Source organism: Vulpes lagopus, chromosome 3, assembly GCF_018345385.1.
Source record: "Vulpes lagopus strain Blue_001 chromosome 3, ASM1834538v1, whole genome shotgun sequence".
Lineage (NCBI taxonomy): Eukaryota > Metazoa > Chordata > Mammalia > Carnivora > Canidae > Vulpes > Vulpes lagopus.
The window spans coordinates 87421731-87493819 of NC_054826.1; the positions used below are offsets into that span (position 1 = coordinate 87421731).

Genomic DNA, 72089 nt, shown 5'->3' on the forward strand with positions numbered 1-72089 from the left:
AAATTCTAGAATAGTAAGCATTAGAGAGCCAACAACTTCAGGAAAACAAACCCAAACCACCTGGTATGTGTGATTTTGCCTTAGAATCCTAATTTCCAAAAATAAAAAATAATAAATAAATAAATAAATAAATAAATAAATAAACAAAACAAAAGAAAAGAATCCTAATTTCCTCAGGCTTTTTTAAGAAATTGCATTATCTCCTTTAATCAATGGTTTTAACTTAGAGAGGAAAATCAATACTAATTTAACCAATTAAAGTCAAATTAGTTTACCTCAGTAGCTGGTATACTTTAGTGGTTTATGTTTGGGTGACCAAGTTTTCCATAAGGTCATTTAAATACTCTACTTTAGAAGACTAAAATATTTAAAAAGCATTTTGAGAAACAAAATGTAAAACATTATATATATATAACTTGTTTTTAATTTTCCTTAAAGAGTAAAATATAATTTGGTTTTAGAGCTTAGAAAAATACTCCCAAGATGTTTCCAGGTTTCTGGTTTGTTTTTAACTGTGTCTCCCTGTCAGTTTTAATATAATCATTTTTAGCTGTCTTCGCCCTGTTGGATTTTCTTCCCATGTCAGCTGAACCTAGCTTGAGTCTTTTAAGAACAAAAGCCTCAGAGAGTTCAGTGAATTGCATTTAGGTCAGAAATTAGGATTTCACTGTGGAAATTATTTACATTTTTGTTTGAGTTAGACCTTATGGGAAACTTTTAGTCAAGAAGTTAGCAGGGTAGCAACTCAAATTTGAGCTCTGTAAACTCAATGTTTTAGTTCTGACAGTAGCCAACTTTTGTCCACAAGGATTTATATTTTAAAGTAAGGAATTCTAAATGACACAGAACAAAAAATGATATAAAGATAAATTCAATTTTTAAATTTCACTAGCATAACTGTTCTATTCTCCACTTTTCCTGGGTCAAAACACCAAGATACTACTGGCTGTTACTTATCAATTAGTTAAAGCTTGGGACTGAGGAAGCCAAGGTTAAAGTTTTTTGGGGGATTCAGTTATTTTTCTACTTTACTATAGTTTCCAATCCCAGCTCCCTACAGAGAAAATAGAATATTTAGTCATAAGGGACAGAGTGTTGGTGAATTTTCTCAAATATATTCTCTCTCCATCTATAAAAAAAAATGTAATCTTTCATGACTTAAAAGCTGGGAGTATCATTTTTGTTGAGAAACACCATACTACAATGGAAGAGATCATTATTTCAGAGTCTAAAAACATTTGTTTGAGTGCTAATGCCAACCTTAAACTAGCTGAGTTCCCTAAGATATATGCAATTTGAGCCTATCTTTAATCATGTGAAAAAAATGAGTGTTAATCATGGTTCTTCAGAGAAATAGAAATAGAAATATGTATTCATAAATAGAAAAATATAGATATATAGACATAGCCATAGATATACAAAGAGATTTATTGTAAGTAATTACTTCATGTGATTAGGGAGACTAAGAAGTCCCATGATCTACCACCTGCTAGCTGGAGACCCAGGAAAACTGGCAGTGTATTTCTAGTTCAAATCTGATGACCTGAGAATCAGAAGCACCTCTGTTGTAAGTAGCTGTCCATGGGTACAACAATACCAATGTTCCAGCTCAGGCACTTAAGCAGAAAGACAGATTTCTACTTTCTTCGATCTATTTTTTTCTATTTAGGCCCTCAGCAGACTGCAGGACGTCCACCCAGTCTGCTTTACTATGCCTACAGATTCAAATGCTAATCTCTTCCAGAAACACACTCACAGAAACACACAGAAATAATACCTAACCATATATCTGGGCAACCTATGGCTAAGTGAAGTTCACCTATAAAATTAACCATCATAAACAGGGTTAATAAATATTGTAAGAAAGACCATTTTGGGTTCTTCAGGAGCAAGTGAAATGAGATAACTATGTAATTTTATTTCTGTATGTTAAATTTTATAAAAAGGTTACTTACTTTTACTAAATAAAGTATGTAAGTACTCTATAAAATTGTTTCTTTACGGCAGACTGTAAGCCTAATGCATGATGTCAATGGAACCACCCAGGAAATGTGATGATTTCTGCTATTCTGGTAAAATGTTCTATGTAAGTGAATGAATTATGCTAGATTTAATTATAACAACTCATTATTTTCTGTGAACTAAATATAGATTCTGAAGTTTAATTGACATTTTGATAGATGTGTGGGAGAAAATGGTGATATGTTTAAGAAGCTTTGATTCGTTTATATCTCTATTTAACTGAGTGCTATTGCATTAACAGTACACATTATAATGAAAGATCATCATCTTCCATTCTTCTACAGTATGTTGTTGATTTTACTTCATTATTATAGCACATGTATTTATCTGGGTAATTTTTCCCCTGAAGAACTGAGAAAGTATTTACAAAAATATTTAAAGCATAGTTACGAGGGGAAAAACAAATCAATATTTTCTTTGATAAGTGAAAAAAATTATGTGGAGGTGGTCTGAATACTATAATGTAATGTTTTAAAATGGAACATAATGAAATATGAGATGAATTTAAAAATATAAAAAATATAAAGGCAGAAAATGATATATAAGAAGTAAAGAATATAATCAATAGTGCCAAAATTTGGATCAATGATGAGGAGAATGGCTTTGAGAAAATCTCATATAGAGAGAGGAAAGAAAGATATGGGAGCCATTATGGAGAAGACATTAATGAAGGATTATAGGCAATGAGAAGCTAACTTATAGATACAAGTTTTCTTAAAGAATAAGGAAGATCAAATTCACAATATAAAGAGCAATACTGGAAATAAAATCTTCCTGAACTATAAGGTCTAAGGAGTTCATTGTATAAAATTAATCATCAACAGGTAGGAACTAAATTATAACAATAATTAATAAAGTATTTGGTGTCAAGAAACAATAGAACCATTGAACTATAGAGAGAATCTATTAAATGCAGAGGTTAAAAATAATAAAAGCATTTTCAGATTTCTTTACAAGAGTAGATGCTAGTAGACCTATTTTAAATCAAATGGATATGACCAGGGTAAATGTAAAAATGTCTCTCAGTAGAAAGTGGGGTGTTTCTCAGAAAGATGGAAGTACTGAAGATAGGGACTCAATTATCTCCAAAATAAATCAAAAAGTTTAAGATAATTCCAGTTATAATATCAATCTAATTTTGATGGATCTTAAAAATATAGATTAAATTTATGGAAAAGAATAAACCTTAAAAAAAGCCAGGAAACTTCTGAAATTTTAGCTTAAATAATAGGGGATAAGGTCTATCACTTATTTAAAGTAAAAAAACTAATCAAAAGAGTATGTTCTTGGCTCATATTAGGAAAATAGATCAATAAATAAATTCAAGAAGCAGATTCAAGAATATATCGATTTTAGTCTACAATAAGTCATCATTTTAGATTAAAAGGAATAGATAATCTTGTCAATATATTTAATTTATACTGTTTAGTTTTGCTATTTTAGAAAATATATCTCCAAAACCAAAACAATATCCACATAGACTGAATATTTATATGTAAAATATGAAGACATAAAGATAGAAGTAAATATTCGAGCTCCGTGCACGGAGCCTGCTTCTCCCTCTGCCTGTGTCTCTGCCTCTCTCTCTCTCTGTGTCTCTCATGAATAAATAAATAAAATCTTTAAAAAATAAATAAGTAAAAGTAGAAATAAATATATGTAGATTTTTAAATGTTATGATAAAAAAGTCTTCTTAAGCATGATTGAAAGCTAGAAATGAATAAATAAGATAATGAAATAATGAAATTTATTCAGTGTAAAACCCCATAAATAAAACTGAAAGATAAATAAGTTCCTGGTAAAAAGCATCTGTTACATATGTCATAGATAAAAGCTAATAACCCCAATAAATCAAGAGATCATACAAATTTGTAAGGAAAGAACAAGTGCCCAGTAGAAAAATAAGCAATTGAATAGATCTATCACAGAAGAAGAAATACAAGTGCTTAATAAATATTAAAAGGTATTCCCATAAACATACATAGCAATGAATATAAAGATTGAGGTCATATTTTCACCTTTCATGTTAGTAATAACATAATAAACATAATCTTAATGCATAAAGCTGGAACAGGCATACATATATGAGCAAGTATAATTTATTAATAAAGTTATCTTAGGGTGCTGACATTTCATGTTGTTTCTTTCTCCTTTTGACTTACTTTGTTATCTCTTTGTTCCTCAGGTTTGGGTCCATTTAATAAAAATTAAAGGCCTTACTTCAAGTTTTCTGTGCAATGGGAATTATAAAATATTGCATATTAACCAGCAAGCTTTCCAAGAAGACTCAAAAGAATATTTGACATTTGTGATCTGGTATTTCCTGTCCTATCCTACTGTTAACTGAGAGTACTTGATGATACGCTTTATAGCTTTTAATGACAATTTGTTTTATCTAATTTTAGGTTGGCCCCTCTTAACCAAGAAATTGTTACATTTGTACTTAGCAATACTCTGCAAGCTTTGGAAATAACCTAAGGACCATAGATATCATCCCCTTCATCATAGGTCTGTGGTAGAACAGTGTGAAACATCTAATACATTTCAAATAAAAATTTCAAATTCAAGTTTAAATTTAATGACCCACATCATTCCCAACAAGCTGTTTTCAGTGATTTATAGCCTGGATGAATTTGAAAGGCTCCCAATGATGTGCTATGTGACAGAGTTGCCTTCCAAGGTTAAAATATGCAAGTGGTAAACCATATGTAGCACATCAGAGGCATGTTTACTCTACCTGCTACATCGTGGCCAAGTTTTATTTAGAAGGATGGACAAATGGTAAGAAAAGGAAATTAGCAGTTACTGCTAGATTCTTTTCACATAAACGATTCCCACCAAATTACAACATAAATTTATCATATATCTTTGATTCCCTTAAGACTGAACATTGTAGGGGGTGCCTGGGTGGCTCAGTCAGTTAAGCATCTGCATTCAGCTCAGGTCATCATCCCAGGGTCCTGGGACTGAGCCCTGCATTGGGCTTCTTGCTCAGCAGGGAACCTACTTTTTCCTCTGCCTTTCCCCCTGCTTGTGTTCTTTTGTTCCCTCTCTCACTCTCTGGGTCAAATGAATAAATAAAACGTTTTTTAAAAACTGAACACTGTAAAAATTTGTAGATTGTATATCATTTTTATATTCAAATATTGCTAAGTACTTTAAGCTATGACTTATGAAAAACATATATCAAGAAAAATGTGGATTAACTGATCCCTTCAGAGATCTTCTTTGAACCTTTGTTTCTTTAGCAAAATTTATCACAAAAAGAGATTTGCCCTACAATCCCATCTCTTCTCTGGAAATCCACAAGTTTCTCAGAACTCCAACAAGCTCTCAATGATTTGGATACCATCTATTGAGTCATAAGATGTTCAGATCCTTATCTCTCCACATGTTTTGGTGCTGGCACTTTTTTTGGCCATTTTATTATTACCTTGCATTTCTCAAAAGTGAAGCCAGTCAATACAAAGTGAGTCTCAGTGTGTTGTGACCAAGATTGTGAATCTGAGAAACCATCAAGGAGCTGACACTGATGCAAGCACACGAGGGTTTATTAGCAAGCTCGCGCTTGGGTCCAAGTATACCCGTCACAGCGAGGCAGGGACTTGGACCCCGAGGTGGGTTACAGCTGGATTTTTATGGGCTGGTCTAGGGGATTTCCAGTAAGGGTGGTGGAGTTTCTCAAACTCTTAGCTCCTCGTTCCAATATGGGGCGTGCTCTGAGGTTTTTCTTGGAACTGAATTGGGCTACAGGCCGCAGGGCATGCTTATCTAGGGGCCAGGGATGGGGGACATTTTCTGAATTTCTTCAGAAAAAATTCAGAAAAAATTCAGAAATTCAGAAAAAAATATATATATATATTAAGGTTTTATTAATTTATTTGAGAAAGAGAGCAAGCATAAGCAGGGTGAGTGAAAGATGGAGAAGCAGGCCCCCCACCAAGCAGGGAACCTGATGTGGGACTCGATCCCAGGACCCCAGGATCATGACCTGAGCTGAAGGCAGATGCTCAACCACTGAGCTACTTAGATGCACCACAGTGAACTATATTTTAGAATGATTCAATTCATCCTGTTAAACTTATTAAAATTTAAATATTTTATTGAAAGTAATTAAATAAGGATATAACTTACTGAAATTCTTGGTATCAGCGCTAAAAATTTATAAATCTAGGGGTGCCTGGGTGCCCCACATCAGGGAGGGAGACTACTTCTGTCCCTCCCACTCCCATTCATACTCACATTCTTTGTCTCTCAAATAAATAAATAAAATAAAATCTTTAAAAAACACTACAAACCTAAGTATGTAAGTGCAGATAATAAAAATGATGGATTAAAGTTAAATATATATCTCTCCCAAGCCCTAAGAGAGTTCCAGTTGAGGTAAAGCTTTCTACTCCCATTCTAAAAGATTATTTGGTTAAAAAAAAAAAAAAATCTGACTGCCTGAAGATGTCCAAACCTTAAAAAGGAGAATCTGTAAATTGCTTCATTACAGTGAAAGAGGGGATTTGTAAATGTAATTAAGTATATAAATCTTAAAAGATCCTCCTGGATTATCCAGGTGAGCCAAATCTAATCACATGACCTCTTCATATTACCTCTGAAAGAAGAGAAGTCAGAGAATTTCAAAATGTGAGAGGAGCATGAGCCACCATTGTAGGAGATATGGAAAGCTTAGGAAGGAATATGGGCATCCACCATAAGCAAAGCCTGGCTGACTGCCAAGTAAGTAAACAAAGGGACCTTTGTCTTACATCTGCCAGGACCTGAATTCAGCCAACATCCAGAATGAGCTTGTAAATGAATTCTTCCCCAGAGCCTTCAGGAAGGAATGCCTGACAGCACCTTGATTTCAGCCTTCAGAGACCCTAAGCAGAGGACACTAAGACTCTTGACTTATATAAGCAGTGAGGTAATAAATTTGTTGTCTTAAACCACTAAATATGTGATAATATGGCACTAACAGGAAAAAAAATTGCATACTATCAATGGGCATTCCATCCTGGAAATCAGATCAAATTTGTGTATTTGATCTAAAGTCACTTGTTTGTCCTATTTTATTTTTAATGTAAAATCAGAAACTATTTACAATTTCATCTTGTTTTCTAAGAGTTTCATTTTTAAGGAAGTCTATTTGAATTCACTGATAAAGTGTGCCTGAATTTCACAAGCATGCTTTCATTCCACAGTTTCCATCTCAAACAAATACCTCATATCTCTTACCTTTCATCAAAATATAAAGCTTGACATAAAGTAATATCTTAAGGGATTTTACTACCAATAAAAAAAATCATTTATGAATTTGGTAATTGTTCTTCCCTATTGAACAAAAAATAACTATGTATGCAAAGGTATGACTTCAATGGTTGTAGAACACTTGATGTGGTTCAGAGGCCTCTATGATGAAAAATAGCTACTACTTAATTAGGAACATTCTGCGGCACCTGGGTAGTTCAGTTAGTTAAGCATCTGACTCTTGATTTTGGCTCAAGTCATGATCTCAGAGTCTTGAGATTCAGCCCTACAAGTAGCTCAGTGCTCAGCGTGGAGTCTGCTTGGGATTCTCCCTTCTTCTGCTCCCCCCCAACTTGTGATAGATAATAAATAAATAAATAAATAAATAAATAAATAAATAAATAAATAAAATCTTTAAAAATAAACATTCTTTCAGGCTTGAATTCATTTTGGATATGCTTATATTTTTATTCCTAGTCTTAGAAACATAGTATAAATTAAATATATATACACAACTACAAAAATAATGTTAAGTAAACTATACAATGTGACATAATAATGTATCCACTGGAAATGATTTATTGAGCATTTACTACATGGTCAACACTATGTTAGGCACTGAAAAATATATAAAAGGGATATAAGACATTATTACTAGAACAGAATCATAGTCAGGGAAAACAAATTCCTGCTTAGGACAGAGATATGAGTGATTAACTTTATGTATTGAATGATTAACCAGATACTTAATCATTTATTCAGCAAACATTGGTCAATTGCTTACTATAAGTTAGGCATTGTATAAATAGTAGAGTGACCACAAGTCTGAAGACCAAGTCTGTGCTTTCAAAAATCTATCCAGGGAATCAGATATTAATGAAAGAACTGCATGAAGGAGAAATAAGTCAACAGGCTCATACACAGCATCACATAGGAGGTCTAGGGAGTACCAGGGTATCATAGGTCAGGAAGAGTTTTCTACAAAAGAAACCTCCTGAATAAGTCCTGAAAGATGAGTTGAACTATCTCTCTTAAGAAAGCAGGGTATTCAAACTAAAAAGTTATTGCATTGAAAGGACCAGAGGCAAAGAGAAAATGAAACATTTGTGGCAGCCTGTACACATTTTGTGAGAAAAAACACACATCTGAGTGTGGGGATGGGAGAGATGACAAAGGGCTGATCCCAAAGGGCCCCTGTGGAAATCTAAGCAGGAAGCAATTAAAGAGATTGCAGTAAGACATCACATGGACAGATTTACATTTTAGAAAGTTAACCCTGGTGGCAGAGGAAAAAAAATAGTCGGGGAATGGCAAGACTTTTCATAGAGAGCTCTGATTGACGTTGTATAGAAATCAGATAGCACCAGTGTTATAAAATTATTGTGAAATATAAGTACATGGCATGTTGTCTGAATCCTATTAAATGAGAAAAATAGACTGCTCTTCGAGATTTAAATCATGGAAGTAATACACAGTGGAAGAATTTGGTCAGTTCAAAACCCATTGGCTTAAATAATAACTTGAGTGTGACAAAATAATCACTCCTGAGCCGGCCAGTAGGATGTATCATTGAGTAGCCCACCCCTACTCAGCATGTTCAGCTTTGTTATAAGTATATTATTATAAATAATGTCATAATACCTCTAAAGGGAAAAAATAAATAACAAAAGAAGATAGCCAAAGAGCACAAGGGAGGAAAAGGTATAAGTAGTTTCTCATTGTAAATTTATTAATAGTCCACGCGACTATTTATTTCCCCTTTCTGTCTATCAAGTCAATTTCTCATGGTTTGCTGACTCTGATTACTGATAATATCTCTGAGTCTTCAAAATGGAAAACTAGAATCTTCAGAGTGGTGAAGAACTTGAGATACCACCAGTAAATCTTTTCCTTCATGCAATTTCACATCCTTCTTCAAATGGCTAAATTCAAGAAATGTTGAGAGAGTAGAATCAAAAGGATTTTATATTTAGCTGGAGGGAAATGTGCAGATTGCAAAGACAGGAATAAAAGGGGAGAGTTGTGAATGATTTCCAGCATCCTAGCTTGAGATACTGGTAGGTAATATTGCTATTCACTAAGATGGAATAGAATCAGGTCTTGACTTGGATACAGAGGAAAAGGAAGATTGTGGATCGTAAATTCAAAATATGCACATGTGAGGTACCCCCTCTGTTTTGCAGCTGGAGATTTATCATATGAAGTTAAGTATGAAACTCAAAAACCGAGGACTAAAACATGAATTTTGGAAAGATCACTGTATTGGATGAAACCAAAAGAATGCATAAAGTCACCCAGCAGAAGCAAAAGTATTGATGTTAAGTGAATTTGAGGGGAGACAAAGAATCAGGAGATATAAGTAGTAAGACTGCTGTAAAGAGGAGAATAGAGGGTAAGTGAGTTAGGTGGAAGTGATTAGAATTAACCAAAGAACTAGGTTTGGCTTGAGACACGTATTATTTATAGAGTAGACAGGGTTCAATTCAGGGTACATATTAGAATTTAAACATCATCAATATTTGTACTGGAAGAATACTGGGCAGAGGAGTGACATAATTAAAGTGATGTTGCAGATTTGAGAAAAAGAAAGATGTTCTTACTGTAATATGTCAATGGTCATAAGGACTTCGACATAAGTAACAGTGGAAAAATATTTCTAAAGAAAGGAATAGCAAAATTCTTCAACTAATTTCATCTCCTGTTTAATTTCCACTTTCTCATGTTTTGCTTCTTTTGCTTCACTGGGGGAAAGAAGGGAACTAACATGTTTGAGTAGATCTAATTTAAACCATAGCCCAGGAGAATGGCACTGCCGATTTCACAGAACAAAGACTCAGTCTCAGTGAATTTAAATTGCTTGGATCATCAAACCAATTAAATGACAAAACTTGCACCCAAGCCAAGTGAATCCAATTCCCAAGCCCAAGCTCTTACTTCTACACCTGCTGCCTCTTGCTCAGCTGCTCCATTTCCCACAGAATTTAGCTGGAATTGTCATAACCTCTCTCTTCTATCTCTTCCAATCTTTCTACCTTCTTAAAGTTTACCTGAAGTTCTATTTCCTTTGGGAATTTCTACTGATGACTTTATCTCAAAAGTATTTTTCCACTCTCAGAGTTCATATAGAGTATTTTTCAAAGTGTTTTCTGAGAACACTGGTTTCCCAAAATTGGGTTCTGTGTAATCAAATACATTAGAAATCTTGCAAGTTAAATCTATCTGGGAAGCAATCTAGTATTTTTAATTTTTTTTAATTTTTTTAAATTAATTTTTATTGGTGTTCAATTTACCAACATACAGAAAAACACCCAGTGCTCATCCCGTCAAGTGTCCACCTCATATATATATTTTTTTAATATGGAGTACTTTCCAGGCACTCCTATGGTTATAGAATACCAAACCAAGTCTACTTTCCATATGTAATTTTATCTTTGTTCAGTATGTCTCATTATGGAATAAATTGTAATCTTGAATGTCATGACCAAGCAGAGATTACTTTGCACGTTTAATTATTTTAGAAGTAATTAAAATATGTTAATTAATTTATTTATGGAAAGATAAATAAATATAGACTATCCTTTCTGTCTGAAACAGTAGGAAGAAAATTCTGGAGATTTAGAAGTTGGGAGTGGATCTGACAAGAAGAAAATTTCTTTTATGCAAGTTTGCATCCATCTTTTAAAGATCTTGTCACATTAAAACTGAGTAAACAGGTTTTCTTCTGATTCAAAAGAAGGGTACAAAAGACTTTCACTCATATAGTAACACCAAGAAAAATCCAGATAAAATGAAAAAAGCATTCTTATGAACAGGACTGTTGAGAGTAGACACACACAAAAAACAATCCTTGATAAACTGGTTTCCAGAGAGAATAGACTAAAAAATTATCAGCAAGTTAAGGCAACCTTAGCAGGCAAACATGATGTCAGGTAAAATAGATGCCTTACAAAAGACAAAGAGACAGATGAGCCACTGGCAATGGGAAGAAGAGTCAAGAACAGATTAGAGTCTGAAAGACTCTTATATGCAAATTATTTTTGTACAGCATTACAATTGTTCTCCCCTACAACCATGTCTGAATTTTGCTGAGAAAAAAACCTAGTAACTTGAGATTGTAAAGCAAAATGAACTCACTTAAGTCAATGTTTTTAAAGCTGTAGCCAGGTCCCTCAAAAATAAAATTTTTTTGGTAAAAATCTGAAAGATCACCACCTACCTTTACCTTGCACACATAAGAAAAAAAATCACATTCTTTGGAAAAAAATAAAAGCAAGGTAGTAGTCTACTTAACCTCCACTATTTTTTATACACAAAGTACTATATAGTATCAAATATGATGAATTATTCAAATAATAAAAATATACTTAAAAAAGAAATAATGCAGACATAAAAATCACAAAACAAAAGGCCAAATAACCTAGACAGAGCAATGTCTTCCATTATCATTTTCCATAACGTGACCTTGACACTCTGCCCATCCAAAGATAGAATCTCTGCCCTTTCCACTTGAATCTTGGCAGGCCAGTGACTCATGCTTAATGGAATGTGACAGCAGTGATGCTGCATGACTTCTAAAGGTGGGACAGAAAAGGCAGGAGCTTCTGCCACTTTGCCTGGACTACTCATCTTTGGAACTCGAAGCCACAAAAGAAACAATCTCACCATCCTGACACTTCGGTAGTGTCAGAAGTCTAAGCCTCCTGGAAAAGGCACATATTGGCAATTCATTGGCAAGCCAGTGTCTGAGTTATCCCAGGTCCAGTGTAGTAAGTGGTCCTTTACTGAATCCAGCCTTCAGCTAACAAGTCACAGCAATATTTGAGTCTTCACAGATGACGAGTCAGTCCCAGGGGAGCAGATACAAGCATTCCTGACTTGATTTCCTCAAATTACTAACACACAGAATCTATAATAATAATAATAATAATAATAATAATAATAATAATATAGTTTTAAGCCATTTAAAAATTGAAGATAACTTGTTACACAGCAGTAGCATTAGAAACAGCTGCTGTATACATTGCACAGGACCCAGATTTCACTGCCTCCTAGAATTGAAAACAGTAATTGTTAAATAAGCAAAATAGATTCCAGTGATTTCTGTATCATTTAAAATGTCTGGTTTTTATCCCCAAATCACAAGATATGGAAAAAGGAGGAAAATGTGAATCATATTTAGGTAAGAAAAGAAGTTAATCGAAATAGACATTGAATAGTTTCAGATGATGGATTTAGTTGCCAAAGTCTTCAAAGTGGCCATTATTAGCCTAAATAAATGGAAAATATGTTTGCTTTCAAACACTGCCCCCCAAAAAGGAAAATATTTTTAAAACATCAAAATGGATATTGAAGTACTTCAAAGTATAATATCTGAAATAAGAAATTCACTAGAGAAGCTCAAGAGCAGATTTGAGATGGCAGAAAAAAGAATCAATGAACTTGAATACAGATCAGTAGGAATGATCTAGCTCCTCTCCCTCTACACCCCCCCCCCCCAAAAAAAACCAGACAGGAAAAAAGACTGAATGAAGAGAAATAAAGCCTCAAAGATCTGTAGTACAATATCAAGTGGTCCAATTCTTATATATCACTGGTTAGGGTATATAATACTACTTTGTTTAACCATTTGGAAGTTTATTATAAAGTATACCTACTGATCTACTTGCAAGTCAATGCTTAAGTATTAATCCAAAAAAAATTCAAACATATGCCCACAAAAAGACTTGTACAAGAATGTGCTTTGTAGCTATATTCATAATTTTAAAAAATTGGAAAAATACAAATCTCTCCCTCAGTGGAATTGGTAAATTACACTATATTTATAATATAAACTACTTAGATGTAAAAAAATGAATTAATGATACAAGCAAATCTCATAATAATTGTTTTAAATAAAAGAACCCCATACAAATTTAATGTACTATATAATTCCGTCTGTGAAGTTCTAGATGGCAGAAGTCTTTATTGGTAAAAATTAGAATAACTGTTGGTTCTCAAGGTGAAGGGGCTTGTTTAGAATGAAGCATGGGCATTTCTGTGGTGACAACAATGTTCTAGATCTCGAAAAGAGTAAGGGCGAAACAAGTGTAATTATTTGCCAAACTCATAAAATTATACACTTATGATCTTTGCATTTTACTGTATAATTTTGCATGATTTTTTAATTCCAGAAATTAGTGAACATCTGTGCTTATTTCTTTTTGTTGATTTCTTCTCAGGAAAATTAAATTCAATGAACTATTTTTGGTTGCATAAATTCACTTTCTTTAATTATTAAAACACTGAGATTGGAAACAGTATAGGATATCTAGAGTAGTTTTGAATAATCTCATTATTGGTAAATCATTTTTTGTATTTGGCAAAATCTAAGTTGGAGACATTTTTTATATTTACATGCTGCACAAATATTCAACTTAAATAAGGAAGTAGAGGATCTCTGCTTGCTAATGCTGTGATAGTCTATTTTAAGCCACTAATGTATTTGAAGTTAATGAAGGTAAACTTTTTAAAATAAAATCTGTATTTCTGTTTTATATTAATTCAGATTATTGCATTAGTTCCATAGTTCAAGTTAGCAAGGTAATGCTTTTTTGATTGATATAACAAAGATTTACTATATTTTAATTGCTACCACATCTCATAATCTCAAAACTTTTTTAGACATGTTACATAGATCTAAATAAGTAGGCACTTGTCTTAAACTTAATGCTGTTTCATTTGTCTATTCTTACAGAACACAAAGTATGGGACTAAATAAAAAGTGGAGATAATACTAAATGTAAGGTGAACAAAGATGCTGGTGATTTGAAGTGGATGGATTGGGATCTGTGTACTATGGAAGTGTAGCCCTCAACAATATTTTCTTTCCACTCTTTTCCCATCTAACCTGGAGGTAACTTTTTGAAAAAGAAAGAAACTTGGGACCCCTCGAAAGCACAGTCAGTTAAGCATATGACTCTTGATTTTGGCTCAGGTCATGAACTCAGGGTCATGAGATGGAGCTGTATATGGGGCTCCAAGCTCTGTGAAGCATCTGCTAGAGCTTCTCTCTCTCCCTCTCTGTCCCTCCCTAAGCATACACACACATGCTCCCTCTGTGCCTCCCTAAGCATACATACACACACTCTCTCTCAAATAAATAAATAAATCTTTAAAAAAGAAAGAAATTCAACTTAAAATTAGATCTAGATACCTCTTACTCATGAGATTATATTATGTGCTATTCTTCTTTTAGTCATGGAACAGTAAATACCTTTATCATATCCAGACAGGTTGAAAACATACAACTGCCTATCACTTAACAACTATGCAGCTGGAGAGAAAGTTTCAGTTTTCTGGATCTTGAAAAGATATTTGTTGAAAAGATTTTAACATCATTTTATAGAATGCATGAGAAATACTATGTGTAATAGTCCTTCTGATGAAGATGCTCATATGTATATGTAACTACATACATATAAAATTTTTCATTGTTATTACTTTCACTGTTATGGCCCATCCAGAGAAGGACACAGTACAGAGGGTGCCACACCTTTTCATTCATGGCCCTCTGAGCATCTCAGTAATTATTTCACAGAAGCCCTACAGCAAAGTAAACATCTGTTTCTTCATTAAGTAGCTAACATTAAAAAACTTAATAATATTTATGTGATAACAATTTAGTATTTTAAAATATAATACAGCTGAGGGGTGCCTGAGTGGCTCAGCTGGTTAAGCATTTGCTTAGGCTCAGATCATGATTTCAGGGTCCTGGGATCAAGCCCCATGTCGGTCTCCACACTTAGTGGGGTCTGTTCCTCTTCCTTTGCCCTTCTCCCTCTCATTCATAATCTCTCACTTTCTCTCAAAATATAATACAGATGAATTAAACACAAAATAATAATTTTACCTTCACTCTGAGAAACATCCCAATTACTGACATATGAGATGTAGGCATCTCTTGGGCATTTGCAACCTCTGAAACCTCAGAAGCAGACTGTACATTGTCCCCAATTCCCAGTCCACATCAAATTTTTTATGGCCCTTGTTTGCATGGCAGAGCAACTACCAAACTCCAGCTTTGTAAAGATATATTTTAATCAAAAGGATATAGCATGGTCTAATGTTGAAATTTTGAACTAGCTCAAGCTTGTAGCTTACACAGTGTTCAACATGGCTGGCATCATTGTGATTCTTTATAATTTAAAAATATTTCATGGTGCTTCGTGATTATGCCATGATGCTGCATAGCACTTTGTCACACAGTTTGGGAGAACGTGCATATCAATAAAAATAAAGTAATAAAAACTTCTGATTATAAAGTACAAATTGAAGGAACATTCTCTGGAATTGGTATGAAAAAATATGAACAAGTATTAGGCTGAAAAATTAGTAATTAATGACTTAGTAATTGCCCTAAAGGGAGAATGAATAAAATATATATATTTTTTTACTTTCATGAGATTTAGAGCAATTAGAAGAACTGCACTCTAGAAACAAGGCTGCCATGCTGAAAAAAGTGTTTTAGAAACACAGAATGTTACTTTAAGAGTTTGCTACATAACGCGAGTGTTTGATAAGCAATAATACCGAAAACTCATGGCTTACTTTTACATTTTGAAAAGAATTTTTAAAGATTCCCTAAACTACTTTCAGCTCAAGAAATAGATTAATAACCCTTTAAGATATTTCCCTTACAGAAATATACAACAAGATTATAAAATACTGACTGGGAAATGTCATCAATTTTTTTATAAATGTTTTAAGGGAAAAAATATATAGTTCATATAAAAATGAACAGGATGTTTTCTGAGACTGGAAATGATAACAAATGTACTTTATGCTGATCCTATGATGTAAAATTGTGATTATAAGAAATAAATGCATCAGGGCACATGTATTCTTCAGGATGAGATTTGACTGTGTGCCTTAGGAACTTATTGCCTATGCATTAGACCATAGGGGTCCACAATCTTTCAGTGATAATTCTAAAACAGAAAGGCTCTGGGGAAATTTCTTTATAATTTGGTGCTAAAACTTTTTTGGTAAAGAATTTTTGTCTACAGTCAAGATGGAATAACAGAGTCCAATTTACCTGCTTGCTTAAAACAAACCACCAGAAATTATACATGCCAAGCAAGAGTTTTCAACACAGAGACCATAAAGCAATGTGGGACAGTGATCCCTGAGAGGGAAGAAACAAACAAGGTGAGCCCTCTGACTGCCCCAGCTTTCTGCCTAGAGAAAGTTTCTTGGCCAAAGCAAAGGAAGGGGGCTGATAGGAAGGATGTGGGACATGAGTGTGGGGAGATCTGGATACTGGCTGATCTTCGCTCAGGTCAGCGGGGCCCAGAGGGGAGCTTTTCTGGATGCTCCCTGATATTCCCTGTGAGTATCTGGTGGAATCACTCTAAGGAAAACATGCAAGACACTGGGAACTCCTTTATGTCTGAAATCCGAGCAGTTTCACACTCTCATCACACTGAGCCTTTAGCAATTTGTTAAATGGTTCAGATATATCTTTTTAGCAGCTTCAATGGTATTTGAAAATGTCCACTTCAGGTTTACAAATGCTAGGATGCTGTGTCTCCTTAGGCACCTACCTCTCTGCTTGCTCGCTCTGCAATCCTTGTTCTTTGAAGAGTTCAAGAAAAAGCACTAATTTGCAATTTACCCAGCTTTTTTCTTCTTTTGAGAGTGGGAGTGTTTCCACTCTTTCCAATGTTTTACATACCTGAGCTTAAACATGAAGCCTATCATGCTTACTAAAACTAAAACCAACAAAGAAACTCATTCTGTCTCCTTCTCTCTCTCTGTTTTTAATTTCTAAGTTGGGCAAAATTAATCTGACCAGTTTTGCTTTCACTCCATACTTTCCACACACAGTTCCCCTGGATCATCTCATAGTTTAATGTTATACCCAAAGTTCTAACTAGAGTTTTTGTACCTTTCTTTTTTTTGAAGCCTCTTCATCATTATTGGGTTATATATATTTTTTGAACATTCCATAGCAACTTGACAACAATCTTTCATTGGTTTGCATACTTACCTATTAAAAATAACAAAAAAAATCATCATCATTCATCTAAATTTGTTGAAACACCTATGACATTTTTAGAAATCCATTCCCATCATTCTATATGCCAGTTAATTTTTCTCAGAGTTATGTAATAGTCCATTCAGAATCAAGAGATGGTCAACTCTCTCAGGATATCATCCTTACTGGCTTCTGGCTATTGATAATGAAGCATTGTTTTCAATGGTGATATCATGGATTTGAAATTCCAGGATACATCTTCTACCACATGAATTATGGAGGTCAATAAGTGATTATTTTTTGGCCCATTGATCCATTCTAGCAGTAATTTACCATGTGCTATGTACAAGGTACCATCCTAGAGTTGAGGGATAAAGTGGTGAAAAGAGCCTTAGGGATCTCCTTTTCACAGAACTTATAAACTATCCCAAGGGAAAAAAAATGCAGCAATGCAATAAATGGGACAGAGAATTGTGGCACATAATCAGAGCTTATAAAGGTGGAATCTGGGGTCAGAGAAATGTCCCCTGAGGAATGATATTCATGTTGAATACAGGAAGATGAGTCATATATAGCTTAACAGGAAAAGGAGAGAAAATGAAAATTAATGGAATCAGGCATGACAAAATTAAATAAAAATTATGAGTGTGTTTTGAGTTTTTAATTAGGTTGAAATATTATTTTTAGCTTTATTTTAATTACTAGATAAGTACTTATAGATAGGATTATCAATCCCAGAGTAAAAATGATGAAAAGACATAAAGTTTAACCATCACAAAGACATGTGTAGACACTTGATCCCAAGAGATCAATGAAAAATATTACTAAAATTTTAACATTTAGAAAACATTATTTCTTACCAGTTTAAACTCCAATTAATAATTCATGGGAGGGAGGTGTACCTGGGTAGCTCATTTAGCTGAGAATCTGGCTTTGGCTCAAGTCATGATCTCAGGTCTGTGGATGAGGCCTCATGTCAGACACCCTGCTCAGCAGGGAATCTACTTCTCCCTCTCCCCACCCAGCTGTCATGTTTGCTCTCTCTCTCTCTCTCAAATAAATAAAATCTTTTTTAAAAATAATTCGTTAGGATAAAAGACTCTTTATAATATCTTTTGAAGAAAGGATAGTAAAAGGACTATATTATTTGCCTATATTATTTTGAATAATATTCAGAAATCAGTTTTCAAGAAGCTCTAAGAAAAACTATAATTAATAAAATGACAACATTTTGAAATCTGGCATAAATATTAGCACAAAATAAATGGCTCTTAAAATTTTTCTTTTCTTAATTCAGAATAATCTGCAATATATCATCAGTATGAATTTAAATTTTGAAGAATGGGCATAATAACTGAAGGAAATTATATTTTCTACTTATTAATAACTCTGGTGTATGTGTATAAATAGATGTGCATAAAATACATATATGTGTGTATTTGTTATACACATATAGGACACTTTATATATTCATATATATGTATATTAACTTTAAGTACACCTGTTTTCTGTGTACTAACCAGTTAATTTTCCTTTAAACTCTGAGTAAGCTTGCATCAGACCAATAAAAAGAATTCCTTTTTGTTTGCTTCTTGAGCACAGCTATGAAACCAGTTTTTAAAGGCAAAAGTACAAAACAAACAAAAATACATGGCCTTTCACTGAGGAAAAATGAAATACCTCAAACTATGATCAGATTCACGTCCTATCTGAATACTGACAGGTACTGTAAAGATGCACTTGGTCTGGAAGAATTTTCAGTAGTTAACAGCAAATGATTGGAGTATAGAATAGAAAAAAGAGTGATAACAGATACCCAAATACAGTTCCACTCTCTTTTTCAATAAATTTCCCTAAATACTAACATACAAATGAGAAACTTCCTTAAGTGCAAAAACATCTAAAAAGTACTTTCTAAAAGTCAATCCATAGTTCAAAAAATTTTTTAAAAATGTTTTATTTACTTATTTGAAAGAAAGAATGAGAGAGAGCTAGAGAAAGTGGGGGATGGGGAGAGGGAGAAGTAGGCTCCCCACTGAGCAGAGAGCCCAATGTGGGACTCAATCCAAGGACCCTGAGATCATGACCTGAACAGGAGGCAGATGCTTGACCAACTGAGCCACCCAGGTACCCAGCTCAAAATTTTCTAAGACCAGTTGATCTCAGTATAAAATTTTCTCTTGGAAGTAAAGACAGCTGCCCACCTGAACAAATTTATTACCACTCAGAATTTTCTGAGAAAGAAATATAGAAGAATAATTCATAGCCCACTTTATGTTTAAAAAATGGAATACCATGAGCCACGCTTATTGCTAAACACCCATGAATTTTTTTTTTATTATTTATGATAGTCACAGAGAGAGAGAGAGAGAGAGAGAGAGAAAGAGGCAGAGACACAGGCAGAGGGAGAGAAGCAGGCTCCATGCACCAGGAGCCCAATGTGGGATTCGATCCCGGGTCTCCAGGATCGCACCCTGGGCCAAAGACAGGCGCTAAACCGCTGCGCCACCCAGGGATCCCAACACCCATGAAAATTGAATGGAGCCTGAAGACATACAAATAAGGAGCCTCAGTTACCAAGTATCAGGATTTTTGCGGCACTAAAAACAGCGACAACAGCAACAACAAAACTATGATAGCCAAAACCTTTCTATCAACAAAGAGAAAGCTTATAAGGAAGTAGTGATATATACAAATTACAAATATGTTAACATAGGCTCACATAAGAAATTTTTGAAATATTTGAAACAAGCATTCTTCAACACTGAGTCTATAAAAAGACTCAGAGGCACCTGGGTGGCTCAGTGGTTGAGTGTCTGCCTTTGGCTCAGGACGTGATCCTAAGATCCTGGGATCGAGTCCTGCATCAGGCTCCCCACAGGGAGGTTGCTTCAAACCTCTGCCTATGTCTCTGCCTCTCTCTCTGTGTCTCTCATGAATAAATAAATAAAACAATTTAAAAATAATAATAAATAAAGATTCAATAACTTAAAAGAAAGCATAGATCAGTAATAGATAGTGAAATTATTGAAGTTCAATTCCTGAAAGAGATGAGAAAAGATTCTCGAGGTTTGGTCAATGTTCATGGGGAAAAAATTCACATACACCTCCACACAAATAGGGTTTTTTTTGTGAGTAGGAGGATTTAAAAATAATTCCAAGTGTGAGTTATGCCAAAACACTTCATATAATTCCTACAGCATTGGGTTCAAGCCCACTGACAGAATACTGAGTTCATGGTCCCAGCTCCTCACGTCTACATTTCTTCAGTGTTATAAATACTGTTAATCTTGCCATCCCTTTGATAAGGTTTCTCCTATATGACACAACTATTTCTATAAAATGTTAATGTTTTTCTGTTAAAATGAGAAATCATATTATGGATTAAAGTCCTGTGTACTGAGATTAAATGAGCAAGGACAGGAGTGTTGTCTTTTAATGGATGTCTGTACAAGAATGTACAAGAATGTGAGTCATGCTCCACACTTAAGGGTCATCTACCTGGAGTGATAGAAAAATATATCAGGCTGCCAGCAGGCAAGAGATACTATGCCTTTTCCTCGTGTGTGCTTCTAAACTAGGTTACTGAATGCAGCATTAGCAGAAAAAAAAATAGTTTGCTGTTAGATTCAGCTAGTGTGATTGTCAAATTCAGACAGGCAGAAGTCAGAGTCAGGGATTCATTAGAGGACTTTTAAGAAAACACATTACCAAAACATTTTTGTAAAATAAGGAACTATATTTCTAAAATACCATATAAATAGAGTAAAGGTAGTTTTCCTCTTATTGCATGGTTTGTTCAAAGAAAGGAAGTTAATTAGTGCATATTGAACATCTAAGAACCAGGAAATGTCAGGTGCTTCACATATTCTGTCACTTGACTTTTCAAAACAAACCTTATATGTAAATATTATATTCTCTCCAAAGAGATAAGGAAATAGGCATTATTTCCTAGTCATCTCTCCAATTCAAAGATAAGGAAATGGGCATCATTTATTCAATCTCTTGCTAAGTCAGTTACCCAGAAAGTCTTGTGCACTGGTCACGGTGCTCACTTCTAAATGTGCTGTGGTGAATAGCATGGATACAGTCTCTTGGCCTCGTGGGGGTTACATCTGACAGTGAAGAAATACATTCTTCAAACTGTGTTTGTTTTAAACTTTGTTGTTTTTATAATGGCATTGTATCATACGAATATGTTCATAGAAGACATGAGAAAAGCAGATCTAAATATGACCTGATCTGATTTAGGGAGTATGAAAAATTCTCCCAGAAGGGAAAAAACCTTACTACTTAAATGGTTAACTTGCCATAAGTTATGTAGCAGTATGTGGAAGAAACACCATATGAATTTGCCAGTCTGATACCACAGTCTTTCTGCTTAATCCATGCATTGTAATATCGAGCTACAAGATAGCCAATTAGCTGGTTACTCAAAAAGTGTTTGTGTGCATTTGCTATACAACTGTATGTACAGAATCCATATCCAGGAATGTGTCATATTGCCTTAACCACAAAGGAAATAGCATGCACTGAAAGAGCGGTGCTCCATCACCCATTGAAGGAGAATCTAGAGAGCATTTCATGAAAAATCTAGGTGAATAGGAATGTGCCAAGAACTATTTTCTCTTTCCAAGTCAGGTCTGTTTGTGCTGATGTTGGGTGATCTTAAGTTACATAGTTCAAAGCACAACTGACAGCTAGACTTCAACTACCTACTTTCTTCCTCTGGGACCAAACAATAGCCTGTCTTCCATTTACTCATGACCTCAGCCAAGTACCCTGATTTGTCAGATTGAAAATCAGTGTGATGGCAGGTGTGGCTTGTTCCACTAACACTGTAGAATTGTTTCCTATCTGATGCCTGCAGCCGGCTGCCTCACTGAAACACTGTGGCTCACATCCTGCTCCTTGCTTATCTGGCCCAGCCCAATCCTCTGAGCATCCCAGAACAAGCATGGAGATCACAACCCACGAACGACAGTCCTAATATTCAAAGTATATACATCTCAGGCAAATAAACCAAGTTAGTCAAACCCAACTTCAATCTCTAAGACTTCTGTTCAGACCTACTACGTGTTCAGTTCTCTTTGTCTAAGTTTGAAGACTGTATTTTGCAACCAAATTAGTTTCATTTAATGGAAGTACCATGTGACATTTTAGATGACGTTATTAATTAATATTTTAGAAGACTAGTTTAACGCCACCTCAAAAACAGTAACTGAATTCTATATGATTCCAGACAAGGGTAAAACCAAATGGCTATAGCCAAAATGGCATATGGATGTTCCATAGAGGAGGAGGGGCAAGAGGGCGGAAGAGTAGGGTCCCCAAGTCACCTGTCCCCACCAAATTACCTAGATAACCTTCAAATCATCCTGAAAATCTACGAATTCGGCCTGAGATTTAAAGAGAGAACAGCTGGAACGCTCCAGTGAGAAGAGTTTGCGCTTCTATCAAGGTAGGAAGACAGGGAAAAAGAAATAAAGACACAAAAGGCCTTCGAGGGGGAGGGGCCCCGCGAGGAGCCGGGCTGAGGCCGGGGCGAGTGTCCCCAGGACAGGAGAGCCCCGTCTCGGAGGAGCAGGAGCTGCACCAACCTTCCCGGGCGGAAAGGGGCCCGCAGGGAGTTGGAGCAGGACCCAGGAGGGCGGGGATGCCCTCGGGCTCCCGGGGACACTAACAGGCACCTGCCCCCGGGAGAGTGCGCCGAGCTCCCTAAGGGCTGCAGCGCGCACGGCGGGACCCGGAGCAGCTCCGAGGGGCTCGGGCGGCGGCTCCGCGGAGGGGGCTGTGGGGCGGGAGCGAATCCAACAGCGCAGGCCCCGGAGCACAGGGCGCCGGGACACAGCCCAGGATCCGGCCTCCCCCGGGACAGGCAGAGCCCGGGAGGGCCCAGGACAGCGAGGACGCTCCTGCCCCGAGCTGAGCAGATCAGCGGCCCCCCCCCCCGGGAGCCCCCAGGCCCTGCAGCCGGAGAGCCCCGGAGCTACTGCGGGAGCTGACTCCAGGGCTGCAGAGCTGGCCCCGCCACTGGGGCTTCCTTCCGGGGCCTCACGGGGTGAACAACCCCCACTGAGCCCTGCACCAGGCAGGGGGCAGAGCAGCTCCCCCAAGGGCTAACACCTGAGAATCAGCACAGCAGGCCCCTCCCCCACAAGACCAGCTAGACGGACCAGTTCCAGGGGAAGTCAAGGGACTTAAAGTATACAGAATCAGAAGATACTGCCCCGTGTTTTTTTTGTTTGTTTGTTTTGTTTTGTTTTGTTTTGTTTTGTTTTTTTCTTTTTGATTTCTGATTGCTTCCCCTACCCCGTTTTTTTTCACCTTTCTTTCTTTTTCTTTCTCTTTTTCTTCTCATTTTTCCTTTTTTTCTCCTTTCTCTTTTCTTTCCTTCCTTCTCTCTCTTTTTCTCCTTTTACCAATACAACTTGTTTTTGGCCACTCTGCACTGAGCAAAATGACTAGAAGGAAAACCTCACCTCAAAAGAAAGAATCAGAAACAGCCCTGTCTCCCACAGAGTTACAAAATATGGATTACAATTCAAAGTCAGAAAGCCAATTCAGAAGTACTATTATACAGCTACTGGTGGCTCTACAAAAAAATCATAAAGGACTCAAGAGACTTCATGATTGCAGAATTTAGATCCAATCAGGCAGAAATTAAAAATCAATTGAATGAAATGCAATCCAAACTAGAAGTCCTAACGACGAGGGTTAACGAGGTGGAAAAACGAGTGAGTGACATAGAAGACCAGTTCATGGCAAAGAGGGAAACTGAGGAAAAAAGAGACAGACAATTAAAAGACCATGAAGATAGATTAAGGGAAATAAACGACAGCCTGAGGAAGAAAAACCCTACGTTTAATTGGGGTTCCCGAGGGCGCTGAAAGGGACAGAGGGCCAAAATATGTATTTGAACAAATCCTAGCTGAAAACTTTCCTAATCTGGGAAGGGAAACAGGCATTCAGATCCAGAAAATAGAGAGATTCCCCCCCCCAAAATCAATAAAAACTGTTCAACACCACCACATTTAATAGTGAAGCTTGCAAATTCCAAAGATTAAGAGAAGATCCTTAAAGCAGCAAGAGAAAAAAAGTCCCTGACTTTTATGGGGATGAGTATTAGGGTAACAGCAGACCTCTCCACAGAGACCTGGCAGGCCAGAAAGGGCTGGCAGGATATATTCAGGGTCCTAAATGAGAAGAACATGCAACCAAGAATACTTAATCCAGCAAGGCTCTTATTCAAAATGGAAGGAGAGATAAAGAGCTTCCAAGACAGGCAGGAACTGAAAGAATATGTGACCTCCAAACCAGCTCTGCAAGAAATCTTTTTTTTTTTTTTAATTTTTATTTATTTATGATAGTCACAGAGAGAGAGAGAGGCAGAGACACAGGCAGAGGGAGAAGCAGGCTCCATGCACCGGGAGCCCGATGTGGGACTCGATCCCGGGTCTCCAGGATCGCGCCCTGAGCCAAAGGCAGGCACTAAGCCGCTGCGCCACCCAGGGATCCCCTCTGCAAGAAATCTTAAGGGGGACTCTTAAAATTCCCCTTTAAGAAGAAGTTCAGTGGAACAATCCACAAAACCAAGGACTGAATAGATATCATGACACTAAACTCATATCTGTCAATAATAACTCAGAACGTGAATGGGCTTAATGACCCCATCAAAAGGTGCAGGGTTTCACACTGGATAAAAAAGCAGGACCCATCGATTTGCTGTCTACAAGAGACTCATTTTAGACAGAAGGACACCTAAAACCTGAAAATAAAAGGTTGGAGAACGATTTACCATTCAAATGGTCCTCAAAAGAAAGCAGGGGTAGCCATCCTTATATCAGATAAACTAAAATTTACCCTGAAGACTATAGTGAGAGATGAAGAGGGACACTATCTCATACTCAAAGGATCTATCCAACAAGAGGACTTAGCAATCCTCAATATATATGCCCCGAATGTGGGAACTGCCAAATATTTAAACCAATTAATAACCAAACTGAAGAAATATTTAGATAATAATACACTTATACTTGGTGACTTCAATCTAGCTCTTTCTATACTAGATAGGTCTTCTAAGCACAACATCTCCAGAGAAACGAGAGCTTTAAATGATACACTGGACCAGATGGATTTCACAGATATCTACAGAACTTTACATCCAAACTCAACTGAATACACATTCTTCTCAAGTGCACATGGAACTTTCTCCAGAATAGACCACATACTGGGTCACAAATCGGGTCTGAACCGATACCAAAAGAGAGGGATACTCCCCTGTATATTCTCAGACCATAATGCCTTGAAATTAGAACTAAATCACAACAAGAAGTTTGGAAGGACCACAAACACGTGGAGGTTAAGGACCAGCCTGCTAAAAGATGAATGGGTCAACCAGGAAATTAAGGAAGAATTCAAAGATTCATGGAAACTAATGAGAATGAAGATACAACCGTTCAAAATCTTTGGGATGCAGCAAAAGCAGTCCTGAGGGGGAAATACATCGCAATACAAGCATCCATTCAAAAACTGGAAAGAACTCAAATACAAAAGCTAAACTTACACCTAAAGGAGCTAGAAAAAAAACAGCAAATAGATCCTACACCCAGCAGAAGAAGAGAGTTAATAAAGATTCGGGCAGAACTCAACGAAATCGAGACCAGAAGAACTGTGGAACAGATCAACAAAACCAGGAGTTGGTTCTTTGAGAGAATTAATAAGATAGATAACCATTAGCCAGCTTTATTAAAAATAAGAGAGAGAAGACTCAAATGAGTAAAATCATGAATGAGAAAGGAGAGATCACTACCAACACCAAGGAAATACAAACGATTTTAAAAACATATTATGAACAGCTTTACGTGAATAAATTAGGCAATCTAGAAGAAATGGACGCCTTCCTGGAAAGCCATAAACTACCAAAACTGGAACAGGAAGAAATAGAAAACCTGAACAGGCCAATAACCAGGGAGGAAATTGAAGCAGTCATCAAAAACCTCCCAAGACACAAGAGTCCAGGGCCAGATGGCTTCCCAGGGGAATTCTATCAAACGTTTAAAGAAGAAATCATACCTATTCTACTAAAGCTGTTTGGAAAGATAGAAAGAGATGGAGTACTTCCAAATTCGTTCTATGAGGCCAGCATCACCTTAATTCCAAAACCAGACAAAGACCCCACCAAAAAGAATTACAGACCAATATCCCTGATTAACATGGATGCAAAAATTCTCAACAAGATACTAGCCAATAGGATCCAACAGTACATTAAGAAAATTATTCACCATGACCAAGTAGGATTTATCCCCGGGACACAAGGCTGGTTCAACACTTGAAAAATAATCAGTGTGATTCATCATATCAGCAAGAGAAAAACCAAGAACCATATGATCCTCTCATTAGATGCAGAGAAAGCATTTGACAAAATACAGCATCCATTCCTGATCAAAACTCTTCAGAGTATAGAGATAGAGGGAACATTCCTTGACATCTTAAAAGCCATCTACCAGTCCGTTTGTCTGACTGGCCGGGTCTGTATTGTGCCGGGTCTGTATTGTGCCTGCAGGACGCTGTACTCTGTATTCTGTATTTGGACCAGTGGGGGAGGCAGATGTGCCGGAGACCCCTAGTCCCCCTCCGGAGTTGGACTCCTGAGTGGTCTGGAAGAGGAACGGAGCCCGGCACTCCCTCCTCTTCGGGGAGGGTCGTTGTTGGCGACTGCTCCCGTCTGAATCCGCCGAGCCGATCCTGTCATCTGTGTGCATCTGTTTGTTCTGTGTCTTTCTTCCTGTCCTCCTCCTCACCGCTCACCTCTTTTCTACACCCACGGGGCAAACTGTAACCACCCCTTTAAGCCTCGCTCTAGATCACTGGAAAGAAGTCACCGGCCGAGCACACAACCTTTCGGTCGAAGTCAGAAGACGAAGATGGGTCACCTTCTGCTCCTCAGAGTGGCCGACTCCCAACGTCGGGTGGCCCAGGAATGGAACTTTTAATATTGATATTATCTTGCAGGTGAAGGCCCCGGTCTCTCAGCCAGGACCCCATGGGCACCCTGATCAGCTCCTGCAGACTCTCCTCACCACGGAGGAGAGACCGCGCGTCTACAGGAAAACGTCCCCGGGGGGGATGGGAGGCCGACCCAGCTGCCTAATGAAATTGAGGACGTTTTCCCCTTGGTTCGCCCGACCTGGGACTACGACACTGCTGCTGGGAGGGAGCGGCTCCGTCTCTATCGCCAGGTACTCCTAGCGGGTCTCAGAGGGGCAGGGCAACGCCCCACCAATTTGGCAAAGGTACGTGCTATAGTGCAGGGAAAAGATGAGACGCCGGCAGGTTTTCTGGAAAGATTAATGGAGGGCTACTGTATGTATACTTAGAGAGAGAGAGAGAGAGACAAAATAAAAGAGATAAAGGAAACGCAATAAAGAACTGACTGGGATACTGGCCACCATAGTACAGGGCTCAGGGCAGAGTAAGTCAGGACAGAGTAAGGACCTGGGAGACAAAAGAAGACCACGGGTTGAACGAGACCAGCGTGCCTACTGCAAGGAAAAAGGACATTGGGTTAAAGATTGTCCAAAGAAGGGCCAAACGCAGGGACCTAAGAAGCCCATTCCCGTAACTGTCCCTAGAGGATGAAGATTAGGGATGTCAGGAGCCCCCCCCCCCCCGAGCCTCGGATAACCCTTAAAGTGGGGGGGGTCAACCAGTGACCTTCCTGGTTGCTACGGGAGCTCAACATTCAGTTTTAACTGAGGCAGAAGGACCCTTGAGCTCTATCTAAAGATACATTCTTTTGCCTAAAGTTAAGCTCTCAAAGCCAGCCTATTTTTGCCTTTAAATGGAAAGATCCTGAGACGGGATTCTCAGGACAACTCACTTGGACAAGGCTGCCACAGGGATTCAAAAACTCCCCCACCTTGTTCAACGAAGCCTTGCATCAGGACTTGGCAGACTTCCGAGTTGGCCATCCAGACCTCGTTCTCCTGCAGTACGTGGATGATTTGCTCATAGCGGCTAAGACAGAACAGGATTGTGTAAAAGGTACGGGGGCCCTGCTCGAGAGACTGGGAGGACTGGGGTATAGGGCCTCCGCCAAAAAGGCCCAAATAGGCTAGAGACGAGTGACCTATCTGGGATATCTCCTGGAAGGAGGCCAGAGGTGGCTGACGGAGGGCCGCAAAAAGGCTGTAGCCCTGATCCCAGCACCCACTGATGCCAGAGGGCTACAAGACTTCCTCAGCAGTGCCGGGTTCTGCTGCCTCTGGGTACCCGGGTTTGCAGAGCTGGCGGCTCCCCTATATCCTCTCACAAAATCCAACACCCCCTACCACTGGGGAAAGGAGCAACAATTGGCTTTTGACAAAATAAAAAGGGCCTTATTGACTGCCCCTGCCCTGAGCCTCCCAGATGTAACCAAGCCATTTGCGCTATATGCTGATGAACACTGAGGAATAGCCAAAGGGGTCCTAACTCAGAAACTGGGACCCTGGAAAAGGCCCGTGGCATACTTTTCAAAAGAAAATTAGAGTGGCTGCAGGATGTCCCCCATGTCTCCGAATAATAGCGGCTGTGGCAGTCCTGGTAAAAGACTCAGATAAGTTGGCCTTCAGCCAACCCCTCACTGTGGTGGCCCCCCCATGCCATAGAGACAGTCATCTGCCAGCCCCCTGATCGATGGCTCTCAAACGCTCGGGCCACCCATTATCAGGCCATGTTACTGAATTCCGAGCGGGTACGGTTCGGAACGGCTACATCCCTAAACCCAGCCACCTTGCTTCCAGAAGCCGAGTCCCCCTCCCTGCTAATGCATGATTGCCACCAGATCCTAGCCGAGGTCCATGGCACCAGAGGGGACTTGACGGACCAGCCTTTGCCAGATGCTGAAGCAACCTGGTACACCGAGGGGAGTAGCTTTCTACGAAATGGTGAACGTAAAGCCGGGGCGGCCGTGGTAGATAATTCACTGTCCGGGGCATCAGCACGGCAATGACCCAGTAGCAGAGGGGAACAGAATGGCCGATGAAGCAGCACGGGCCGCTGCACTAGGCCCACAGGAGGATGGACAGAAGCCTTCCCCACCAAAGGAGAAACTGCACAGGTGGTTGTCAAGAAAATCCTAGAAGAAATTTTCCCCTGGTTTGGACTGCCCAAGGTAATAGGGTCGGACAACGGCCCTGCCTTCGTCTCCCAGGTAAGTCAGTTGGTGGCCAGATTACTGGGGATAAATTAAAAATTACATTGTGCATACAGACCCCAGAGCTCAGGGCAGGTAGAAAGAATAAATAGAACAATTAAAGAGACCCTAACCAAATTGACATTGGAGACTGGCACTAGAGACTGGGTCCAACTCCTCCCTATGGTCCTGTTCCGAGTCCAGAACACTCCTGCACGCCATGGGCTAACTCCTTACGAGATTCTCTATGGAGGTCCCCCACCAGTGACGGACTTGCTAGATTCTGCTATTGACCCTCTTGCTAACACTCCCGGTTTACAGGACAGGCTGAAGGCGCTCCAGATTATCCAGCGCCAGATCTGGAAACCCCTTGCGGCTGTCTACCGCCCCGGAGACACAACCGACCCACACCCATTCCAGATCGGTGACTCTGTCTACATCAGGAAACATCAGTCCAGGACGCTTGAGCCCCGCTGGAAGGGCCCATACACTGTACTACTGACCACCCCAACCGCCTTAAAGGTAGACGGCATTGCTGCTTGGGTCCACGCCTCACACGTCAAGCGCGCCCCATCAACGAGCACCGCTGACGCCAGCCAGGACGGACCAGGCGAGGCACCCCAATGGAAGCTCCACTGCACCCAAAACCCGCTCAAGATAAGACTTTCAAAAATTGTTCAATGACAGTTGTTATATTCCTACCTCTCCTAGCGCTCTTCACCTCCGCCAAAGGTGACCCTCATGCCCTCAAAAGGTTAACCTGGGGGATCCCTGGGTGGCGCAGCAGTTTGGCGCCTGCCTTTGGCCCAGGGCGCGATCCTGGAGACCCAGGATCGAATCCCACGTCGGGCTGCCGGGGCATGGAGCCTGCTTCTCCCTCTGCCTGTGTCTCTGCCTCTCTCTCTCTCTCTCTCTGTGACTATCATAAATAAATAAAAATTTAAAAAAAAAAAAAAAAAAAGGTTAACCTGGCAGGTACTAACGTCTGGGGGTGAGGAGGTCTGGTCTATAACTAAGACCGCCCCTGTGGGAACCTGGTGGCCTAACCTATATCCTGAACTATGCAAGCTAACCATAGGGGCCCCCAGCCCATGGGACCTAGAGGGATACTTCGACACCTCGAGAGGCCCTAACCAAGAAAGCCCTCCAGGGTGACTGGGATTAGACCCATGGGGAGGATGTGGCACGCCTGACAGAAGGGCCATGCTAAGCACTCTTCCCTTTTATGTCTGTCCCGGGTACCACAGAGATCGCAGGCTAAAGCCCACCTGTGGAGGAGGGGAATACTTCTATTGTAAAAATTGGGGGTGCGAGACTAGGGAGACACAGGATGAGAGGCCCTCCTCCTCCTGGGATTACATCACTGTCAAGGCTAACTATACTCACCCGGGGTTACCAGGAACTCTGCAATACTACCGCCCCGATTTTAGGGACTGACTCTTACCTGGAGCCCCAGCCGGGAACTTGGTGGGCATGCAACAAAGGCCTCACCCCGTGTGTCAGCTAAGGTTCTAAATAGCTCAAACGACTTCTGTGTCATGGTGCAGATCATACCCAGGGTGTTCTATCACCCTGCTGAAACTCTAGAAAATCAGTATAATGAACATCCCACCCGTTTTCAGCACGAACCTGTCTCCCTAACCCTAGTCGTTATGTTGGGACTAGGGGTCGCTACTGGGGTGGGTACTGGCGCAGCTGCTCTGATCCAGGGCTCACGACGTTATATAGAACTCCAGGCAGCTGTAGATGAGGATCTACCGGCACTAGAGCAGTCCGTTTCTAAGTTAGAACAGTCCCTCACCTCACTTTCAGAAGTAGTACTTCAAAACAGGAGAGGCTTGGGTTTACTATTCCTGAAAGAGGGAGGACTGTGTGCGGCCTGGGAGAGGAATGCTGTTTCTATGCAGGCCATTCTGGAGTCATCAGGGACTCCATGGCCAAACTCAGGGATAGGCTAAATAAAAGACAAAGGGACCCGGAGGCCCAGCAGGGCTGATTTGAAAGCTGGTTTAATCAGTCTCCCTGGTTGACCACCCTAATCTCTACCATTATGAGCCCTCTAGTTATCCTGCTCCTGCTGCTAACTTTCGGCCCCTGCATCCTCAACCGGCTGCTCCATTTCATCCGAGAAAGATTATCTATTACCCAAGCTCTGGTATTAACTCAACAATGTCGGGGCCTCCAAACTGAAGAAATAAATGTTCCCTAAGATTTTAAGATTAAAATCAGCCCAAACAAGAGGAGGGAATGAAGAAACCTCCCCCCTTGTAAGTAGGGCCAGCCCTAATCCAGAGGCAGCCCATCCAGGCGCCTTCCTGAAATTTTAGCAACTAAAAGCATTCTGTTTACAATAAGAAAACCATTTCCCCCCCACACCCTGATTGGAATGTCCCTGAATAGGTTCATATTGACCCTCTGTGAAATCAATAACCTGAATGCTATGCGACTCCCGAGGTTCTTTTGTCTTTAAGCGTTTTTTTCTTTTCCTTTTGCCTTTAAAAGATGCCTGTAATTGCTAATCGGGGCTCTCTTCCTCTTCGGAGGCGGAGAGCCCGTTTGCGCAAACGCCCAATAAACCCTCTTGCTAATTGCAAAAAAAAAAAAAAAAAAAAAAAGCCATCTACGAAAAGCCCACAGCAAATATCATTCTCAATGGGGAAGCACTGGGAGCCTTTCCCCTAAGATCAGGAACAAGACAGGGATGTCCACTCTCACCACTGCTATTCAACATAGTACTGGAAGTCCTCGCCTCAGCAATCAGACAACAAAAAGACATTAAAGGCATTCAAATTGGCAAAGAAGAAGTCAAACTCAAACTCTCCCTCTTCGCCGATGACATGATTCTCTACATAGAAAACCCAAAAGCCTCCACCCCAAGATTGCTAGAACTCATACAGCAATTCGGCAGTGTGGCAGGATACAAAATCAATGCCCAGAAATCAATGGCATTTCTATACACTAACAATGAGACTGAAGAAAGAGAAATTAAGGAGTCAATCCCATTTACAATTGCACCCAAAAGCATAAGATACCTAGGAATAAACCTAACCAAAGAGATAAAGGATCTATACCCTAAAAACTATAGGACACTTCTGAAAGAAATTGAGGAAGACACAAAGAGATGGAAATATATTCCATGCTCATGGATTGGAAGAATTAATATTGTGAAAATGTCAATGCTACCCAGGGCAATTTACAAGTTTAATGCAATCCCTATCAAAATACCATGGAATTGTGCTCGCTTCGGCAGCACATATACTAAAATTGGAACGATACAGAGAAGATTAGCATGGCCCCTGCGCAAGGATGACACGCAAATTCGTGAAGCGTTCCATATTTTTAATCGTTGTCTTCTAAAAAAAAAAAAAATACCATGGAATTTCTTCAGAGAGTTAGAACAAATTATTTTGAGATTTGTGTGGAATCAGAAAAGACCCCGAATAGCCAGGGGAATTTTGAAAAAGAAAACCATAGCTGGAGCCTATCAATGCCAGATTTCAGGTTGTACTACAAAGCTGTGGTCATCAAGACAGTGTGGCACTGGCACAAACACAGACACATAGATCAATGGAACAGAATAGAGAACCCAGAAGTGGACCCTCAACTTTATGGTCAACTAATATTTGACAAAGGAGGAAAGACTATCCATTGGAAGAAAGACAGTCTCTTCAATAAATGGTGCTGGGAAAATTGGACATCCACATGCAGAGAATGAAACTAGACCACTCTCTTACACCATACACAAAGATAAACCTCAAATTGGATGAAAGATCTAAATGTGAGACAAGATTCCATCAAAATCCTAGAGGAGAACACAGGCAACACCCTTTTTGAACTTGGCCACAGTAACTTCTTGCCAGATACACCCATGAAGGCAAGAGAAACAAAAGCAAAAATGAACTATTGGTACTTCATCCAGATAAGAAGCTTTTGCACAGCAAAGGATACAGTCAACAAAACTAAAAGATAACCTACAGAATGGGAGGAGATATTTGCAAATGACGTATCAGATAAAGGGCTAGTTTCCAAGATCTATAAAGAACTTCTTAAACTCAACACCAAAGAAACAAACAATCCAATCATGAAATGGGCAAAAGACATGAACAGAAATCTCACAGGCGAAGACATAGACATGGCCAACATGCACATGAGAAAATGCTCCGCATCACTTGCCATCAGGGAAATACAATTCCAAACCACAATGAGATACCACCTCACACCAGTGAGAATGGGGAAAATTAACAAGGCAGGAAACCACAAATGTTGGAGAGGATGTGGAGAAAGGGGAAGCCTCTTATACTGTTGGTGGGAATGTGAACTGGTGCAGCCACTCTGGAAAACTGTGTGGAGGTTCCTCAAAGAGTTAAAAATAGACCTGCCCTACGACCCAATAATTGCACTGTTGGGGATTTACCCCAAAGATACTTATGCAGTGAAATGCCGGGACACCTGCACCCTGATGTTTCTAGCAGCAATGTCCACAAGAGCCAAACTGTGGAAGGAGCCTCGATGTCCATCGAAAGATGATGGATAAAGAAGATGTGGTCTATGTATACAATGGAATATTCCTCAGCCATTAGAGACGACAAATACCCACCATTTGCTTCAACGTGGATGGAGCTGGAGGGTATTATGCTGAGTGAAGTAAGTCAATCGGAGAAGGACATTGTATGTTCTCATTCATTTGGGGAATATAAATAATAGTGAAAGGGAATATAAGGGAAGGGAGAAGAAATGTGTGGGAAATATCAGAAAGGGAGACAGAACATAAAGACTCCTAACTCTGGGAAATGAACTAGGGGTGGTGGAAGGGGAAGACGGTTGGGGGTGGGGGTGAATCGGTGATGGGCACTGAGGGGGTCACTTGGCGGGATAAGCACTGGCTGTTATTCTGTATGTTGGTAAATTGAACACCAATAAAAAATAAATTCATTATTAAAAAAAAAAGAATGTGCCATAGAATTTGTGCTGCTCCTCGGTGGGGGAATCTTTTTCAGCTTTTACTCAGATTTGAGTTCCTTTTCTTACTATAAGAGCAAATTTAAATTTCACCCACTGCCAGGATCAAGCCACAGCAGCAGCAAGAGGTGTGAATGTGGAGAAAGAAAAGGCCAGAGTGTGAGGCCCACAAAAGAAACACATTTGGGCACTGAGGACATGGCTTCAGGGATCTGACAAATGCCACGACCTCAAAGTAACATAATTCAAGAAGAAGTAATACTGGAAAACCTTAACTTTGAGTAATGACGTGTGCAATGTGAGACATCTCGATAACCAGTAATGCTGTTTTTACCAAGAAAAGACGTAGTACTGGCCAGTCTCACAACGGCATATACAACATCCCAGAAAGGAGCAACTTTATGTGAATGTCAAGATAAAACAGAGGCAACACATGATAGAATATCACCTTAGCCACGGTGGGCCAATTTTTAATGGGAAACCTTATGCTAAGAGAGGCCTACCTCCATATTATTTTAAATGTTTGTACAGAATTACATTTAGCCAAAAAATAAACTATATCCCATTTTCATTCCAATGGCAGCATTCATGTGTATAGGCATTTTCAATTTATTTGATTTTATGATACGTGTTTATGACTATGATTGAAAACTGGCCTTAAATTAGTACAAATAGGGGATCCCTCGGTGGCGCAGCGGTTTGGCGCCTGCCTTTGGCCCAGGGCGCGATCCTGGAGACCCGGGATCGAATCCCACATCAGGCTCCCGGTGCATGGAGCCTGCTTCTCCCTCCGCCTGTGTCTCTGCCTCTCTCTCTCTCTGTGACTATCATAAATAAATAAAAAATTAAAAAAAAAAATTAAAAAAAAAAATTAGTACAAATAGTTATTTCAATAAGCATTTCCATGTATGGAGTGTGTAGACCAAATAAACACTTCTCTTTATTTTTTAAAAAAGATTTTATTTATTTATTCATGAGAGACACAGAGAGAAAGAGAGAGAAGCCAGAGAGCCTGACATGAGACTTGATCCCCGGATGGGTCCCTGGGCTGAAGGCAGTGCTTAACTGCTGAGCCACCCGGGCTGCCCAACACTTCTCTTTTTTTTTTAAGATTTATTTATTATGATAGACACAGAGGGAGAGAAAAAGAGAGGCAGAGACACAGGAGGAGGGAGAAGCAGGCTCCATGCTGAGAACCCAACAGGGGACTCTATCCTGGGACTCCAGGATCGTGCCCTGGGCCAAAGGCAGGCACCAAACCGCTGAGCCACCCAGGGATCCCCCCAACGCTTCTCTTTAAAGGTGAAATTAACCAGGCTTCTTCCCAGCTAATTGGCTACACCTGATATTAGCATGTCATACCCCATATTAACTTATTCCGGAAGAGGCCCTATTAATAGGCCTCTTATGTGTGTTGACACATTAATAATAAGAGTAATAACCAGTCTGAGAAATGAGACTGCTTTTAAGACTTTTTAATTTATTCATGAGAGACAGAGAGAGAGGCAAACACAGGCGGAGGGAAAAGCAGGCTCCCTCCAGGGAGCCCGATGCAGGACTTGATTCCAGGACCCTGGAATCAGGACCTGAGCCAAAGGCAGATGCTCAACCACTGAGCCACTCAGATGCCCATGAGACTGCTCTTTCAAACAGCTACTGAGAAGGTTCCACAGGAGAATTAATCACAAAAATTACAAATCCAAATGCTGAACAAGGGTGAAAGCCGGTCAGTTGTTTTTTGTTTTTTTTTTTTAAAGAAAGCAATATGGGGGTGGGGGTGGGGAAGAGGCAACACCTGCCAAACAAAAGCACTTTATTTCCTATTTCTATGGTAATTCAGGGGGTTTGCAGAATAAAGAGCATCAACAGGGTGTTTCCTTCAGGAGAGAAAAAAACACAGCCACTTCACTACCAAAAAGAGACTACAGACCTACAGAGGATAAAGACTTTTATCTTATGCAGACTTTGATGACGATATCACTTTGTATTTTAACAAATTTTAAGTTCACAGTTGTATCCTTAATGATTTTGCTAGTGACAATGTGCTACTCAAAGGTAATCATTCCATCATAACCTGAATTAAAACCTGCTCTATGAATATTATTTTTTATACAATGTGCTGCAGTGACAAAGTCATTGGATGGTTGCATTTCAGATCTTTTGTTTCATAATAAAAAATTTTTGAAAAGGAAAAGATAGAACATTCCAATATAATGAAATTCTCTGAAGGAAAATTCTGCAGAGACAATTGATATTTAATTTAGTGAATCCTGATCATTGTTTATCTTTAAAGTTTGAACAGTAATTACAATACACCAGATACAAATTGAAATCTTAAGCAACTGCCAAAGGGAGAATAATTGACAGTTGAATTTATTAAGTGTGGTATCACCTTTGTTTCAATGAAGTAGAAATTTAAACAACTTAATCTTTAAATGTTCAAATTAGATTATTCACATATAGTATCTAACTACACGTTTACCATCCAAGTTACCAGAATGTGGAAATTAAAAATTGCTAGTCATTTGTACTTTTTTTTTAATATAGTATCTCATTTCTACTGAAAAAAACTGGTAGCAATTTAAACTAAGATTGTAGTTGGGGAAAAGCTGAGTACAATTTGCCCCATAAGTAGAAAAAATGTAATTAGAGATACCCAGAGAAAAATGCTGACAGGTCATCTGTCTGTGTTAGGTTGATGGTCATCTAAAGTAGTGAAACTTGAAAGACATAGGCTATTAGTAAGATGTTTTACATCATTTGTATTGGAATTAAATAAAAAGTGGAACAGGCAACATAAACTCAAAGAAAGATGAACCTCCATATTGTGTTATATCTGTGCTTTAACACAATAAGAACCAGTCAGGTTATGATTTCCAAACCATTAACCTTATCATAAAAATAAATGTCATATGTTGTGTATGAAAGATAAATCTCCATATAAGGCCCATTAATGGACTCTTCTCCCAATCCTATCACTTCTATCCTAGTACTGTGTTCTCACTCTTGTGGGATATCATATCTATAATGCTTTCAACTGCCAATAGCTTGCCATTGGCTCTCAGATCAATATTCCCACCACCGTTCAGTGTCCTAAATCCTGGAACATACATCCAACTGCTTGGCACATGTTTCCATGTGGATGTGATGGAAAACCTTAAGTTTTTCTGCCCCTAAGTCAGTTCCTTGACCATTCTTTCCCAACCAGCTCTGCTTCCTTATTCCCATCCCACCACCTCCTCATTTATTCTTGAATCATCTTGGACATATCCCCCCTATTTTCCCTTCACATTTAATCTACTGCCAGTCTTTTGGATCTACCTCCAGCATATATCTCAATGACATTTTCTTCATAACACCCCCATGATCACATTCCTTGTCCTAGTCATTATCATTATTTGGCTACACAGATGTGATACAGCACTCCTGTTCCTTTCCAAGCCATTCTCCACAATTAAGCAAGAGCAATACCTAATGAAACAATACCCTCATGAGTGCTTGAAAATCTTAGTGGCTTCTAATTAGTCTGGAATGAGATCTGGAGGATACAAGTCATTCTCTCAAAAAGTCATAGTGAGTCAGATAGGGTGACAAAGAAAAGCAAAAGTGTCCAGCTGGCCTCTGATCATTCTCTCTTTTCTGTTCCACGTAAATTTCTTTAAAGATTTTATTTATTTACTTGACAGAGAGAATGAGCAAAAGCAAGAGGGGAGACAGAGGGAGAAGCAGGATCCCCACCAGAGAGGAAGCCTGACACAGGGCTCCATCTCAGGACCCTGAGACCATGACACAAGCTGAAGGCAGATGCTTAGCTAACTGAGCCACTCAGGTGCCCCTGTTTCATGTACACTTTAATCATTACCTTCTAGCCTTATTGACCAAAAACAGCTCTTGATTCTCCACCAGGCTCTTGGATGTGTACCTTCAGTAGAAGCAACTACACAGAGACAATGGATTCTCATAACCCTTCCTGCAATCTTCCCTTTTTCATCTCATCTGTAGTGGCTAAACCTGGTTGATTTCTCAGATTTTCTTATCATTCAACTACTAAAAGCCAAAATAGAGGGCAAATCTAGAAACAGCAAGGGAAAAAATGAAAGATTGTAGAGGAACAATGAGCAAATTAGTTTTTTCTTATAAGAAGCCATGGATATCTGAGTATAGATCCATTCCATGCAATCCCTCTCAAAATACCATCAACTTTTTTCACAGAGCTGGAACAAAGTATGGTACTAGCACAAAAATAGACACATAGATCAATGGAACAGAATAGAGAACTCTGAAGTGAACCTCAACTTTATGGTCAACTCATCTTTGACAAAGCAGGAAAAAATTTCCAATCGAAAAAAAGACAGTCTCTTCAACAAATGGTATTGGGAAAATTGGACAGCCACATGCAGAATAGTGAAACCAGAATATTTCCTTACACCATCCACAAAACTAGACTTAAAGTGAATGAAAATCTAAATGTGAGACAAGAATCTTTCAAAATCCTAGAGAAAAACATAGGCAGCAACCTCATTGACCTCAGGCATGGCAACTTCTTGCTAGACATGTCTCCAAGGCAACGGAAACAAAAGCAAAAATGAACTACTGGGACTTAATCAGGATAAAAGGCTTCTGCACAGCAAAGGAAACAGTTGACAAAATGAAAAAACAACCCAGAGAATGGGAGAAGATAATTAACAAATGTCTTATCAGATGAAGGGCTAGTATCCAAAATCTATAAAGAATTTATTAAACTCAACACCCAAAAGACAAATAATTCAATCAAGAAACAAGCAGAAGACGTGAACAGACATTTCTCCAAAGACATACAAATGGCCAATAGACACATGAAAAAATGTTGAACATCACTCATCATCAGGGGTATACAAATCAAAACCACAATGAGACACCACCTCACACCAGTCAGAATGGCTAAGATTAACAAGTCAGGAAATGACAGATGTTAGTAAGGATACAGAGAAAGGGGAGCCCTCTTACACTGTTGGTGGGAATGCAAGCTGGTGCAACCACTCTGTAAAACAGTGAGGTTCCTCAGGAAGTTGAAAATAGAGCTACCCTACAACCCAGCAATTGCACATCTAGGTATTTACCCCAAATATACAAATACAGTGATCTGAAGGAGCACCTGCACCTCAATGTTTATAGTAATAATGTCCACAATAGCCAAACTATGGAAAGAGTCCAGATGTCCATCAATAAATGAATGGATAAAGAAGATGTGGTTTATCTATACAATGGAATATACTCAGCCATCAAAAAAAAAAAAAAAAAAAAAGGAAAGAAAGAAAGAAATCCTGACATTTGCAATGATGCAGAGCTAGAGGATATTATGCTACTGAAATAAATTAATCAGAGAAAGACAATTATCTTTGTCTCACCATATGTGGAATTTAGGAAACAAAACAGAGGATCATAGGGAAAGGGAGAAAAAATAAAACAAGACAAAATCAGAGAGGGAGACAAACCATAAGAGACTTTTAATCATAAGAAACAGGTTGCTGGAGGAGAGGGGGTTGGGGGGCTGAGGTAACTGGATGATGGACATTAAGGAGGTCATGAAGTAATGAGCACTGGGTACTATATAAGACTGATGAATCACTGAATTCTACTTCTGAAACCAGTGATACATTATATGTTAATTGGATTTAATTTTTTTAAAAAAGCAGAAATTGAAAAGAAAAAAATAAGTCATAGGTATCAGCTTAGAGTAGAACAACTATAAAATACTAAAAGAGGGGTGGCTGCTGGCTCAGTTTGTAAAGCATGCAACTCGATCTCAGGGTTATGAGTACAAACCCCACATTGGGTATGGACTGGTCCAACAGGAATGATCTGGGTCTTAATTGTAGTCAGGGGCTGTGGCTGGGGCTGGGGTGAGAGTCACTGAGCTCCAGCAACTCTTGTGAGTTTTCAGTTTCCCGCCTGCACCAAGGAGGAAGCACTCAGGCTTGCTTTTCTCTAAGGAAAAAAGAAAAATTGAACATCAGTGCTCTGTTGACCACCCTAAGAAATTGGAAAGAGAAGAAAAGGTATACCCAAAGTATGTTGAAGGAAGGGAAAAATAAAGTTAAAAGCACAATTCTGTCAAAGAGAAAACAGAAAAATAGAGAAAATCAATGAACCCAAAATTGGTTATTTGAAAAGTTTACTAAAGTTCATAAGCCACTAGCAAGACAATCTAAAAAGTAAATGGAAAAAATGCAATTTTAGGGATAAAAGAGGTACACAACTAGCTATCTTACATACATTAAAGTGATAATAAGGGAGGATTCTTAAGAACATAGTACCAGTATATTTGACAATGTAGATACAATGGACATATTCCTCAAAAGGAAAAATTATTGAAACTGACTTTAAAAAATAGAAGACTTATAAAATTCTCTATCAATAAAAAATATTCAATTCAAAATATAATACCTTCCTCAAAGAAAATTAAAATATGGCTACATTAGTGTGTTCTTTCAAATATTTTAGGCAGAATTATTACCCTTTTAACACAAACTTGCAGAAAATAAAAGCGGAAATGCGGGGATCCCTGGGTGGTGCAGTGGTTTGGCGCCTGCCTTTGGCCCAGGGCGTGATCCTGGAGACCCGGGATCAAATCCCACATCGGGCTCCCGGTGCATGGAGCCTGCTTCTCCCTCTGCCGGTGTCTCTGCCTCTCTCTCTCTCTCTCTCTCTCTCTCTCTCTGTGTGACTATCATAAATAAATAAAAATTAAAAAAAAAAAAAAGCGGAAATGCTTCATAGCTCACTTAATGAGGCCATTATCACCATGATACCAAACCAGAGAGAGAAAAAAAAGAAAGCTACAGATAACTATTCTTCATGAATACAGATTAAAAAACATTTAACAGAATTTTAGTAAAGTGAATTCAACAATATGTAAAAAGAATAGTATTTCATGACCATGTAAGATTTGTTTCATAAGTTAAAGTTTTTATAACAATTAAAATCATCAAATGTAATTCTCCATATTAATGGAATAACAGAAAAAAACATAACACATAATCACTGTAAAGAAGCAAGGAAAAAAAGTACTTGAAAAACTCCCGTTTAAGATCAAACCTCTCAGGAAATGAGGAATAAAAGAGAACTTCTTTCATCAAATTAAAGGCATCTGTGATACATTTGCAACTAGCATCAAAATACCAAAAAGGTTTGGTTTTCTAGTTAAGACCAGGATTAAGGCAATAATGTCTGCTTTCAATTCTTCTATTCAATACTGTACAGACGACCCTAACCAGTACAGTAAGACAAGAAAAAGATATAAAAATTTGCTAGGGAAAAGTAAAACTCTTAACTTGAAGTGACATACTCAAACAGGTAGAAGTTCTTAATGACTCCACACACACACACACACACACACACACACACACACAAAAAAAAATTACTAGAATTTAAAAAATTAAGTTGGGCAAGTTCCCAGGATGCAAGATAAATGTACAAAGATAATTAGTATTCACATACAATAGCAACGAACAATTAGAAAATTACAATTCGGGATCCCTGGGTGGCGCAGCGGTTTGGCGCCTGCCTTTGGTTTGGCGCCTGCCTTTGGCCCAGGGCGTGATCCTGGAGACCCGGGATCGAATCCCATGTCGGGCTCCCGGTGCATGGAGCCTGCTTCTCCCTCTGCCTGTGTCTCTGTCTCTGTCTCTCTCTCTCTCTCTCATAAATAAATAAAATCTTTAAAAAAAAAAAAAAGAAAAAAGAAAATTACAATTCCGTTTATAACAACATCACAATACTTGGAAGTAAATTACTGAAAAATACAAGATAAATATACTGACAAGTATAAAATATTGCATATTTTGGAAAACCCAAAAGTGTTAAAATGGCAATTCTCCCCAAACAGATCCACAGAGTTCATGCCATTCCAGTTAAAGTACCAGCAGGATTTTACTTTTAAAGAAACAGACAAGTTGATTTTTTTTTGTTGTTGTTTTTTGTTTTGTTTTTGACAAGTTGATTTTAAAATTTATATGCAAATACAAAGGACCTCAAAGAATTAAAAGGAAAAGAGGACCAGATTTGAAGAATTAACATCCTCTAATTCCTAGAGTTCTTACAAAACTACATTAATCAAGTCAATGGGGCATTAGCTTCATGAGAGAAATATAGACCAATGGAACAGAATAAGGTCAATAATAAACCCATACTTACATGATAAATTGATTTTCTCCAAAGTATAAATGTAATTTAATAGATAAATGTAGCCTTTACAACAAATGACATTAAAACAATAGGGTATGTACTTGGAAAATAATAATACTCCCTAACTGCACACCAGAAATAAAACTTACCTCAAAATGAATCATAAACCTAAATATGTTAGCTAAAACCATAAAACTTATAGAAGACAACAAATAACAAAATCTTCCTGAAATTGGGTAAGGAAAGGTTTCTTAACCACAATACACCCCCTCAAAATAAAAATCTATAAAAGAATAAACCAATTAATAAATTGAACAGTGAAAATTAAAACCACGTCCTTTGTATTAGGGTTTTCCAGATAAAACAGAACCAACAGGATATGGTTAGATATAGACAGAATGATAGATGATTAGATGATGGCTTATAAATATAGATAGATTATAGGTAGAGGATTGATAGGAAGATGATTATGAAAGATTTTTAGATGACAGAGAAGAAAGAAGGAGGAAGGTTGCAGGGAGGGAAGGAAGAAAGGAAGGAAGGAAGGAAGGAAAGAAGAAAGGAAGGAAGGAAGGAAGGAAGGAAGGAAGGAAGGAAGGAAGGAAGTCTTAAGAAATTGGCTCATGTGATTGTGTGTAGGCTTGACAAGCCCAAAATCTGCTCCTAGGATAGGCCAGCAGACTGGAGACCCAGTGAGTTGCCATTCAAGTCTTTGGGCCACCAGTTGGAATGCCAGTTTAATAAAAACAAAACAAAACAAAACAACAGGCAATGTATTTCTAGAAATATTCAAAACATGATATGCAATGCCCATTAAACACATGAAAAGATGCCCCAAATCACTACTCATTAGGAAAAAACATTCTAAAACTACCCACTAAACAATTTCTTTAAACGTAATTTTGCCATTTGACCTAGTAATCCTACTTATGGCCCTGCACAATACAATAGCCACTGGCCCAAGGGGCTGTTTAAATTTAAATGTGAAATAATTAAAATTAAATAATACCCAAATTTAGATTTCTCAGTCACATTAGCCACATTTCAAGTTCCAAAAAGTCACATGTGGCTAGGGACTATCATATTGTACAGTGTGGCTACAGGAACATCTCCGTTATCTCAAAACATCATGTTACATCATGCTTCACTAAAGAAATTATCCAAGAGAGACCCAAGAAAACATGTCTCCACAAAAACTTATCTAGTGATATTCACAGCAGTGTTATTCATAATAACACCAAGTTAGAAGCAACCCACTTGTTCATTAACTGATAAGTGAATAAGCAAAATGAGGTATAACCATATTTTGGAATACCAGTCAACAATATGAAGAACCAGATATTAACAGACACAGCAGTAGGGATGACTTTCAGAAATTTCTTACACAGGACATGAAAATAAATAATCATAAATAATAACAAAAACTTTAATGAGTCAGAACATATTGTAATTAAGGACTATTATCACTAGAGAGAAAAAGACATGCCATAGAATGGGAGAAGATACCTGTGATATCTGACAAAAGACTTGTATCCATAATATAAAGAATTTTTACAAGGTGATAAGAAGTCAAGATAAAATTTAAATATTGTCAAAAACTTGTTCAGAAAATTCATACAAGTATATTCAATTGGCCAAAAGTTACATAATGTGTGCTCAACACATTATCTTAGATGTTGGGAAAATGCAAAAATCATTCCATACAATTATATTCCTACTAGAATGGATACAATTGGAAAAGAAGATGAAATGGAGAAGAAAAAAAAATACCAAGCTTAGATGAAAAAGTAGTAAAACTATGACTCTCATATATTGCTGATGGTTTTTTTTTTTTTAAATTAGGAAATATTTTTTATTTTTATTTTATTTTTTTTTAATTTTTATTTATTTATGATAGTCACACACACAGAGAGAGAGAGAGGCAGAGACATAGGCAGAGGGAGAAGCAGGCTCCATGCACCGGGAGCCCGATGTGGGATTCGATCCCGGGTCTCCAGGATCGCGCCCTGGGCCAAAGGCAGGCGCTAAACCGCTGCGCCACCCAGGGATCCCATTTGCTGATGGTTTTATATTGATATGTTCACTTTGGTTTTGCTTTGATTTTATTAAGTCAGTCCTAAAAACTAAAAGTTTTCTCTGACTTCTCACTGCAAATACTCAAGAAGTACACATTGGTATCAAATGGCTGATAATGTGGGAAGGTACAGGAACCTCTTTCCCTTTGTCAGAAACATTATGTGAATTGCAAACAAATATCTGCTTATTTATCTCTTTGTGCAAAGTGTTTTCAATTCCTTATGATATTTTTTTCAAGTTAGAATTTCCTTTCTGTAAGATGCTGGCAAAATCTGGAAAACAGGTCTGAAACAGTATGGCTTTCAACCATTCACACCTCATACAGTAAAGAAACAAAGAAAAAATCTGCCTTAGATTGAGTCATTTGCATGATGGTATAAAGAGAAAACTCAGAATCTTATTCATGAAAAGTGAAGGATCACTGAAAATAAATGAAAAGGGTGTGTAAGTTAAATGAGCTAAAAAAACATAATGAAAACATACTAACCAAATACAAGGATTCCTATAAATAGAACAAAGCCAAATGAATTCTCCCCCTGTGAAACTGATATAGCAGATTTTCCACACAAATGGGAATCACATATATACTTTAAAGTTGATGAATAAGATAAAATATTAAAATGGAGACAATCCACAGTAAAAATCAAATGGCAATGCTATTTCTGTTAAGGTAAAATGTCTTCCAATTTGTATGTGAATTAATGGTGGTAAAGAAGGGGAAAGGTACACACAAAAGAAAAAGTTGCCTTGATGTCCATTACGTGCACAAGCATGGTTCCCAGTTTTTCTGTAACCAGCCTTCCTGTTAAATCATCAAACACTTGTCAGATGATACAAAGTTTAATTTGAGCACAAGTCAAGTACCTATAATTCCTATACTAATGTCTTTGGCAGAAATACTCAGATTATTCCCTCCATTTCCACCCCTTACTCACTATCCAGTACTTTGAAGCCTCCTTCAGAAACAAACTCGTAAGGGTAATTTTTTCAGAAAGATTTTCCCCATCCAAGGTTTTTCTCCATCAGATATTTAGCAATTAAATCTTAGGAAAGTAAATGTTTGGTCTACTGAAAATGAATTTCACAAAACAAAGGAGCAGTTGTGCATAATTCTTGAGATCCTCAAAGGGGAAAAAAAAAGCAAATAATAAAAGCAATCCCTGAGAAAAAAAATCAGGGTAAGTTTCATGGAGCCATACAAGAATTTTTAAGGTATTTTATAGTATTTTTTTTCCATCATGGTGATAGAGTTTTTGAGAACTTAAAATTCAAGGTAAGCCCCCTCAGTTCAACTTCATCAGTTTAAACAAGTGGAAAATGGATGACCAGCAGAGTTGAATCAAGTTCTCAAATCACATAATAAGCCTGTTAGAGGGGCAGCCCTGGTCCCCAGTCTCCTGATTTTCTCATCCATGATTCATTGACTCTTTCACATCTTGTCCTTTTAAGAGTGTCCCTTCCAACGGTGAGTTCCAGCAGCTTGCTACACATGGCTGCAGGAAAATTAATGTAATTTTCCAAAAGTCCCAGTGCCCTGGATTAAGCTTTGCCAGGTATAAAAATCAAATTATTCTCCCCAGGTGTTGCCTTCATGACATTAACTAGAATCACTGTGTGTTTTTTCGCTGTCATTCTTGGAAGGTCAGTCTCCTTTCTTGTAAATAATTCTTTAAATATGAGAGTCCTTTATCTCCAGTATGTCAACCCACTCTATCATGTCTTCAATAATATATCTGTGAATGTCTATGAAATCCTGTTTTTATTCCTTAAGCAGTCCTACACCAAGCTGAGGACAAAAGCTGACGGGAAGGTGGAGGTTAAGTACCAGTGTTTGAGTTTAGGCTAATTGAACAAGAAAGCCATCTACTGGATGAAGCATTGCATTAGAGATCTAGTCCCTTCTTGCCAATGAGTGACAGTCCCCTGAAGCAGCTCTCTTTCCCTCCTTTCTTCCCTAGATAAATAAGATTCACTAATAACATATGAGAGCATAATAGCAAGGAGTAAAGAAGCAAGCAGTTCCTTTTATGTATTTCCCATTTATCAAAGATACAGGGAAGCTGGCATAAATAGTACAATTTCGGGATTCCTTCCACATGAAATGAACAGAAATAAATAACAAATAGAATCTGTGTTCACCCTCAATTCTTTAATCTCTTCTCTAGTTACCTGGAACACCCCAGAAGTATGTCTCAAACTCTCAAACTACCTTTCTGTTGATGGTGACTATTCTGCCGTTCTCCTCCTAAGTGTAGATACTGCTGACTGCTCTCCCCTAAACAGTCCCATGTTGTAAGGACCAATAGAAATATATCATCGAAAAAAAGAAAGAAAGAAATATATCATCGCCGTGCTCTAAGATTATTGAAAGTCTGCTCATGGTAAAATACAGAACAAAGTCATTGGCGTGGCTTTCAAAGCTGCCTACTGTTGTGCCCAAGATTACATATCCCAGAAACCACCAAGGAGCCGACACCGATGCAAACACACGAGGACTTATACACAAGCTCGAGCTTGGGTCCAAGTGCACCCGACACAGCCACAGCAGAGCAGGGACTTGGACCCCGAGGTGGGTTCCAGCTGAGTTTTATGGGCTGGTCTCGGGGACCTCCAGAAGGTGTGGAGGAATTTCTCAAGTTCTGTTTATATTCTGATATGGAGCCTTCAAGGACATTGAGCTCTATTCTCATTCTAATATGGGGCTTTCTAGCGCATTAAGCTGTAAACTGTTTTTTTGTTTTTCTTCCTGTAACTGAAGTAAGGTAAAGTTCAGCTCTTCTTCGCAGGGGCCTGGGATGGCTGAACTCAAAGTGGAATGGCCTTAATTTTCTCAGCCTCCACATTTCCCCCTCTCAGAGGAGCCTAAGGAAGGACCCAATCATGGGTCCAGGTTGCTCTCAGAGTGAGCCGGGGGGAATGATTAAACCCGGATTCGAACCAACCTTATTGCTGTTCTTGCTCCCGTTTACATCCCAGTGAAGAAGCAACATCCTACATTTAAGGCAGCACATAACCCCCCTCCCCCTTTGTTGTAAGAAGACTAAGTCTAATCCCCTTCTATTTTGAAAGACAACCTCAGACTAGGGAGTCTTGGAGGTGGGAAATAAGTGAGAATGGCACAGTCTTAGCTTTAGGGGATTGTCCTTGTCCAGTTGGCTTTTCCATTCTGGAACAAAGTCCTTGAGAACGGCGTGTGGGTCAGCTGGCCGGACGTGGGCGTAGTGGACCCAGGGAGTAATCCCTGCGACCTTGAGAGTGGTGGGAGTGGTCAGGATCACGGTGTAAGGTCCCTTCCGAGGTTGAAGTGTCTGGTGTTGGTATCTCCGCCCGTACACCCAGTCACCTGGCCGATATTGATGGGGGTCCGGGGGTGGCCCAGTCTCGTAGAGGGCCCTCAGCTTAGGCCACACCTGCTCATGGGTTCATTGTAACATTTTCAGGGAGAAAAGAAGTTGGTGATCATCAAATTCAGCAAGCCCCTCAGGTTTTAAATTGGGGATAACAGGTGGAGGAAGACCGAACATGATCTCGTAGGGAGTCAGTCCCATCTTATATGGGGAGTTCCTCACCCTATATAGGGTGAAAGGGGGGAGAGTCACCCAGTCCCCGCCAGTCTCCAGGGCTGATTTAGCTAAGGTCTCCTTGAATGTTCTGTTCATCCTCTCTACCTGTCCTGAGCTCTGGGGCCTATACGCACAATGTCATTTCCAACCTGCCCCAAGTACTAGGGCCACTCCCCGTGTTACCTTAGAGATGAATCCTGGGCGTTGTCTGACCCAATCTTAACAGGAAAACCATACCTGGGTAAGATGTCTTCCAGCAGTTTCTTGGTCACGGTCTGTGCCATTTCATGTTTGGTGGGAAATGCCACTCTCCATCCTAAAAGAGTATCTACAAACACTAGTGAATACCTGTATCCGTATTTTCTAGGTTTTACCTCAGTGAAGTCCATTTCCCAGTAGGCTCCTGGGCGGTCCCCCTGGAGCCAGGTGCCTGGGTTAGATCCATGGGGGGTGGCATTAGTTACCTGGCATGCGCGGCAGCTCGCCACAATCTGCTCCATCTTTCCTCGAGAGTCTTTAATAGTGATCTTTGCATGTCGTGTGAGGTCTCCCACCTTCCTTGTCCCCATGTGAGTACCCCGATGCACTCTGGATAGGCCTCGCCGTCCTAGTTCCTCTGGCGGGAGGATGCTGGAGTCTGCGGCCCTCCCCCAGCCACGCAAGCCCTGGGTCACAGGCAAGCGTTGATCCACTGTAAGTCAGCATCAGTATAGTTGGGGGTGTCGGGCAGGGTCGGTGCCCCCGGGTCGGGTCGGTGGTTGCTAAGACCTGGGTCACCATTAGGGCCGCCTCCTTTGCTTTCAAATCTGCTTGCCGGTTTCCCCTGGCTACTGGCGTGTCTGCTTTCGGTGCCCCGGACAGTGGATGGGGGCTAGGGCCTTGGGCAGCCAGAGGCCCTCCGGAGTTCAAGCATCTCCGTTTTGTTTTGAACAGTCTTTCCCTCTGTGGTCAGGAGCCCCCTCTCCCTGTAAAGGGCTCCGTGGACGTGAGCGGAGGCGAGGGCGGACCTGCTGTCGGGGTAGATGTTGATTCGTTTACCTTCCCCCATGGTCAGCTCTGCCGGTTGAGCCAACGCTCCGGCTGCCAGTGGCCCCGCCCAGACGGTCTCCGTCTCCGTGGTCACGGCTGCCCCCGCACATCGGGCTCCTGGACAAAACTGCTGCCGACCCTGTACCAGGTGGCGTTGCGTTGGCTGGTCCTGGAGATCAGCTGTGATTTCATGCACCTGGGCCAGAATTTCTTGACAGTCATGTAGAGGGGGGTCCCGGTCTGGGTTAGGGAGTAGCGTTGCCGGATTCCCGGTTGCGGTGGCTTGAATACAATTCTGGTGGGGTTTAGCAGCAGGCGCTGATCATGGGTCAGACGGGCATTGCTGATCCAGCGGTCTGGGGCTGTTTGAGTGCCCTTCAATAGCATGTGGGGTGGTGACATGCAGTTCCTGCCCCATGGCCAGCTTGTCTGCATCCTTGACCATAGTGGCCACCACAGCAATAATTTTTAAGCATAGGGGCCAACCAGCGGCCACCATGTCCAGCTTTTTGAAGAGATAGGCTGTGGGTCTCTTCCAGAGACCTATATACTAAACAAGGACCCCTTTTGCCACCATGTCTTTCTCATCCACACACAGGTAGAAGGGCTTGGCTAGGTCGGGCAACCCGAGAGCCGGGGCAGAGAGCAAGGCCTGTTAATGGTCATTAAAGGCTCTGTTCATGTCCTCTGTCCCTTCAAAATTTTGCTAGTGCCTGGTGGCCTCAAAGAGGGGTCTGGCCATCTCGGCAAAACCTGGAATCCATAATCGACAGAACCCTGCTGGCCCCAGGAATTCACGTACCTGGTGGACAGTTTGCGGCTGTGAGATCCTTAAGACGGTTTCCTTCCGTGCATCCATCAACCATCTTTGTCCATCCTTTAATTTGTACCCTAGGTAGCTCACCTCTGCTCTGCACATCTGGGCTTTTTTAGCTGAGGCCCAGTATCCTAGAGCTGCTATGGTCTGGAGCAAGTCCCTGGTGTCTCGCAGTCATGTGTCCTGGTCCTCCACCGCCAATAGGATGTCATCTACATATTGTAATAAGGTCAAATGAGGGTGCTTGGAATGGAACTCACCCAACTCTTTGTGTAAGGCCTCATCAAAGATGGTCGGTGAATTTTTGAATCCTTGTGGTAGTCGAGTCCAGGTGGGCTGGCCATTGATGCCTTTCTCTGGGTCTGTCCATTCAAAGGCGAAGAGGTAGTGGCTCTTGGGTGCTAAAGGCAGGCTGAAAAAGCCATCTTTTAAATCTAATACTGTATACCAAGTTTTGTCTGGAGGCAGGGTGGAGAGGAGGGTGTATGGGTTTGGGACCATAGGGTGCATATCCTCTACTGACCAGTTGACTTCCCTTAAGTCCTGGACTGGCCTGTAATCGTTAGAGTGTGGTTTCTGAACTGGCAGCAAGGGAGTGTTCCATGCCGATTGGCAAGGCCTCAATAGGGTCCAGTAGTTGCCATATGTGGGGTGTGATTCCTGTATGCGCTATGAGAGGCATAGGGTATTGGCGGACCCTGACAGGGTCTGCCCCTGGCTTTAGTTCTATGTATGTGGCCGGTCGGTGCCAGGCCAGCCCAATTCCCCCAGTTTCTGCCCACGCTTGAGGAAATTCCCACAGCCAATGGTCAGTGTCAGTCATTGGGGCTGAGGGCATTTGGTGGAGACAATATTCATCTTCTAAACTCAGGACAAGCACCTGAATAGGGTGCCCCTCCTTGTTTAGGTTTTTTGCCCTTTCGGGGTGGAAGCAAATTTGTGCCCCCATCTTGGTGAGCAAATCCCAACCTAACAACGGGTAGGGACACTCAGGGATGACCATGAAGGAATGGGATATCCAGCTCATGCCGAGATCCACAGTTCTTCAGGTAGTCCATGAGTATTGTTTGGTGCCCGTGGCCCCTTGCACCCATGAAGTCTTGTTTGCCAATTTCCCTTGGGGCTGTAATAAAACCTAATATTGTACCCCAGTGTCCACTAGGAATTCAACAGGTTGCCCCTCCACTCTAAGAGTTACCCTGGGCTTGGAGAGGGGTGCCAAACCCCGACTCCCCTAATCGTCCAGGTCCTCCATTTCCAAGATCTTGGCAGGGGCCTTAGATCTTTTGCTAGGGCAGTCTTTTACCCAGTGGCCCTTTTCTTTGCAAAAAGCACATTGGTTTTTGTTCAGCTTAGGGCACTCCCGACGGGGACCAGGGCCATCCTCCTTACCTGTCCCTGAAGCCAGCTTCTTGAGGTGCCTCCGTCTTTCCTGTGGGTCGTCCATGGTTGTAGCCAGCAGGATCTTGGCCAGGTTTCCAGTCTGCGGGTCACTGAGTTTGGTTTGTTGTTCTTCTGGACTTTATTTTTTTTATTTTATTTTTTTAATTTATGATAGTCACAGAGAGAGAGAGAGGCGCAGAGACACAGGCAGAGGGAGAAGCAGGCTCCATGCACCGGGAGCCCGATGTGGGATTCGATCCCGGGTCTCCAGGATCGCGCCCTGGGCCAAAGGCAGGCGCCAAACCGCTGCGCCACCCAGGGATCCCTCTTCTGGACTTTATTATTATAAACTCTTTCTGCTACTATCACTAAGTCCTGCAAGCTCTTCTCTCCCGGTCTCTCTACTCTTTGCAATTTCTTTTTAATGTCTGGAGCTGCCTGGTTAAGAAAGGCCATGATAATTGTGGCCTTTGTTTCCAGGGCTTCTGGGTTCATAGGGGTGTACTGCCTAAAAGCCGCTATGACTCTCTCTAAGAAGGCTGCTGGACTCTCATCCTTACTCTGCCTCACATCACAGACCTTGGCCAGATTGGTAGGCTTGTGCGCGGCAGCCTGGAGACCTACCATTAGAGTCTGGCGGTAGACCCCGAGTCTCTCCTTATCTTCAGCTGAGTTGTAGTCCCAGGTGGGGTGGGATAAAGGGAAGGCAGCATTTATGAGGTCTGGGTTTTCAGTCGGCTGTCTGTCCTCTCCCAGGACAGACTTCCGGGCTTCCACCTGAATTCGTTCTCTCTCTTCGGTGGTGAAGAGAACCTGCAAGAGCTGTTGGCAGTCATCCCAAGTAGGCTGGTGGGTAAGGAAAACAGTATCTAAAAGCCTGATTAGATCTCTCGGATTATCATAGAACTTTGCATGTTGGGTTTTCCAATTATATAAATTACTGGTGGAGAATGGCCAATATAACATTAGCTGTCCACCAGTCTCATGGCGGGGGGGGGGGGGGGGCATGGCAGAGAGGAAGGGCGGTGGAGTCCGTGGGCCCTGAATTTGGAGGTGAGGCTGTCTGGTGGGTCCCACCACGTGTCCCCACTGCTGACCCATGCACAGGGACTCCCTCATCAGGGAGGGGGGGCACCCCTTCTGCAGCCCCCAATGCCTCCAATGGAGGGTTGGAGGGGGGAGGGGGTGCCTGGTAGGGCGGCGGGAGGATCAGGTCCTCCAGGGAGGAATCCTGGAAGACCGGATAAAGGAGCGCTTGGGGCAAAGAGTCAGTCTCCTTCTCGGCTTTCTGCAGGGCTAGAATCTTGGTAGGTCCTGCTTTAGGGGTAAAATGGTTTTAGCCAAGGGGGGGATTCTTGATCATGTCCTGCCAGATCAGGATGTAGGGCACCTGGTCAGAGTGGCCGTCCAGTTTGTCCCTGAAGATCATGGCCTTAACCTGTAAGATCATGGCCGTCCAGTTTGTCCCTGAAGACCATGGCCTTAACCTGTAAGATATAGAAGGTAAGAACCTGGCCCCTTCTTGGGGCCATCCCACATCAAAGGTTGGCCATTCTGATATGCATAAATTTGAAATCTCTCTCACCCTATGTCTGTGCTCAGATTACGGGCTCTTTCCCTAACATCTGAGAAGTGAGAGAGCATAAGAGACAGGGGAGTGGTTTGTGTCTCCCCCATTACATCCCCAATCCACACAAAGACACAGATAGTAAAGAGGATTAACAAGGACTCAAAAACACAGACAAACATTCCAATGCGGCCGCAGAGACAAAACAGAAAGTAACCCAAAGGGCTGGCAGTCAGCCCTCCTTAAGACGAGGACTCTGTCCTCCTTACAGCTGAGATCCCCATTCTCCTTACAGACGAGGACTCCCATCCTCCTTACAGATGAGGAGTCCTCCGGGCGGGGGCAAGGGATGTCTCTTCAAGACCCCTGGTGGAAGGCCCGCTGGCGCGTCCACCTAAGCCAATGTCGAGCCAATACAGCTTGGAATTCCTACAGGTAAAAGTACAGTTTAGAGCTCTCAGAAAATATGCGCACAAAAGGTGGGAAAAGTTGAGTGCACTCACCACGCGTGAAACCCTCCGGATGGGGGTCCTGGGGGTTTCTTGGATCCCGGACGAGCCCCCAAATGTTGTGCCCAAGATTACATATCCCAGAAACCACCAAGGAGCTGACACTGATGCAAACACATGAGGGTTTATTTACAAGCTCGAGCTTGGGTCCAAGTGTACCCAACACAGCCACAGTGGAGCAGGGACTTGGACCCCAAGGTGGGTTCCAGCTGAGTTTTATGGGCTGGTCTAGGGGACCTCCAGAAGGCGTGGAGGAATTTCTCAAGTTCTGTTTCCATTCTGATATGGGGCTTTCAAGGGCATTGAGCTCTGTTCTCATTCTAATATGGGGCTTCCTGCCACTGGCTTGGGCTCTGTTCTCACTCTAATATGGGGCTTTCTAGGGCATTAAGCTGTAAACTGTTTTTTGTTTTTTGGTTTTTTTTTTTTTTCTGTAACTGAAGTAATGTAAATTTCAGCTCTTATTCACAGGGGCCTGGGATAGCTGGACGTGTGCTAACTCTAAACTTAAAGTGGAATGGCCTTAATTTTCTCAACCTCCACATCTACCAACTGGTCCCAATGTCTTCCTTTCTGCCAATATATCATCAAACCACCAAGAAAATTCAAATTATTTTATGAGTATTTCAAACACCTCTATAACACTATCCTATTGAATTCTTTTTATTTTATTTATTTTTTTAAGGTAGGATCTATACTGGGCATAGAACAACATGGGGCTTGAACTCATGACCCTGTGATCAAGATCTGAGCTGAGATCAAGAATTATATATTTAACCAACTGAGCCAACCAGGCACCCCCTTCCTTTTCTTGAATTCTATTTATATCCCTTGGTGAGCTTCTTAACAAATAAATTCTATGTTCCTTATGAAATGTTCCCATACCTCCCTCATTCCAGTATTTTAAATTTGTATTTGTATTCCCTCTATTTTGCTTCTCAGATCATGTCAGAGTCTATCTTATACAAGCTGTGTGCTTTTTCTCTTTCAGCATGAATTCTTAAAGCTACTGAATCTTATTTATCTTCATGCTTGATCAGTACCACAGGCAATGCTCTTCATAACAGTACACACACACTATGGCAACTGGAGAGGTGTGTATGTCACACTAAATTGAGAAGGGAGGGCAGCCCGGGTGGCTCAGGGGTTGAGCGCCGCCTTCAGCCCAGGGTGTGGCCTGGAGACCTGGGATTGAGTCCCATGTCAGGCTCCCTGCAGGGAATGGAGCCTGCTCATCTTCTGCCTGTGTCTGTGTTTCTCATGAATACATACATAAAATATTTTTTATAAAGAAAGAGAGAGAGAGAGAGAGAGAGAGAGAGAGAAAGAAAGAAAGAAAGAAAGAAAGAAAGAAAGAAAGAGGAAGGAAGGAAGGAAGGAAGGAAGGAAGGAAGGAAGGAAGGAAAGAAGAAGGAAGGAAGGAAGGAAGGAAGGAAGGAAGGAAGGAGGGAAAGAGAAAGAAAGAAAGAAAGAAAGAGAAAGAAAGAAAGAAGGAAAGAAAAGAAAGAAGAGAGAAAGAAAGAAAGAAAGAAAGAAAGAAAGAAAGAAAGAAAGAAAGAAAGAAAAAGGAAGGAAGGAAGGAAGGAAGGGAGGAAGGAAGGAAGAAGGAAGGAAGGAAGGAAGGAAGGAAGGAAGAAACAGAAAGAAGAAAGAAAGAAAGAAAGAAAGAAAGAAAGAAAGAAAGAAAGAAAGAAAGAAAGAAAAGAAAGAAAGAAAGAAAGAAAGAAAGAAAGAAAGAAAGAAAGAAAGAAAGAAAGAAAAATACAATGAGGCCTCATCTGACCTGGCAAACGTAGAATGATTTACTCTAGAATAATATTTGAGGTCAGTTTTTTTCAGAAATGGAGAAAATGAGTGTATCACTGTTTCATTAGGGAAACAGACATAACAGCAGCTATTTCAATAACGTAGGTATTCAATGCAGAAAATTAGCAGCTCTCAAAACCATTTGGAGACTTAACAAGCAAGGGCTGGAAAAAAATCTATTAACGTTCAAGAAATCAGGAACTGCAGGAGACCCGCCAGGGAGCTCAGCTACGTGCTGCCCTGCTCGAGTAGTTAACTCAGAGGAGGATGCCCAAAATCACTGGAAATGCCTCCTGGCTTTGAAGGCCAAGGTCCACACTCCTGCCCCAACCTGCAAAGGGCAGCATGCCTTCTGTTTGTTTTCTGCCTCTCAAATTTCATACAAGTGTTTCTAATTGATGCCTCCGAGTGCTGGCAGAGGTTCTGAGAAATGTAGTTACAGGATTCTAGGCCCTATTATGTAAGAGGCAATATTGAAAAGGAAAAAATATTGTTAAATATTTAATGGCTAATTTGGCATACAAAGACCCACAGGTCACCATGAGTCAGGACTGTTTTTCTGAGCTGTGGAATTTAGATCCAAACATCCATGAATAAGTGAGAGAATTATAAGCAACTATCCAGAATTTTAACCCAGTTTAGCTAAATGAGTTGACCCAAGGTATCAAAGTATAGTTATTTAGCTGACAGAGACCAAATTAAAGACTCAAAAAATAATACATTATGTATTTCTTGAAATATATCTATTGCAAATTCTAAGTGATACCATTGTAAAAGAGGGAAAATAAGATTAATTGATAAAAAGAAAAAAACTTTAAAATTTCATCATTTTCATTTGAAAGAAAAATCGTTTTACCATAACAGGGATCTTGATATTTTAAGAGGCTGAAAAAGTTGCCAAATCGGTAGTAAAAACTATTATTTCTATGTGGAAGAAAAAATAGAGCCCCTGGCATAAACTCCACTAGGAAGCTACCGATGTTGCATAATTGGCTAGAAGGAACAAACATTTTCCATGCTTCTTTCTCTCACACACATTACCTTTATATTTTTAATGCTGCAACTTCTGAAACATTAAAATTCTGTCAGTTTTCATTCCTTTCCTTAGCCTGCCTTTTAATTTCTCTGTTCTTCAGTATTTGCATATGAGTGTGTTTTAGAAACAAATAAGACCCGGATTATAGAAAGAGAATGAAACCCACAGCTGTGAAGTTAGGCAGGAGTAACATTGGAAGCAAATATTGCCAACATATAGGATGGCAATTTTTTAGGAAAATTGTCCCCTTGCCAAATAGAATCGGGATGATAAAGGCATAGAGAGAGAAAAAATGAGAAAGTATATATATGGCGTACATAAATCTATAAAGCATTATAGGATGTTGTGGTTGGGGATCCCTGGCTGGCGCAGCAGTTTGGCGCCTGCCTTTGGCCCAGGGCGGGATCCTGGAGACTCGGGATCGAATCCCACGTCAGGCTTCTGGTGCATGGAGCCTGCTTCTCCCTCTGCCTATGTCTCTGCCTTGTCTCTGCCTCTTTCTCTCTCTCTCTCTCTCTCTCTGTGTATGACTATCATAAATAAATAATTTTAAAAAATTTTAAAAAAAGGATGTTGTGGTTATGTTGCTAAGAGCTATCTGATGTTTAATGAATTGTATAATATCTCTGTTCCTCCACGTTGTTTGTTCCTTAACCATATCAGTGATGTGAAAATTGTGTTGCTAATAGCCCACTCAGGCATTTCTCTGACTGAGAGGACCCCAAACTTTGAGGTTTGTGGCCTCCAGTCTGTTTCAAGCTGAGCAATCACTCTCCCTAGGAAGTCTGCAACAGATTCCACTAGAGCAGAGGATTGCTAAACCACAGAACAATCTGAGACCCACTGGTTTAGTGAACTACAAAAGGTGATGCCTTAGGAATGTGATGTTTTCTTTCAGTCAGGTGGCATTTGATGAAACCTCTCCAAGGATATAAACATCTATCTATTTTAACAAGTGTCCAGGAAGGAAGACTTCACTATGGCTTTCAAGCTATATTCCTCAGATTTACTTTCATCTTAAATTCCTCTTTGGGGGATTTAGTTCAGCTTCACCAGTAATCAAAGAAATCAATTAATGCCCATATAAAAGACCATTGTCTATCAGATTAGAAAAAACTCAAAAAGAGTAGTTCTTTTTAAGATGTGTATAGGCGACAATTTCTTATGTTTCCAAAGAGGCTCTAAATTGAGATGGGCTTGTGGGAAAGAAAAGGAATTGGCAGTATATGTCAAAAGCATAACATGTTTCTGCACTTTGAATCCATAATGTCACTTCTACAAATGAAATCTAAAAAGAGTCCAATGAATAAAATTATTAATCTATCCAGATATTCTTTTCTGCACTATTCTCCAGCAAGTATATCAGACCCAATATAGATTAACAACAAATAAGTAACAAATACAGATTTTTGAGAATTATTATTGACACAGGAGACTCTTGTGATATAATGTTAATTGTAAGAAAACAAAAAATGTATAGCAGAAGTACTACACTATATTAACAGGGGCTAACTAAGGATGGTAAATATACTTAAGATTTTCCATTTATAGTATGTTCTGTGTTTTCCAAAGGAAAAATATTAAGTTCATCATAAACAAAGACTATTTACATAGAAAGCTGAGCAATGTTATATGCAGTGGAGTTGCAGAAAAAAATGTTTGCTGAGATAACATTTTATGTAACAAATGTATTTTAGACTGTGTCTATCCATGCAAGTAAAACTGATGAACATTGGTAGTATATATTATCTCAATTTCAATATGGTGCAAATCATTCAGCAATCTATTATTTTACATGACAGTTGACATTTCACCTCATGGTACTGACTAATCTAGATTCAGTTTCCCTGTACCTGAGTTTAAAGATGATCATGTGTTTGCTAAACTATTGTCAAAGATAAACAAAGCCAGACACCAGTAAAAATGATAAGAACAGATTTTAATCAGTAATTGCAATGGGGAAAAGAATGGATATTGCACTGAATCCCACTTGGATTTGTAGAAGTGACTGGACATTTTGAAGGAAGAATGAAGGAGTAGAGAGGGGTGCTCAGTAGACTCTGGGAAGTGAAGAATCACCAAGGGTTGGTCAATGTAAATGCGACTCAGCCAGCTATGTCTGCTAGCTGGCAATTATGAAAGTTAGGATTTTATCCTCCCACAGAGATTGGGAGACAGAGGCCATATCCTTCTTGATGATTACATCTGAAAGGATGGCTTTCAGATCCTTGAGAAAGACACTCAAGTAGTAGATACAGTAGAGACAATGAAGTAGTAGATGCACATATATCTCAAACAGTCAAATAAAGTGTTCCCTTTTGAATAAATGCTTCAAGAAAACATGGTCAGAGGTGTATTCTCACGTGTGGCTAGTGTTCTAGTGTCAATTATTCTGCTGGTTTGGAGCTTTCTCAGGCAGACACTTCAAGGAGGCTGGGGTCAGTCTAGGGATGCGACCTCGAGCTATTAGAAACTATGTCCGTGTTTGTTCAAGTCACTGTATGGTAGACTTCAGACCTAGTGGAGACAAGAGCTCAGAGAACCCTGGCTAGAATTTGCTCAAAGAGAGAATCTTTGTCAGTACCAACATATTCCAAGCGAAATCCGACTGCCTCAAGTACATCATACAAGAAAGAAGAAAGTTTTTGCCATTTAGTTCTTGCCATGTATTTATTCCCTTATCCTTATAACTAGCAGTAGTATTTTTTTAGCTCCCCATGATCTGACATATATGCTAGTTGAGTAATGTTGAGAGCTTGAGTATGATCTATTTAAGAAATTATTACTCTTTGTTTTTACTAGAGAAGCCCAGATAAAGTACTTCAAGCAATCAATAACATATATTAATTAAGTTCATACTACAAGTTCAGCTATGTAAGGGCAGTATTTATATATAAAAAGTGAATTGGGGAAAATAGCCAAAGTTCTAAATCACATCCCTCTGTGTAATTCATCCATTAGATTCAATTCAATAATAATTTCTTGAGGATCTGCTTATAACAAGCAATATGTTTCATAACTCACTCACTACTCATTTCAACAAGCTCTTCTTGACAGCCAAGACAGTAATTGAAAATGAACGTTTTCACGGAAGATTTTTCCGGAATCTTTTAGAAATAAAATTAGTTGTGGAACAGGCTTCATCTTGATCTTTAGTGTGAATATTCCCATACATATCTGTATTTTCAATAAAGATAAATTAGAAACTGACTAAAGGCATGTGTAACATCTAATATTGTGTTTAGAAGAAAGGTCTTTGGGGTCAGGTAAACTAGGCAAGGATTGATTCCTCAACTATTCTCTAGCTGTGTGACCTTGGACATGTCACTAGGCTTCTCTGGAGCTCCATTTCATCTGCAAATTAAGGATAATTCTTATCACATAGAATGTTGCTTTAAGGTTAGATAATATAATGTAAATACAACTACTAATACATAATAAACTCTCAGTAATAATTGTTATGTAAAGTCTCTTTTTATCATTACAGGCATGCCTTGGAGATATGCTGGGTTCAATACCAAACCACCAAAATAAAGCAAATACTGCAATCAAGTGATTCAAATTATTATTTTTTGTTTCTCAGTAAATATAAAAGTTATGTTTAAAATACACTGTATAGTCTACTAAGTGTACAATAGCATTATGTCTAAAAAAGCAATGTACATACCTTAATTTTTAAAGGACATTTTATTGCTAACAATGCTAACCATTATCTGAGCATTCAGGGAGTTGTAATCTTTTTGCTGGTGGAGGATCAGTCCTAGATGTTGATGGCTGCTACTGATCAGGCCGGTGGTTGCTAAAGTTTGGGATGGCTATGGCAATTTCATAAAATAAGACAACAGTGAAGTTTGCCACACTCATCGACCCTGCCTTGCATGAACAATTTCTTCGTAGCATGGGATGCTGTTTGACAGCATTTTACTCACAGTAGAACTTCTTTCAAAATTGGAGTCAATTCTCTGAAACTACACCACTGCTTTATCAACTAAATTTATATCATATTCTAAATCTTCTGTTGTCATTTCAGTAATTTTTACAGCACCTTGACTAAGAGTAGATTCCACCTCAAGAAATTGCTTTCTTTGCTTATCCATAAGAAGCAACTCCTCCGTTACAGTTTTAGCATAATATTGCAAAAATTCAAGTATAACAATAATGAAAGAAACTGAAATATTGTGAGAATTACTGAAGCATGACTCAGAGACAAAAAGGGAGCAAATGCTGTCAGAAAAATTGAGCTGATAGACTTACTAGACACTGGGTTGCCACAAACCTTCCATTTGTACAAAACACAATATCTGCAAAATGTATTAAAGTAAAGCAGAATAAAAAAAGGTATACCTGCAATTGGGCTTTTTTTTTTTTTTTAATGTAGGCTCCAACATAGGGCTTGAACTCATGACCCTGAGATCAAAACCTGAGCTGAGATCAAGAGTGAAACACTTCCTTAACTGACTGAGCCACCCAGATACCCTTGTAATTGGATTTCTGTGGGACCCCTGAATTAGAAACATACCATGAAGTAGAATAGACAGACCAGCTGAACAATTAATATAAATATATGAAAACACAAATGTGCTAAGTGTTCAAATGGAAAACAAAATATTACAAGATAATATTTAATTTAAATCTAACCCCACCAGGGATGTCTGGGTGGCTCAGTGGTTGAGTGTCTGCCTTCAGCTCAAGGTGTGATCCCATAATCAAATCCCACATGGGGCTCCTCGGGAGCCTGCTTCTGTCTCTGCCTCTCTGTCTCTCATGAATAAATAAGTAAAATCTTAAAAAAAATCTAACACTACCCAAAGAAATTCCAGAAAGATCAGAGAAAACATAATAATTAAATTTAGTCTCAAAGAATAAATCTTGAGAAATGGTGGAATCTATTCCCTGGCTGATTCCAGGTGGGGCGGAATTTGTTCTAGCAGGCATGGTCCCAAGACTTCTGATAATTATCCTGTCCATATTTATGTTTTGGTTGTTTTTTATTTTTTTTTACTACAGTTTACTGTGTTTTTTCCTGATTCTTAAATGTTTCTGCACAGCTACTCGCTCAACTGATGACCAAAATCCAACTTATAATGACAGAAGTCTCAAGAAGCCCTGACAGTAGTCATGCCCCCTAGTCTGAGGTCACACTGGACAAAAGTGAGGTAGCTATTTCAGAGATCAGACTAGAGCAACAGTTTCCGTGTTGACCAAGAAGACAGCCCATAAGAGACCTTGAAAGACTAAAACTTTCTACTGTGGCACTAGTATTACTTCGACCCCTGGAGCTTTCATTTTTATATATGACTTTGGTCCCTGCTACATTTCCTACTCCACCTTCTTGCTTAACCTAAACTGTGTAACCAGCAACTGCCAAATGTAAGAGTAGTTCCTCCCTTTTCCAAAAACCATTTTGACCTACTCTTCCTTAAACTAGCTGAATTTCTGCTTATGTCTCCGGCCAACACTCTAAAACCTCCACCTTTCTTTCCCAAGGTAGAACACTATTTCAGAGTTCTCATGCCAGAGCATTACAAATAAAGTCTTAGGTTCAGTGTGTCCTCGTTCATCTTCTTCCATATTACCTTGCTCAAATCAAATAAGAACTACCTGTCAGAGCCCCAGCTCACTCAGGTCTTCTGCTGACCAACATACTCCTCTATATATGACACTGACTCACACTCACAACTGTCACATGAACACAGAGAGATTTTTTTCCCGGTGATATGTGATGGCATGGATGCTTAGGAAAATACAAAAATCAAGCCTTATGCTCTGGAGCTAGCCTTCTTAAAGACATGTATGAAACAAACGGGAAATTGAAAATTTTTACAAGAAAACTATGGATATTTCACAACACCGTATCCTTATTTACACTCATGGAGGAGGAACACTATCTCTTAATGATATCTTCCATTTAAGAATTCTGCTTCTTTGTTTTTTCACCTGTAGAGATAAGGAAGAACTTTGCCTTTAGTGTTCAAAATAAGCCAAAACAATGTTGACATTTCATGTCTTCAGGGATCAACAATTTATGCTCAAAGCAATGGAAACAAAGGTTAGGACAGTCTTGCAACTTGCTGAGATGGTCACTGGCTACTCTAAACAGGAACTCAGAGGAAGCTTCTGTCTAGAATATTCTATTGTCTCTCCCATTCCCTATCACCATCATTACGATCAAGTTAAAAACTACCAACTGTAGAGCTCAGGGATGAGGACAATTAAAGCTTTCTACCTTCAGGATAGTCACTAGGAAAAAAAGGATAATCACTAGAAGCAGAACAGGATAAACATTAGTGTGATGTTGTGTGAGGAAAATAAAGTGCTGCAGTAAAAAAACAAAAAACAAAAAACAAAACAAAAAAAAAAACAGTGTGATGGAATAGGTGCTCTTTATTAGCTGATGCATTGCTTTTAATGTAGAAAGACCTTTGATTTTCTAGCTTTTGGTCCCCTTGTATTTTAATTAAAGAACCAAAGCACAGCAACGTTCAGAGAAATAGGAAGTACTAATAAACAGACTAAAGATGTGGTTAGAAAGAAAGCATATACAGAGATGAGAATGATGCCTGAGCCCTTGGCAGACTGTAAGGAATAGTTAAGCAGGGCAGTTTTTCACAGTTGGATAAAGTCACATCTCTGGAATGAAGAGACACACAAAAGCATAAGTACTATTTATCACCTCTGCTTAAAATTACGACTCAGTGAGCAGCTGTGTTGGCTGTTGTGCTGCCTGGATTCCCTCCTTGGGACCAAGACACTCCTTCTCCAGCTGGTGAATCCCTCTCTAGGTAAGGTCTTCAGGCCAAACAGAGCTGCCTTGATGGAGATTCTAACTTTGTCCAGGACACTCAGCATCCATTGACTAGTGGATACAGAGTATGAGGGCCACATCTTATCTCCAATCAGAGCAGGTCTGAAATTGCTGGGAACTTTGCTCTCATTTTGGTATAGGTCAGTGTCTCCATCAGTCTAATCCTTTGTCCTTTACTACCTTATGTTAAAGCACCTATAGAGTGCCCCACAATAAACCTCCTGCACACACCACTTCTCAGGAAATCTGGCCTAAGACAACAGCTTTCCTAGGGACAAATTTCTCAAATGACCAATTCCTTCATAGATGTTATAAAACCACCAGCGACAGAACCTTTGATTTTAAAGAAAAGACAATTGGATGCATCATCAGAATACATTTAACTCCAATAGAAAAATTTGTGACTAATTTTCTTGATCTTACTTAGGACATTCTGGGACTCTTGGTTCTATTTTTAGAGCCCAATGATTTAGACAAATGTGAATAATTTGGAGAGGTTTCAAAGGCAAGTCAAATGATTAAGTAATGAGAATGAAATTAGTATAAAATTGCTAGGAATATCTGGCCTTTTGAAAGAAAAGGGAAGGGGCTATCTTAACAATAGCCTTCAAATAATGGTTATTTATTCAAGTGAATAAGATTGTGATTTCCAACTGGAGGAACAGGCAAGGATGAGGATTATCATTGATCCAGATTCTGGCACTGGCCTCAGGACACATCACCCAGTCTCCAGTCTTGACCCCTCATATTTCATTCTCATCCAGAGTGATCCTCTAGAAAGCATCATGACAAATCATGTCATTCTTCCCCTCAAATCTGTCTCTTTGCTCCCCATCACACCTAGAATAAAATTCTAGGTCCTTATCATGACTTAGAGATGTTCAGCGATCATACCCTGGCTATGTGTGTGGCCTGTTTCCTCCCATTGGCACTACACTGCCTCCCCTGCATTGGGGCTCCGTATGGTCCTCAAACAGACCAGCACCAGTTGGGCTCAGGGATTTTCCCATGGCTGTGCCCACAGACCAGGTACTCTTCCCACAGCCACCATAAACCTGCCACCCTGCCACATTCCCCCTGCAGAGTGTCTCCTTAGAAGGAATTTAAAGTAGGACTGCTACTTAGACTTTATTCTCTTACCCTGCTTTACAGTTCTTCAGAGAATGTATTAGTTCTCTAATAAACCCATGTATTACTTCTTGATCTTCTAATATGTATTTATATATTTCTTTCTATATATCATTATAGATTAACGTGTATATATTTTTACTGCATACATATGTATATATGAGTATACTCATATATACATTTGATGCCCCCACCAAAATATAAGTTTCCTAAGGGTAGAGTCTCTGACTCTTACTTAACTACTGTGTGACCAGCGTCTAGAAACATGCCACACATTTGGTAGATAATAAATAATTGGTGCTGGATGAATGCATGAATGTGATTGGTATAGTCTGTATCCTTATTGTACCAACTCCCTTAAGTATCCAGTAGATAGTTAACCCAAGTTCTTTTTATTTACTCAAGTTGGGTGTAGGGCCTGGTCTTTCTCTCCTCCTCAATCTAGTACTACGGATAGCCAAACAGTGGTCCTACACTGCCGGCCTCCTTTTCTGTTTGCTGGAATAGAAAGATTATTTATAAAAATGATCTAGCCCTAGCATCTTTTGAAAGGTATAGTACTAAGGGTAAGATTTTATAAAATTTAAAACTATATTCAATCTATAGTTAGGAACACCTTATCATGTGTTTGTTTATTTTTACCGTCTGTTTTCCCCCTTCCTTCATTAGAATTTTTATTTATCAGGGCACCTGAGTGGCTCGATTGGTTAAGCTTCTGACTCTTGGTTTTGGTTCAGGTCATGATCTTATGGGTCCTGAGACTGAGCTGGGCACTGGGCTCCACACTCAGCTGGAAGTCTGCTTGAGATTCTCTCCCTCTACCCCTTCCTCAACTCATGCTCACTATCTCTCTCTTAAATAAATAAATCCTTTTAAGGAAGAATTTTTATCATTTATATTATTCGGGGTTTTTAGAAGATTTTATTTATTTATTTGAAAGAGAGAGTAAGCGAGCATGAAGAGGGGAGGGGCGGTAGGAGAGGGAAAGAGAGACTCTCAAGCTGACTCCCTGCTGAGCACAGAGCCCAACTCAGGGCTCCATCCCATGACCCTGATATTATGACCTGAGCTGAAATCAAGAGTCAGCTGCTTAACCAACTAAGCCACCCAGGCACCCCTGGTTTTGTTCTTTATGTTCTTTTCTCATTTCCATTCTAGTGTAGAGTTTATTTTTGGTTTTCTAACTTCTTGAATGGAACACTTCATTAATATTTGTGTATATATATATATATAAGCTCTCATATATATTATACATACTTATGCTATATGAGAGTATATATATTATTTAAGTGTACATAATATATATTCTCTTAGATGAAAGATAAAGATATATATTATATTTCATATATCTTGGTAATTTTTAATATAGTTAATTTTTTAAATGTCTTGTATTTTTCAAAAAGAATATACAATTATTATTTATTGGGAGCAAGTCTCTGTGTATAGTTATTAGATCAAGCTTTTTAATTGTGTTTTGCAATTCAATTATGCACTTAACATTTTGTGTTTACTTCATCAGTCTCCAGTAGACTAATGTTAAAATCAATACTGTAAGAAAATATGTTCTCAAGTGTCTGCAAAGTTGATCATTTAAAAAAAAATACTTACACAGTATTTATTATGGCCCAGACACTCTTCCAGAACTTTGCAAATATTAATTCACTTAAGGCCATGATCATTGCATTGTTATTAAGCACTCTTCCTATCAGGATTGAAATTGTTAGATATTTTTTTATGTGATGCTTGAAGTATACTATTATCTCACACATGATGCCTTTATTTTAGCAGTAGCTGTAGTTTTAAAGTGAAGATGTTTGAGTATGTTGGTGTCTTTTGCTCTGCCTGCATTATTAAAGGGTATTTTACCTGCATATACATTTCTAGACTAAAGATATAATTTTGTTGCCTTTTAATGTTAAGACTTGCTGTGGATCTGAAGATAATCCTTTTTCCTGGAAGCTTTTGAGAATTTTCTTTTCTTATCCTTGATATTGTAAATTTCACTGCATTATGTCTATGTGTGGGTTCATTTTATCTATCCTATGTGACACTTGTATTACTCAGTTATCATTATATAACAACGACTCAGTAGTTTCAAAACATCACTCACTGATAATCATGCAGCTACAGCTAGGCTTAGGATTAGCTGACCTAATGGGACTTGGCAAGATGGAACACCCAGCTACAGGCTGGGCCCACATAGTACACTCTCACTGCTGCCCACATTCTGTGCTGAAGCCAGACACATGACCAAAAAAGAAAGGGAAGTACACTTTCTTCTAAGTGGGGGGACTGCCCAGCATGACAAAGGGAGAGTTTCAATTAGCGGACGAAAATTCATTCAACCTACCTAATCCTGTAGGTTATTACGAAACTGAAAACTCTCCTACCAACTTATTATAAATATTCTCAGACTTCATCCTTTAGAATATTGTTTCCAACTATTCCTTCTGTTTTCATCTTCTATAGCTTTCTTCAGAAATGTGCTGCAGGCTGACAAGCTATCCTCTAAGTTTCTATTTTATTTTTTGCAACTTTTTCTATTGACTGTATATCCCTTTTCTATTCCTGTCAAGAAAATTGCATTCTATCAAGTATTTTTTTCTATTTTTTGGATACTTAAAAATATGTTTTATTTCAATTACATTAATTACACAATAATATATGTTCATTCTACAGAAATCTTATGATACATATATAATGTTACATCCTAAAACATCTTCTACCTCTACGTGGACTCTGAATGTTAATTCCCAACTCCAAAAATATTCATTCTTGTGTATTTAGAATATATTCTTCCTAATCTCTTTGTTAGGAGAATGTATATATAGATGAATTTGTAAAAATACATCTTTGTTTTATGAAAGCCTTTTTTTTACACATTTGATATTATAAGGTACATATTTTGGGGGGCAGATCCAGGAGTTGGACAGGCCTCCTGCAAGTGAAGTGCTCTGCTTCTAATGCTTCCTTTGCTTTGTGGTAAATTTGCCCGTCCATATATACAACAACTCGCTTTTTTTCACTGAAACATTTACTTGGATATATTTTCATTGCAAAATAATACATAGCTTACATAGTCTATTTTAAATACTGCATCTAATTTTTATTTTTTTTACCAGTAAACTCTTTTCTTTTCTTTTTTTACCAGTAAACTCTTGATTTTCTTTTCTTTTTTTAAATAATAAATTTATTTTTATTGGTGTTCAATTTGCCAACATACAGAATAACACCCAGTGCTCATCCCATCAAGTGCTCCCCTCAGTGCCCATCACCCATTCACCCCCACCCCCTGCCCTCCTCCCCTTCCACCACCCCTAGTTCATTTCCCAGAGTTAGGAGTTTTCATGTTTATCTAATTTTTATATTAAATCATCATATTGTAGCATTAATCAAAATGTTCACCAGCCTTGGTGTTAGTGGGTAAATATTTCTCTGGGATGCAGAGCAAAAACCCTAGTCTTTGCATAAGAGATACACATATTTTTAACCTGAGTATGTATTGTGAAATTATCCTCCAAAGAAACTGTTATAATTTGTACACTTTTTAAATAAGTGGTATTATTAATCATTTTGCCCATTTGTAAGCATTGTCTTCTTTGGTATATCTTAATGTTTTGTATTTTATATTGATGAGTTTGAATTTTTAAAATGTGTGTTTTTCTTTGTTAAAGATGATGAAACTCTTGAGGGATGATATGGAGAATAAAAATTAAATATCATTTAATGAACTTAAAAAACAAAACACCAAATGAGACAAGCCCCATTCTACTACATCAAAGAAAATATGAATCTATGGAAACAGTTTTACATACACTTTGAAATAATAATCTGGCATTATTTGCAGACCTGATGATGCATGTAATCATAGGTTCCCCAAATAGCTCTAAATTACCTGTTGCTCCAGCATCCTGTTCCATTTAGTAGTAATGGTTGGAGTACCATTGTTTCCCTTGCCAGCCACTTGCCTTACCAGCCAATTGTTCCTATACCAGCACACAGTCTGCAAGATGTGAAAGCCTCCAGGCAAAATAGATGTGAAATATATGTTTTTAAAAAAAAAAATGTTGAGCCATCATGCCATAGAATTTTTTTAAAAGACTTATTTATTTTAGAGAAAGATAGTGTATGCATGCAAGCAGGGGGAGGGGCAGAAGGAGAGGGAGCAAGAATCTCAAGCAGACTCCCCTGCTATACACCAAGCCTGACATGGGACTCCATCTCAGGATCCTGAGATCATGACCTGAGCCAAAATCAAGAGTTGGATACTTAACTGAGTGACTCAGGTGCCCCAAGAATTTCTAAATAATAATCTGAATATTTTTGCCATAGTACTTTTGGTATTTATCATAAACTGCAAAATTATTTTATTTATTCTGATGCTTGATAATATTCTTTTTGTTTTGTAATAACCTCTTTCAGAATAAATGGCTCAAAAGTCAAAAGTTACATACAAAATGCAAGTAATGTAAACTGAAAAAAAGGACTATAGGATTTTCATTTCTTAGAAAGCTGAAATGGACAAAAATTTCACAAAATGCTTATGATATTTATGATTTTCTTATGTATTAAAGTGATACTCTTGTCAATATTTTTTTAAGAAATAAATAAGACACAGTCCTGTGGAAGGATACTCAACATCCACTTTAAATGTTAGTAAGTTAACACAACCACCCCCCAAATAGTGATTTAACACACAAAACTGAAGGAAATGCATTTTCTATTTGAGAGACAGAGAGATAGTGCACATGTGTGGGGACCTAGGGGTTTGTAGAGGAAGAGAGAACCTTAAGCAGGCTCCATACCCAGCATGGAGCCTAGCATTGGGCTCAATTTCATGACCCTGAAATCAGTACCCAAGCCAAAATCAAGTGGGTCGCTTAACAAAAAGCCACCCAGAAGCCCCAGAAGAAGCCTTTCCATGTGAAACACGTAAGCCTATGAAGCATGATTTTTCATTTAGATCAGATGACTAATCTCTTAGATAAATTTTTCTCACATAAATGAGTTATTTTGAATAATTACAAAATAAGTTGACACCTGTTAATTAATACGGTGACTCCAACAGTTCCATCAGATGCTTCAAATAGAAATCATTAATTCCAAAAACATTTTTTCATTGAAATTAAGGAGTCAAAGTGTTTAGAAATTCATTCTTACAAAGGCAAAACATACTTTATAATAAATGTTTTGTGAATTAATTAAAAAGTTTAAGATTAAAGACAAAACTGTTTGCTTTATGATGATAATAGAAGTACAATTTTTTAAAAATTTTATTTATTTATTCATGAGAGACACAGAAAGAGAGAGTCAGAGACACAGGCAGATGGACAAGCATGCTCCATGCAGGGAGCCCAATGTGGGACTTGATCCTGGGACTCCAGGATCATGCCCTGAGCTAAAAGCAGATGCTTAACCACAGAGCCACCCAGGCACCCAGAAATAGAAATTATTAGGGAACATAGCATCATGGTGAACACAAAGTTTTCACAAAATTAAACAAATCTGGGTCACAGAAATGTACTCAGATGTATGCTGCATACAAAAATTCATAACTGCATCTAAATCAAATTGTAATTTCCCAATGACCTAGACAGAGGCTGTAGTTGTAAAGTTTTACAATATACATGATTTGAGTACATAAACTATAAAGTTTTTATAATAAAGTTATGTTGAAAAAAACAAAAAATCTTTCAGCACCATAATATTTTAGAAATGTCTGAGCCTTTGGGGCACCTGGGGGGCTCAGTCAATTAAGTATCTGACTCTTGATTTTGACAGAGGTCATGATCTTCTCAGGGGTTGTGAGATGAAGCTCCATGTCAGGCTCTGCACTGGGCATGAAGCCTACTTAAGATTCTCTGTCTCCTTCTCTCTCTGCCCCTCCCTCCCCACTCTGTCTTCCTTTCTCTCTAAAAATATAAATAAATAAAATTTTTAAAAAAGAGAAAAATGTCTCAGCCTTTGAAGAATTATTTGGTAAATCAACCTAAATGTATTATAATTGTATTGAATTTTTTTTGTAAATGGGTCCTCTGAAGTTATGGAGCTGTTGTTTCTCTAACACTAGTAAAAATATTCCATCAAATAATTTAATAAACACTATCAAAAAACTTAAAGATTTCACTGAGTTAGTTATGGAAAAAAAGTATATAGATAGTCCACAATTTATGGTAGTTGGATTTAAGATTTTTGTCTTGACAATGGTGTGGAAGTGATATGCATTCAGTAGAAAACATTCTTCAAATTTTGAATTTTGATCTTTTCCCAGGTGAGTGATATGCAGTAGGATACTCTCTTGTGAAGCTGAATGGCAACAGCTCCCAGGAAGCTGTGCCATCATGAAGGTGAACAACTGATAAATCTAACAATTCTGCACCCATACAACCATTCTATTTTTCACATTCAGTACAGTATTTAATGCATCACATGAGATACTCATCACTTTATCATATCAGTTTTGTGTTATATATTTTGCCCAACTGTAAACTAATGCAAGTGTTCTGAACATGTTTAAGGTAAGTTAAGTGTATTAAATGCATTTTCAACTTCTGATATTTTCAACTTACAGGTGTATCAGGACATAACCCCATCGTTAAGTCAAGGAAGAGCAAACAAACAAAAAATATATTAAGATCAAGAGATAAACTGAATAAATTAAATAAATCACAACCTGCATAAAATTTCATTTTTAAATTATATAATCCCTTTCTATAGGATCTTGACTTGCAGGAGAACATTTTTCACGGAGCTTCTATTTTTAAAAGGATAGGTGTATTTTCTTTTTTACTAGAATGGAATGAAATTAAGAAAGCCTATAATTTTGCAACATAAACAATTCAAGAGTTTTTTTTTTCCCCCTAATGAAACTATTTGGGAAAAGAAGAAAATTCTTAGTAGAGCCTAAAAGACATATCTGTGAAAATACTTAATGTAAAATAATGAAAATTTTCAATAAAAATATTCTCTAGTGAACAAAATTTGTTCTGAGTTTAGATTTATGTTTGCCCTTTCAGATAGTATATCTTTCTTAATTATAGAGAAGAATGGAAAATCGAGATTCATTAATCCACTAAATAAAATTTCAAGGAACACTTATGGCAATTGTGGAAGACATTTGAAAATATTAAAAATCCATTAAAAAATACATTCAACATGTAAATAGTGACCAATTAATGAAGTAGTTAATACGTTATTTTATCTAAGTCTAAGATTATTCCACTTATTTATTTAAATGATCAGATAATATACAAAGGATTTTTTCAATTTTTTATTCATTGTACCCAGATATTATCTTTTTTCTCAGAACTAATTTGATTTCTAAAAATTATTTTAGGATAGGACTGTTCAATTAGCCAATCAACTATTATAGCCTATTTGCCACTCAATTAATATTAAAAAAAATCTTAAAATTATACAGTGATGTTCGTTCTAGAACACCTTTAACCCCCAAAGTGTCCCAGTATCTATAATAACTTATATGGTAACACTGTCTGTGACTGAGTAATAACTTTCTTATTATTTACCCAAAAGAATTCATGCACAAGAACCCAAAGTGACAGGGACACGTGGGTGGCTCAGCGGTTTAGCAACTGCTTTTGACCCAGGGCATGATCCTCGTGTCTGAGGATCAAGTCCCACATCAGGTTCCCTGTGTGGAGCCTGTTTCTCCCTCTGCTTGTGTCTCTGCCTCTCTCTCTCTCTCTCTCTCTCTCATGAATAAATCAATAAAATATTTTTTAAAAAAAGAACCCAAAGTGACAGATTAAAAGATATCCACAGCTCTAATGTG

At 39.1% G+C, this 72089-nt stretch overlaps 1 non-coding gene and 2 pseudogenes across 1 annotated transcript; 2 read left to right on the top strand and 1 right to left on the bottom strand.

Annotated features, from left to right (window-relative positions):
* The first annotated feature begins 28065 nt into the window (after positions 1-28065).
* Positions 28066-46500, top strand: LOC121487038 (annotated as a pseudogene).
* LOC121488422 lies at positions 32688-32794 on the top strand. The gene has a single exon (XR_005987051.1). It is a non-coding gene; the product is annotated as a U6 spliceosomal RNA (small nuclear RNA).
* A 1282-nt stretch (positions 46501-47782) lies between the features above and the next one.
* Positions 47783-52924, bottom strand: LOC121487039 (annotated as a pseudogene).
* Between the last annotated feature and the right edge of the window lie 19165 nt (positions 52925-72089).